The sequence below is a fragment of the Lontra canadensis genome, unplaced genomic scaffold (genome assembly GCF_010015895.1).
Source record: "Lontra canadensis isolate GAN:19392208 unplaced genomic scaffold, GSC_riverotter_1.0 scaffold32, whole genome shotgun sequence".
Taxonomy (NCBI): domain Eukaryota; kingdom Metazoa; phylum Chordata; class Mammalia; order Carnivora; family Mustelidae; genus Lontra; species Lontra canadensis.
Genome location: NW_022631026.1, coordinates 20,457,255 through 20,526,547, shown reverse-complemented (window position 1 = coordinate 20,526,547; position 69,293 = coordinate 20,457,255). Strand labels below are relative to the sequence as shown.

The window sequence follows — 69,293 nt, the reverse complement described above, 5'->3', positions numbered from 1 at the left end:
ATGCCTGGTCTCCTGGCCCCTCAGGAGTGGTGCAGGCCAGCAGCATAGGCATGTTATCACTCTGGGCTGAGGCTCCAGAAGATCCAGAGGCCTGTGAGGGGCACAGTGGGGGTAATAAGCAGGTCTTCTGAGATGCACGAGACTTGGTGATAGACATTTCCAGTTTAGTCCATCCTCCGAGGACCGGAAGGGTCCCGTCATTTTTGAGTAGGCTGCCAGGCTGGGTACTAGGTGAACGCTCCATAGACAGCGGGTCGCTCCCCCTCCCAGACCTGGCAGTCTGTGCGTGTTTATCATAGGACAAACCTTCTCCCTCCTCTGACCTCCCGCTCCTTATCTACCCCCTCTTATGCTACTTGCACCTTTCTGCACTCTAGCCGTCATCTTGCGAGCAGATGCCGGCCCACGTCCCCCTTGTGCCCTCACCTAGGGCTTGGCACACAGGAGAGCTTGCAACAGTCTGGTGACCGACTGTGCTGGGCTCCCAGGGAGGGCAGACCAGGAGCGGTAGCCCTTGGGTCCCCACCCCTTGTCGCACCTGTGATCACTTCACTGAGCTTGTGCTGATCATCGTGCTTGCTCAGGAGGTCGGCCAGGCCCACGACCACCAGTCCCGCGATGGTGGCAAGGATGCCCAGCCACTGGCTCAGCGCCAGCCTCCGTCCCAGGAAGGCCACCGAGAAGAGGCCCGTGAATATGATCACCGCACCCCGAAGCATCTGGAAGCTGGAGGCACTTGTCATGTTCAGGGCTGGGAGAGGGGACACATGATGTGAGCTCCCGAGGGCCAAGGCTATCCAGTCACTGCGGGGCCCTCAGGGCTGAAGACATGCCTTGCACACAGTGTGTGCTCAGCAAATCTCGCTCGTTTGCGCATGTGCATGTGTGTGCGCATGTGTGTAAGTCTGGGACGGGGCAGGGGTGAGGTGAGCTGGGGTAGGGGCAGCTGCTTCACCAGTGCCCCCTCCGGCCCTCCGCAGCCTGGCCCGGCTACTCACCCACATACATGATGCTGGTCCCCGTCATGTCGCACAGGGCAGGGGGCAGGAAAAGAAGGGGATTAAAGGGCTGCTGGGGATCCATGCTGGCATCTGGGTGCCTCGCTGCTCTGCACCGAAGCAGGAAGAAGGCCGCCAGGCAGGAGAACTCCCCCAGGAACATGCCCACTGCCTGCAGGGACGGAACCCTGTAAGTTCACAGCTGGAAGGAGAATCACCTTGGACAGCATTTTAACACAGCCCGTCTTCACACGGAAGCTTTCCTGTGACTTGGCACATATACCAGACAAAAGCAGAGCTGTTTTATGTGGAAGGCCAGACACTACCTCCTAGGTCTAAGCCCTAACCCCTAGAAACATCTCGATGGAAACCCTGAGGCTGTAGACAGCCTGGCCTGAAAACCACCAATCTAAGGCCAACCTCCGGTCAGTTCTAGATGGAGAAACGGAGGCCTAGAGAGGCTCTAGAACTTCCTTACGGCCATGGAGCAAGTTGCTGGGAGAGCAGGGGCTGAAGTATGAGCCTCTGCTTCCTAGTCTGGCCACAGGTGCCTCCTGTTTATGTTGTCTGCCCCATCCCAGTGGAGTATGGGCTTCCCAAGGATGGAGAGCAGGTTTTGCTACAGGGGTTGATATGTTCCAGATGGGTCCTGATGAGGACATGTGAGGGCTGGCCTTATAGCGTCCTGGACATGCCTGCTCCCCAGGACTTAGGCAGCCCTCCCAGAGAGGGCTGTGCCCTCTGCCCCCTTCTGTGGGCACTCACACCCTGGCCTCTATTCTGGGGAGGGAGGGAGAAAGGGAGGGAGAGGATGGTTCTTCTGGAAGCAGGGGAAGGCTCCACCCCAGGTGAGAAAGCCTCAGGGCCTCACGGGGTACACCTGACCAGAGGCCTGGCCAACAGGAGGTGGGGAGGGATGGGGTGGATACCTGGAGGAAGGGATGCTGGAAGCTGTGCTCCTTGCTCCCTCCACAGCCCGGGGCCATGAAGTTGTCTGCCCACCTGCAGCGGAGAGAAAGAGAAGGTCAAAGCCTTGGCACTGCACCAGCTCTGCAACTCTGGCCCTGGGGTCTGCGGACAAGCTTGCTCCTCTCAACACCAAGGGCCCAAACTTAGGGGACCAGGCTCAGCGTGAGACTCCACTCCAAGAGGCCAGTTCCTGCAGCACGAAGTCTTCATCTAGGATCAGCAAGGGGGTGGGGGGCGGGCTAGAATCCTTTAGCTGAAATGTAGCATTTCCTCACATTGTGAATGTAGCCCCCACAGTACCTGTGATTTTGTCACACACGTCATGGCTACTCTTCCCGGCATGTCAGTCCTTGTAGGTACCGGGAAGTGGCATTTACATGCATTGCTACTAGAAAATCACAGTGATTAGACCCACTACTTACAATTTTCTGTGTCAAGAAGCGTCTACACACACATATTACTACATCACAAATTGGCTTTTTCAATGTTTTGATAACTTTATTTCAACGTAAGTGGCTTTTTCTGTAATCCAAACCTTTAATTGCATTTTTTTTTTTTTTTTAAGGATTTTACCCATTCATTTGAGACAGAGAGACAGAGAAACAGAGACAGCACAAGCAGGGGGAAAGGCAGAGGGAGAGGGAAAAGCAGACTCCCCGCTGAGCTGGGAGCCCGACTTGATCGCAGGACCTGGGATCATGACCCGAGCTGAATGCAGACTTAACCATCTGAGCCACCAGGTGCCCCTAACTGCACATTTAAAAAACAATATTCTAGGCTTTACCGACTGTCAAATGGACCCATGGCACAAAAAATATCAGGAGCCTGTGGTCTGCAAGGGCATTCGGGCCCTTGGGGAACGACTTCCTGGCACAGACCAGGTGGTCACCTTCCTATAACCTGAAGGGTTTGGAGGGTCTTTCTAGCACTAACGGGGAAGCAGGTGGCAAGTACATGGCACTAGTGGAGTGGCCTCCCAGCCAGCACCCTGACAGATGGCATCACTGAGTCTGGCATGCTTTCCCAGCAACACCAGACACAAACCCAGAATCCTCTGCGGCACAGCGCCCTGGGCAGCTCCCACCAATTGTTCTGCACTATCTGCTGTCCATGCACTAAAACCCTGGCCCCCCAATTTCACTCTGGCTGGGCTTTGTTGGGTCCCTGGGGTCTTGTCTAATCTCTTTCATTTAAAAGTTTTTTAGGGGCACCTGGGCAGCTCAGTCAGTTAAGGGTCTGCCTTTGGCTCAGGTCATGATCCCAGGGTCCTGGGATCGGGAGCCTGCTTCTCCCTCTCCCCTGCTTGTGCTCTCTCTCTCTGTCAAATAAATAAATAAAATCTTAAAAAAAAAAAAAAGTCCTTTAGATATTTGGACACTTTCCTACCCTCTTTTGAAGCTTCTCATCTTGTGGCTAATCAGCCCCAGTCCTTTTTAACCTTTCACTCCCCTGACTGCTGAATTCTGGAAGCACTCAGGGGGTCCCAGGCCCAGAGCTAAGTGTGTGGCATCTGGCCCAGACCAAGCCTGGCAAGACAGCAGCCCCTCCTTCACATTGCACACCCTGTCACATCACGCAGCTGACTGGTGTCAATGCTGCCACAGGGCAGCGTCCTGTGGCCCTGGACCCATTCCTTCTGCAGCGCCCTGCACCTAGGCGGTGGCTGTCTCTAAACTACAAGACTTGGGACTTCTCTTTCTTAAACGTCCTTCCTTGCCATGCCTGTGAAGAGCAGCCACATGGTAGTCCCCAGCCCTACCCTGCTGGCTCATTTCTGCAACAAGCCTGAGGTTTCAAAAGCCAGGGGGAAGCCTTTTGTCTCCGGTGCCCCCCGCCCAACAGGGCAGCAAGCCTGGGACCTTGGGTAGGGGCTGGGTTTGACAAAGATCCTGGCCAGCCCTGGCTTCCCTGTGCCCTGAGTGTAGGGAGGGGAACAAGGAGCTCTTTGCCACAGCCTGGGAATGGGCATAAGCCATGGACGCTGGCAGCAGGAAGGACAGGCTGAATGCGGTAGGTTTCCCATCAGCCCTGAGGGCAAGACCACATCTGCTCATTGATCTGAACATACCCCAGGGCCTTTGAAAAAAACAGGGCCAGGGCAAACTTAGCTCACAGTGAGTGAGCTCACAGCGGAAGACCCCACCCACCCCAGAGATGCCAGGAGGGACAGTTAGGAGGGCTTGCGGTTCTTGGGAATGATGAGGGTCTTCAGGAGAGCTGAAGGGTGGGGAGGTCTCATAGGACTGGTTGGAAATGCGGAGAGAAATCTGGGTCAGGGGACCAGGCTGTAACCAGTCCCAGTACCAACGGCGCAAAGAAAGCCACAACTCAAGAAACTGCCTGCTCTGCGGGGTCTCATTTCTGCCCCATCTGCTGCAAGTTCTGGTCCCTGGATCCCCAGACAGGAGAGGATGTGGGATACTGGTGGGGGCCGCAGACCAATGGTGTGGCCCCTCACCCCCCAAGGGAGGTCAGGCTTGCTTTTGCAGAAAGAGCACTCTGGGAGGGCCTGCGGGAGGCAACTCAGCGTAACAGAGAAGCGAGGAAGAGTAAGGAGGCCCTGTTTTCCCAAAGTGCAGAGCCGACTGCCCCAGAGCAAGTCGGAGATGGACATTCCTAGAGCTGGAGCCAGGGCTCCTCCAGGAGGAAACAAGGGAGGTTCTGCCAAGCCCAAAAAGGTCACCTAGAAGCTCAGGGCATGGGCATGTGTGGAAGCCCCTTCCCCATCACGGTAGTACACCCAGATTCACGGCAGGCTCCAGAAGACCCCCAGACCCAGTGGTAGAGCAGCCTCCCCGAACTCCCCCTGGGCTGCAGCCCACACAGCTTACGGTGATGACCACTCACACACCCATCACTGTGTGCGTTCAAGCCACTAGCCCAAGCTTAGCATCCAGCAACATCTCTACTTCTGGCTCCCCAGCTCCCGGCATACAGGAGCTCAGACATTTTTCCTTTGTTCAACCAGTGGCATTTCTAGACTCGCCCTGGCAAATGGGCAGGGTCTGCATGACTCCTCATTTCCCACAGGGGGAGATGCCGCCTGCCAGTGGGCCCAGCTGGGCTTGTCCCACAGGGGTGAGTACTGAGAGCAGAGCTGGCTCTAAGGCTGATGCTGAGCTCCCTCTCCTGCCCCCAGGGCCTCCTTTGCTTTCCCCAAGGGGTGGGTCTGCCTCAACAAGCTGGGGCTGGCAGTGCTCCCAGCCTGGGAAATGGAGTCTTTTTGTATCTGGACGCCTAGGGTGGGCTTGAGGCCCAAGGGATTGGGTGTCGGGGGTGGGGTGGGGGTGGCGGTGGGGGGGACGGCTGCCCTTTCCAGCCTTCCTTCAGGCAAGGAGGAGTTCAGGCCCGCAGAGACTCGGGGCTGGAGTCTAGTGTCTCACCCTGGTCTTCAGACAGGCTTCAGCTCATTGCACAGGCACCAATGGACCCCAGAGAGCGCAGAACAAGAGCCAGAATCCAGCCTCTGCTGAACAGGGGAGGACAGCAAGGGCCCCTGAGTTGTGACAGCTGTTTGCAAAAACACTTTGCTGCATGTTTTGATAAATGTACCACTCACTGAGTACTGACTCCACGCCAGGCCTGTGCCGGACACTCATGTTCTTCATTTTACGGACTGGGACTTCGTGGCTTGGGGCGGAGGGGTGGCGATAGCCGAGTGCGGATCCATACAGTTAACAATGGGCAGGTCTAGGGCCAGATCCATCTGCTTGAATTTGCATTCAGAAAAGGCAGCAGAATCCCTGGAAAGCTCATGACTTTTGAGTCTCACAGGCTGGACAAGTTAATAGTCTTCTCATCTATAAAATGGGGATAGTAAGACCAACACCGAGGAATGGTCAAAAGTAATACATAATGTAAGATAGACAGCCCCAGGGATCAGAGAGCGCAAGAGGGACTCAATGTGGTGCCGAGAGGGGCTCGTCCCCAGGGGTCTTCACCTCCAGCTCCCTGCTCCTTCCTCGGCACCTGACTTTCTCCCATCACCTTCTCATTGCAGATTCTTCCCACTCCCCTGGCTGAGGCGGAGAGAGGAGGCTCTGCAGATGGGCCCTCTCTCCTCTCTAGACAGCCTATTCTAAAGGAAGGCCATGGTGGTGTGGGCAGGAGGCAGCCTGGGGGGACCCTCGATCTCGAGAGTCAGGCTGACGCTGCACGAGAAGATGCCTTCTGCTGGCAGAGACCGGCTTCTTTCACCAATTTTTTAAATTAAAAACATTTTAAAGTGATCTCTGCACCCAACATGGGGCTCGAACTCATGATCCTGAGATCAAGAGTTGCACACTCTACCGACTGAGTCAGGAGACTGGCTTCTTTTAGGAGGGGCCTCCGCAGGCAGGCCGGGGGCGGGCCTGCCTGGCCAGGGGTGAGTCACTCCAGCCTGGCCAAACTCAGAGCTCAGCATTCTCAGAGGCATGTGCAGCCACGTGAGGGTGGCGGGTGCAGAGAGACTGAGGAAGTGGCCGACGTGGCTGCTTCGGTCTGACAGTGATGTCCAGTACCCCAGCAGAATCTCTGCCACTTCCTCTGGCTCCCCCTGCTCCTCCAGCCGTGAGTCAGCTCCTTCCTCCTGCCTAGAACCTCCAGCAAGGCCGCTGGGCTGCTCTACTCTTCGGTGTCACAGCAATTGGTGATAAACAGTCACGAGACCTCTAAGTATTACCCAATCTTCCTCGGTAGATCCTGCCTGGTGCCTGGGTTGAAGGGAGGGAAGTCACGTCCATTTTACAGATGAACCTGAGGCTCGGAGAGGCCCCGTGACTCATCAAATCCCATAGCTCCCACTCCTTGTGCTCTCTTCACTTTACACACTACCCTCCAGGTTTGGGCTTTCCGTGGCTGCTGCAAGAACCCCTCGGAAGCACCCAGGCCAGCTTCTGGAATTTAAGAGTGGGGTCAGCCACCAAGGCAAAAGTTAGAGCTGGCACAGGAAGGATGGTGAGATTCCTTCCCTACTAGAGATCCTGGAGTTCCACTTTCCTGCCGGGGTCCCCGCACCAGGGGCTTGATTGCTGGAGGGGTAGCCACCCCCTGCCCCTCTCTGGCTGGGTGGGCTTCACAGCCTGCAGCCTTTCGGAGGACATCTGAGCCTCACTTAGTGAGCACCTGCTTGACCCTGGCTCTTGACATGTAGGACCCTAGCTGGGTTCAGGAGAATGGGGCTCTGAAATGGGCAGGACCCCACAGGGGTGTGGGGACTGTCTGCTGTGCAGGAGACCCATGGGCAGAAGGTCTGGGTGAAGGGGGAGAAAGCAGGCACAGAAAGGAGAAGCAGCCACTGGACTGGAGGGGCCCTTTGCCGAGGTCCAGGACCAGGGACAAGGCCAAAGGGCCAGGCTGGTGGGTAGCCTCTGTCCCCGCCCCAGCAAGAGCGGCCCCGTCTCCACCTCCTGCAGCCTACCCAGAACTGCTGAGCAGGCAGAGTGGCCTCCTCCAGGGGACAGCTGCCCTGTGGTCCCCGCACAGCAGGGGGCAGGTGCTCATCCACTTCCTCTGCCAAGTTTCATCTTCCTGGGACCCTTTACAGGTCAAGGAACCGAAAGAGGCTACTGGAGACACTAAACGAGAACCACGAGTACTGTACCCTCCTCCCCCCGCCCCCGTTCCCCCATCCCAGAGGCAGGGCACTCTGGTGATGGGGGGGGGTGGGAAGCCATTGCTTGTGGCACTGCAAATTCCACGGGGCTGGGGCTGGGTGCTCTCTGTGGGGAGATGCGAGAGGGGATCCCCAAGGAAGTGGGACTTTGGGGGTACTGTCTGTAAAAGGACTGAGACCTAGTGTCTGGTCCCCACTCTGACGCCAGCCAGTTAGTCACTAGAAGAAACTTTTCGTGGGACCTAGACTATAAATTGTAGGCATTAGGATGGGAGATTTCTATGTTTCTAACAGCTTTAAGTGCCCTGAAAAATGACTTGAGAAACCCCTAGCCTCACTCCATATTGACAGTTAAGAGCCTGAATTCTAAAGCCAGATCACTTTGGCTCGAATATCAACTCTGCCACAGAAAAGCAGAGTTGACCCCTGGTAAGCAGTCCCATCTCTCCATAGCTCGGTTTCCTGATCTGGGGACAGGGAGTTTATCTCCCTCATAGGCTGGTTACGAGAGTTCATTAGACTAACACATGAAAGGGCCAGGCACTGACTATAGCAGCTGCTAGGGACTCGCTGTGGTCCCATCCTAGTCCGTCTGTCCCTGCCAGGAAGTGCAGGTCAGAGGATAATTTCGCATCGGTAATCCCCACCAGGATGCACACAGCCCCTGTCTCACGTTTTCTCTCGGAGGGCGTCCTTCTCACAGTCTGGCCTTAGAACCCTGTATAGGGCCTAACTCTAGGGCCCATTTGAGTTAGGGAGGCTCCCGAAAGGCCCCATATCAGGTGACCTGGCACAGGACAGGGCCAAAGGCCTGTACCCCCACGTGCGAGTCTCTTTCCTGTCTCTTGGGCAGCCTGCAAGGGCAAGGTCTTCTGGGGCCAAGAATCCCAGGGCCTCCTACCTGACCAGGAAGGAGCTGAGTCAGTTTACTCCAGTAATAACTGGCCATCTCGACTCTCCTCGGGCACAGAAGCCCCGGGAAATATAGAGCCACTCTCTAAGCATGTGGCTGAGACCTTGAATGGTATGACAGACGGACAGATGGATGACTCGTTTTGCTGCATTCAGATCCTGAGATGGGGGCTCTCAGGCTGAGTCTCCTTTATAGGGAAGGAGGCCACAGGGCTCAGGAGACCGGCTCACAATCCAGATGCAGACAAACAAGAGACAGTGGTGTCCACCCAGAACTCCACTTCCTCTGGAGAAGGGAGGACACTGAGGTTGTCAGGTGTGTATGCTCTGCCCCCTTCACCTCCTACCCTAAGCATCTCAAACGATCTCTTGGCTACTTCAGCCTCCTTCCCGGAGTCCAGACGGTGCTTTGCACCCTGTAGGTCCCTTATACACGCCCGATGAACTGGACAGGGTACCTTCCTCCCAGACCTCTCCCCTGGGGCATGTGAACAAATACCTCAAAAATGAGTAAGAGATGACTAGCCCCCCACCCCCCCAGAGGGCCTCAAGCACAGCCCAGAGGGTCGCTGGTGTGACCCTGCCTTGCTGTGGAGCCTGGAACAGTCCAGCTGGAAGTGAGGTCTGGCTGGGACAGGGACACTGTCTACTCCTCTCCAAATGCCTCTTGGGATAGGTTCAGAGAAAGGCCAGGATCTGGCTACTGAGGGTTCTGAGATGGTAAACAGGGTGGGGCAGGAGGGCCCTGCCTTGAGATGGGGGCAGAGCAAGCGACAAAGCACTGCCAAGAGAAGGGCCTGCCTCCTGGGGCTCCTGTACATGGCGGAGGAGGCATGCTCAACACCCCTCCCCTCCCCCCGGCCTCATTCCCTAACCTCCTGGGGTCTGTCTTCACCGTCTCACAAGCACCCACCCTTCTTCATCAGAGCTGAACTGTGCACCCAGACTCCTGTCTGGGTTCATGACACTTTTGTTCTCCCAGCAGAAACCCTGGAGGGGTCACTGGCTGTTTGTCTCTCTCGATCCTGTGGGTCAGGCCTTATGGCTTCATTCTGCACCTGGTCTCTCCCACCTGTCCCCTCCTTGCCTGCCTCACTTCCCCCTCCTCCCTCCCTCATCGGCCCAGCAGCAGCCTTGGAGTGGTCTTCCTAAACTACCCTGCATCTTGACTACCCGGTTCATCATATCACTTATAACATGTCACTTCCTGCTCAAAAGCTCTTCTTTGATTGTGGGATAAAATCCGGCCTGGGCATTTGGTGCTAGTTACGTACACTTCCATGTAGCCTTGCGGTTCCCTGCAGCGACGTCTGGCCACACGTAGAAATCCCACCAAAATGTCAAGGCTCAGCTGTGACCTCTCCTCCATGAGGAGCCCACAGGGTATCCCCAAGTCTGTCGCGGCTGCCTGCCACGCTCACTGGTCACTCGGCCCTCACGGCTTCTACTGTAGTCCGCGTGCACAGTGCGGGAGCGCCCCTTCACCCCACCCCTGCCCAAAGCTCCTGGAGGGTCTGGCCTCCAGCCCGCCGCGTTGGAATGGGCCGGAGAGGGAACTGGTCTAAAGATGAGGAAACTGAGGCATGGAGACGGAAGGGGACTCCCCGGGGTAGGGGACTCGCCGGGATCAAGCACACAGCGATCAAAGCCGGGGCTCGGATCCTGTAGCGGGCCACACGGCCTAGGTCCATGTTTCTCCGGGAGGCTCGCCCCTCGGGGGCCCCCAATCCGCGTGAACCGACCGGAGAAACGAGGCGAGCCGGTGAAGCCGGGAAAGGAGAGCCGAGAAGGGGGAGGAAGAGGAAGGTGCGCGGGGTCCCCAGAGCCCTCGCGGGCCGCGGCCGGTCCCGCTGAGCTACCCCCCCAACACCCCGGCCGGGCCCGGACTCACTTGGCCGAGAGCGTGTTGATGGAGCCGGTGACAAGCATGAGCCCGGCCAGGAACAGCTGGTACTTGGTCCAGGCCATGGCGGCGGATGCGGGGAGCGGAAAACTGCAGGGACCCCCGCGACCCTCCCGGTCGCTCCAGAAGGCAGATCCCGACCCCGTCACCCGGGGGTCTCGGGAGCGAGCGCTTCCGGGCCGGGCGTCACGTGACCCACACCGCAGCGGCCCGGCCCCGCCCCGCCCCGCGCCGTAGCCCCGCCCCCGGGGCCGGCGCGCTGGGCTTTTCCCAGGGTCACTCGTGTCCACAGGGTGACAGTGGACAGTTACGGGCCCAGGTCTTCCCGTTTGTAGAAGAGGATGATGGGGACAGTACAACGAGAATGCACTGTGAATGTCAGAGCGTTCTGTAACCCGTTTAAGGAGATCGCGAGCCGAGTGGTGTCAGAGACATCACAGAGTGGATAGGACTCCTGGGAATCTCTTCTGTACAGGGAACCCCCAGGGAACCCTGGAAAGTGTCTCTGGATGAGTTGCTCACATCTTCCAGAAAAGTGGCGCAGGAATCTAGTTCCAGTTCCCCGGGGACCATTTTATAGCTGAGGAAAGGAAATTGAGAGAAGCAAAGCTTAGGGTCATGCCAGTGAGGGATGGAATGGGGGTATGCGTGTAGCTTCTTCAGTCTCCTCTAGATCCGTGCCTTCGGCACAGCCCCTTCACCAGTGCTCCTTCCTGGATACCCAGGATGCTGCTCTGAGGCATCTGTGTCAGAAAGACCTAGTGGTCTTGCTTGCTGAGGATTTAGTGCTTTTAAAATCCTAGTTCTCAGCTCCCTGGCGGTCCTTTGTCCTCATCTCCAGGCCTCCAGTCTGCATCCCATGCCGTGTCACCCCACATGCTAGAGTGCAAAGCCTTGGGGTAGCTCCTTCAGACCTAGTGGACACATTCTCCCCCTTACTGCAAATCTTGTTACTTCTTAAGGTACAGATGTAAGACCTGTCTGCCAACTCCTTGTTCTCACCCTAAGACTCCTTGAACTTGTGAAAATGACCAGTGTTGAATCACAAGAACTCTGAAGGGACTGGACCAGATCCCTTTATTGCAGGAAGACCTGGCAGGGAAGGTGCACATGTGGGGTTCTGGACAAAAGGTTGGAGGTAACTAGGGGAAGGGTTTTCCCAGAGGAGGGAATGCTGGTGGGATGGCACAGGGGCACGAATGAGCACTGAGTGTGTCTGGGATCCACAGACCTTCTGGGAACGTTTCTGCTTCCTTTTTGGGAGTCTGCTGTCTTCAGTCAGTGGTGGAGATGCAGATACAGAGGAAGTTCTGAGTTTCTTTTCCTCCAAAACACAACTAGTTTCATGTGATTTCAAAGGAGTCCATGGAGTCATAAAAAAATATTAACTGAGACCCTGGCCTTGTAGGGAGGCATGAAGTCAGACAGAGCAGACAGCTGGATAGCCCCATCCCTATTGGAGACAGTTCCTACAGTCACAGTGACACACTCAGTGGGGCTCTGGACCATTTTCCCCCACAAAGTAAAGGATTCTGTCCTGAAGTAAATATTCTTAATGGCCAGGGGTGTCACCACCCCGATATGATGTCACTAGCAGCACAGTCTTTGTCTGTGTCCACAGCCACATCATACAATGACTTTTAATTTATCACAGTGTTCTAACCTTTTGTCACGTTGCTGTCCCAGGAGGATTTATTGGCAAATATACATCGAGAACCCCAAAGTGTCAGGCCCAGAGCCAGGAATTGGGGCCCCAAAGACAAGCAAGATAAGATCCCTTCCCTCAAGGAGTTTGGGATTTTGTGGAGAAGAGGGGTGAGCACACCAGTCACCATGCAGCAGTGTAAGGGGCAGAAGGAATTGGGGAGGGGGCAGGAGCGAGAGCATGACAGTGACAGTCAGTGCTGTCTTGATTCAGTGCCCCTGTCTGTGTCCACCTCTACTTGACTTCAGTGTTCAGAGCAGTCCCACAAAGCTGGAATCCCAGGGAAATTTGAGCAGGGACTTGAAGGAGAAGCAGGATTGCTCCAGGTGGAGAAGGGGGCATTCCAGGCTGAGACAACTATTGGTTGGTCACCTCCATGGGTGTGACCAGCGAGCCTTCACACTGGGGGTGACCAGTGAACCTTCACATTGGGGGGTGACCTAGAGTGAGGCTCCAGGTCTCTGCCAAACTGGCTAGGCTTTACAGGTAAAAACTAGGGTTGACATTAGTGTCCACAGGTGGCAGTGAGCCTGGGATTAAGGCATCAGAGCCTCGGGAGATGGAAAGCCTGAGAAGCAGTTTGAAGTAGAGAAGAATCTAAGTGGGAATGTTTGCAAAATCCTCTAGATTCTTATTTGGTGAAATTCAAGGGAGGAGCTTAATGCGTATGTTGGATACAAATTGGCCTCATAATTTTGGTTTCCTGGGTTAAGTAACGTGGCCACATACCAAACCTCAAAACTTTCTGAGCCTGTTCAGAGTCAAAGGTGGGCCCGTCTTCTCTGTGTGGTGCTCTTGGCCATCAGAAGAGCAGTGTCTTATTATAATTGCTCACATTTGATTGTCTTGATTAAAGACAACAGCAGGGGTGCCTGGGTGGTTCAGTCAGTTAAGTGTCTGCCTTTGGCTCGGGTTGTGATCCCGAGGTCCCAAGATCGGGCCCCACGTTGGGCTCCGTGCTCAGCGGGGAGCCTGCTTCTCTCTCTCTCTCTCTCTGCCTGCTGTTCCCCTGCTTGTGGTCTCTCTCTCTCTCTCTCCCTCTCACCATCAAATGAATAAATAAATCTTAAAGAAAAAAAAGACAACGGCTTCCATGAGGATTGGCGTTACATGAAAAGGAGCAAATTTAGCAAATTTTTAACGAAGGAAGAAATTTACTAAGTGTTAAGGATGCCCCTTCCGCAGAATGCTGTGTGGATAGGCTAGTGGACAGAGATAGGACATTTTTCATGTTTCTTTAAAAGTGCAGAATCTTTAGTAGTGGGCTGACATCTGTGCAAGTTGCCCTACACTAGGGAAGAGAGGGAGGGCAGCTTCTGGCTGGCTCTGGCTCTTAGAGCAAAGTGACCATGGTTCAGTTGCTTCATCACTCAGTGCCCTACTTTTCTATCTGTAAAATGGGAACAATAACATTCAGCGCTTGTGTGCAAAGGGAAGGAGGACAGATGGGGAAGTGCTGTGGGAGGCCCCATGGGGAGAGCCAGTATCCCTGCTCTGAGGTCAGGGCTGGCCCAGCAGAGAGGTACACAGAAGGACCCGAGGCTGTGCATTAAAAAGCACATCTCATGATTTGCATAAGTGTATGATCCAGTTTTCTGGCTGGGGACATTTTGGACAAATTTGCATGCTACCTTCAAAGAGCCTCTAATTTCCAGAGTCAAATAGAAGATGCATCACTGCAAACTCCTGCATTTGTATTCAAAGCTGACTGTCTGCCTAGTGTCTAGTCTGAAAGACTGAACATTTCCCCAATCAATGTAATCACATTTTGGATTAGGAGAGTAACTTTACCCAGGAAGGGACAGAGATATGTGGACAGACAGTCCAGGTCAAACGTGTTTTGTTCTGAACAAGCTTTTCCTGGATGTCCTTGGGCCATTTCCCTCCTGTGTCCTGTTCGCCTGTTAGAATGTGACCTCCTCATAGACAGGTGACAAAGATTTTTTGCTTGATCAAACTTTAGGTGAGCTCTTGAATCCTCTCCCGCACTCGTATGGGCACTTCCATAAAAATCCAGTTTTGGCAAGAGCCGTGCTAAGTTGGTTCAACTGGAACCCCCTACTCTCCATATCTGATCTCTTTCCATATCTTGCTAGTTCTTCATCCTCCACCGTCTCCCAGGTGATGTCTGATCCTCTGGGCCTGTCTTCAGCAAGAATCCTGTTCGGTCAGTTTAGGCAGAATCCGAGTCATCCCTCTTAATCATTTTCCGTGCACTGACCTCCCCTCCCCACTTCTTGGTTATAAATTCCCACTTGCCCAGACTGTATTTGGAATGGAGTCCCATTCCACACCAAGGTCTCTTTTCCTGTATTGCAATAGTCCTAAATAAAATCTATCTGTATTGCTTTAACTGCTCTCTGGCTCTGATTTTTCTGCGACACAGGGCTCGGGGCTTGGTATCCAGTTGTGATCTCTCCCAACAGAGTGGCTGCGGCAGCATAGACATCTGAGGCTCTGGCTGGCAGCAAGAAGACGAGGCTTGGGAGGAAGTGGGCAGGATCAGGTCCCGGCTGTCTCCTGGGACAGAAACCGGGACCGTGGAACCAGGTCCGACCAGACCTGTCCTCGGAGAGGAATGTGAACGAGCTATCCAAGCAGAGAGGCGGTAGATGTTGGAGTTCACCAGCTTTTACCCGCGGACTTTGGTGGTTTCTATGGTGACTGGAGATGATTAGATTAGGAGTCACCTGCTCCTTCCAGCTTCAGACTCTCAGAAGGTCATTTTCAAACCTTCTCTCCGCCTTTCTTTCTTAACATCTTTTTGGGAGCCCCTCCCGCCTTCCTTTGGAGCTTGTCGCTAGATCCCAGAAGCAGGTGTTTGCCTTGGTCCTCTGGGAGCTCAATCAAGTCAGATCCAGATAAAGCATGGACTTCCGGTTAAATATGATGTCAGATGAGCAATGAGTCATTTTTTAGTATAAGCATATCTCCAATATTGTTTGGGGGTACACTTATACTAAAAGATCTCAGAGATGATTCATTATTTATTTGAAATTCAAATTTCACTGGGCTTCCTGTATGTCATTTGCTCAGACTGGCAGCTCCGCTGGTCTGGCCCGCAGCTTGGCTCCCTTGCTCAGGGAGAATGAACCATGATGATGGCTGAATTGAATGGGTGTGTCATGAGGCAGATAGCTTCCTTCGAACATGCTGTTGAGTAAGCCAAGGATATTTTCTTTTCCAGACTCTGTTAAGTCTCTAAATTTACACCAGCCTCTGGGAAGTGGGCCTCATGCAGGAGAAGCCCCAAGCTCCTGTGTTTAACACCCTTTGGAGGAGGAGTGAGGGCTTCTGTAGGGGATTTTAAGGCGCAGACTGGGTTGAGAACCCTCCCTCCTTTGCATCCTGTTTCAGGGATCCCAAAGGGAATACCTTGTCTAGTCCCACCCCATTGCTTTTCAGATTAGGAAGTCCAGGCCCAGAATGGAGGTGACTTGTCTAGGTCAGTAGTGAGTGACTTGTGAGCTATATTTATGGACTATGTATTTATTTATTTGGATTCAGTTTTTACGAATTTGATTTAAACCAGATCATAATAAAAAACAACCCCTGGTCCTATATATGCTTATTGACATTTAAAACAATACAATCTGTGAACAAACTAACTGAAAAAATACGTTTGTGAAATACTTGGGAGAAACTGAACATGGTCTGGACAATGATGCTAAAACTTTATAAGTTGTATTAGTTTCTAATTGCTGCTGTAACAAATTACCATAAACATAGTGGTTAAAAACAACACACATTTACTATCTGACTGTTCCGGAAGCCAGAAGTCTGAAATTTGGTCACTGGACCAAAAATCAAGAACTGTGTTCCTTCTGGAAAGAAAGGGGAGAATCTGTTCCCTTGCCTCTTCTGGCTCTTAGAGGCTGCCTGCTCTCCTTAGCTCCCCACCCCATATGACTCTGACCAGTTTCTGGAATCAGATCTCCTTCTCAGACTCTGATCCATGTGCCTGAATAATCCAGCCTACCCCCTCCCCGCCCCCATCTCAGAAGCCTTCATTTATCTTTTTAAAACTTTTATTTATTTATTTATTTATTTTTTCAAGTCAGCTCTTGGCCCAACATGCAGCTTAAATTCATGACCCAGAGACCAAGAGTCACATGCTCTACCAACTGAGCCAGCCAGGTGCCCCTCAAAAGCCTTAATTTAATCACGTCTACAAAGTCCCTTTTGTCACGTGACGTAACAGTCACAGGTTTGGGGAACGAGGACAGGAACATCTTTAGGGATTCATTATTCTTGGTACTGCCTTCGTGATAGAGGTGTCTCGATTACATTTCTTTTTTTTCCGTTTTAAGTTTTATTTATTTTTGTATTTATTTAGAGAGCGAGTGAGCTAGCACTTGTGAGCAGGGGTGGGGAGAAGCACAGGGAGAGGGAGAGAGGGAACGTCAAGTGGACTCCACATTGAGTTGAGTTGAGTCGGGGGAGGGTGTGTGGGTGGGGGGGTGTGGGTTGGGGGGGAAGGGAGGTGCTGGATCTCACAACCCTGGGATCACAACCTGAGCCAAAATCAGGAGTCTGATGCTTAACTGAGGCACCCTTATGCCCCATGATTACATTTCTTAAAGAAGTTCTTAGTTATTAGAGCCTGGAGTCATTACAGCTGAAATGATTTGTTTTAAAATGCTCTTTTTATGGGCTGAGTGTTTATCAGCCCCCACCCCCACCCCCATTCATTTGCTGCAGCTTTTCTGGCTGTGATACAAAACCTTGCATGGAAGAAAAAAGCATAAATAAAATAGAAGATATATGACTGTGAAAAAATATTTGCAACTCATGTCACAAAGGGCTAATTTCCTTGACATTTAAAGAGGTCTTAAAAATCAATGTGATAGATATTTCTCCAAAGAGGGTATATGGATGGCTAATAAACACAGGAAAAGGAGCTCAGCCATGCCTAGCCATTAAGGAAATGCAGGTCAAACCGACAATGAGGGACCATTGCACACTTACTAGAACGGTTATAAAAAAAGCAGGGAGGGGGGAAGGGAGATAACAGGTACAGGAGAGGTTTAAGAGTAACTGGAACCTTCTTATATTGCTGGTGGGAACGGAAAATGGCGCAGCTGTTTGGAAACAGTTTGCCTGGTCTTCAAAAGGTCAAAACAGAGAGTTACCATAAGACCAAGCAATCTCCTCTGAAGGATTTGTCAAAGAGAAATTAAAACATACATCCACCCAAAAATGGATACATGAATGTTTTATAGCAGCTTTATTTATGATAGTCAATAAATGGAAACAACCCAGGGGCTCCCGGGTGGCTCAGTCAGTTGAGTGTCCGACTCCTGATTTGACTCATGACTCAGGTCATGATCTCCCGGTTTCCGGACCAAGCTCTCTCCCTCTGTCAAATAAATAAATAAAATCTTAAAAAAAAAAAAAAAGTGGAAACAGCCCAAGTGTCCATCAAGTGAAGAATGAAAAATACAAAACAAGGGGCACCTGGGTGGCTCAGTGGGTTAAGTGTCTGCCTTTGGCTCAGGTCATGATCTCTGGGTCCTGGGATCGAGCCCCAAGTTGGGCTCCCTGCTCAGCGGGAAGTCTGCTTCTTTCTCTCCCTCGGTTCCTCCCTCTAGCTCGAGCTCTCTCTCTGTTTCTTAAATAAGTAAATAAAATATTTTTTTAAGTGTAATCCTGCAACGGAATATTATGTTACCATGAAAGGAATGAAGTATTGTTGCCTGCTACCACACAGATGAGACTTGAAAACAAAACGCTGAGGGAAAGAGGTTTGCCGTATGCTTCTATTTATGTGAAATGTCCAGAAGAGGCAAAACTATGGAGAAAAGAGGTTAGTGGTTGCTTTGGCCTGCTGGGGGATGGTGAGGACCCGGGTTGGGGGAAACAGAGACTAAAAATGGGTACACTGGGTTTCGTTTTGTGAGGGAGACAAAACGTTCTAGAATTCAGTGGTGGTGATGGTTGCACAGCCTGTGAAAATTTGACAGACATCACTTTATGTGGGTAAACTTTGCAGGATGTGAATTGCTTCCTAAAAACGGTGGCAACAAAAATTCAATACAAACAAGACCAGACACACAAAAGGAGAATCGACAACGAGCATAAGCAGACAGTCCATGGAAAAGGAAATACCTCTTAGACTCATGAAAGGATGTTTGACTTTACTCTTGATAAGAGAAATACAAATTAAAAGAACAATGAATACCATTTTTACCTATTAGATTGTGGAGTTTTATTTATTTATTTTAAAGATTTTATTTTTAAGCAATCTCTACACCTGACGTGAGGCTTGAACTCTCCCAACCCCGAAATCAAGAGTCACGTGCTCTAATGGCTGAGCCAGCCAGGTGCTTGGGAAATTTTATTTCACTTTATTATTATTAATTAATTAATTTTGAGAGCGAGTGTGAACAGGGGGAAGGGCAAAGGGAGAGAGAGACTTTTTATTTTTAAGATATTATCTGTTTAGGGGTGCCTGGGTGGCTCAGTGTGTTAAGCCTCTGCCTTAGGCTCAGATTGTGATCTCAGGGTCCTGGGATCGAGCCCTGCATCAGGCTCTCTGCTCAGTGGGGAGCCTGGTCCCCCCCACCCCCGCCTGCCTCTCTGCCTACTTGTGATCTCTCTCTTTCTCTGTCAAATAAATGAATAAAAATCTTTAAAAAAAAAGATTTTATCTGTTTATCTGACAGAGAGAGCACAAGCAGGGGGAGCTGCAGGCAGAGGGAGAGGGAGAAGCAGGCTCCCCACCGAGCAGGGAACCTGATGCAGGACTCCATCCCAGGACCCTGAATCATGACCTAAGCCGAAGGCAGACGCTTAACCAGCTGAGCCACCCAGGTGCCCTGGGAAAGAGAGAGAGAGAGACTCTTAAGCAGGCTCCAGGCTCAGTGCAGAGTCCGACTTCAGGCTCCATCTCACAACCCTGAGACCATGACCTGAGCAGAAATCAAGAGTAGGATGCTTAAGCTACTGTGCCACCCAGGTGCCCCTTGATTGGGAAATTTTAAACAAAGTATAACAATGTGATGTTGACCAGACTGTAGGGAAACATTCCACACTGATGGTGGAAATGAAGCCATAGAACCCTTGAGGATGGCCCTTTGGTGCTATCTATCAAATTTTCACAGGCATACCTTTTGCTCCTCCATGGGGCTGCCATGTGCCTCTGGACGTCTGCCTTTAGACTTGTTTTATGTGAGAGGTCTTCAGGATTTAAGCTCTCATTAGCTTGGGTTTTCTGGTGTAGGAGACCAAAATGGGTCCTAACCGATAATCCCAGCCATACCACTTCAAGGAATTTATTCCCGAGGTTGTCCGATACGTATGTTACAGCAGTGGAGTGTGGAACCACCTAAATGTCCATCAAAAGGGAAATAGTTAAATACGTGCTGATGCTTTCATACACCCCCCTGACAGGGGCTGCAGTGAGGTTTTCCATGGGAATGAGGGTGCTCTCTGTGTGCCAATGTTCAATGACCTCCGACATGCTTTGTTAAGTGCCCTGTGTAGGAAATGCTACTATTTGTGTAAAAAATTTAAAAAAAATACACCCTTGTAAAGATACAGACAATTTCTGGACAGATGAGTAGAAATGGATAACATTGGATGCCTCTGTGGCTGGGAGCTGTGTGTGTGTGTGGGGGTGAAACACTTGCTCTTCACAGCATAGACTTTTGGTACGTTCTGGACTTTATCGCATGTATCTTTGCCTATTCAAAAGTGATAAACAGAATAAAGGATGCCGTACCAGGAAGATGGTGCACCCTGAGAATGGGGACCCTGCCTTCACACTCACAACTACCAGGATTTCGAGCTGCTTTTAGACGCACAGTTCCCCAGAACAGCAGGGCAGTTGCGAAGCACAGTTCTGCTACCCAAGAGCTGGGTAATGGTCCTGGAAAGACTGGATTCTAACTTGCTGGTGCCTTTAGGCTTTAGGTTCCCCTCTCTGAACCTCAGCGGACCACCTGACAACCTAAGGACCTCCCAGGTCCCAGGTTCGGCTCTAGTCGGCGGGCCTATACGCGGTTCACCGCACAGCCACTAGGTGGCGTGCTGCCCCCGCTGCTGAGCGAGAACGTGGTTGAGGCCCACCCTGCTTTCAAGAACAATCGTCACCTGAGGGAATTTTCCCATCAAAAAGCATCCCGCATCTTGAGAATTGTAGGGTGAGTGATTCAGAGATATGCAGAATGACAAAACAGAGGGGATGAGGGCTCAGATGGAAGATACAGTCAAGTGGTCCTCAACCAGGATGGCGGGGGAGGGAGGGGACAGCGGGTATTCCCCCCCCGCCCCCCCCTCCGCTTAAGACGGTGGCTGGGACTCCAGTCCTGGCTCCAGGTTTTAGACGTCCTGTCAGTTCAGGGATATCTTGGTGGGGGCTGGGAGCCTCGAAGGGCATGAGCTGTGGAATCAGGGGTGGGCAGGTTTGTTGACCTGTCTGAGCCTCAGTTTCCCATCTGCAAGATGAGTGTAATAATCATGGTTACCCTATAGGGCTGATCTGGCAAGTAAAATACTATATGTAGTTCTTACTAATCTCTGCCCTTGACATATCGGAGTCAATGTAGCTGTCACGTGGATAAAGAGCAGAGAAACTGCTTCTACGGGGGACACCTTCTCCTGGAGATGGACATCCATGTCCCAGGGTCCAGACGAGAGGCATGAGGGCTTCTCAGAGGAAGGAGTTCCCAGGTTTGAGGCAGAAGTCTTCTAGAATGATTTTGCAGAAGGAACTAATCATTGCTGGGCTCAGCAGGCATTCCCCAGCCATCCAACGTAGACGTTTCCCAGATTTTACTTTTTATGGGGACATGAGAGGAAAGGATTGCAGATCTCTGCTTAAAAGCGGTTCTGTTTAAATGTTATAAAATGTAAACGCTATGGAATAAGAAGGGAGGATGGCCTTTTTAAAGAAGTTTTTGGCCAAAGCCAGCATTGGAAGCTGCTGGAAATCGGTTGGGCCGTTAATGTGTAATTTTTAGCGACTCTGGGGAAAATGACCTTTTCTCCACAGCAGAGCTAGGTTTTAGCAGGGAGGGGGCAGGCGGGAAGACATGTCAGGAGATGACAGTCTCTTCCTGACTGAAAAGTAACCATGAAGGAGGGGATTGGCACCCTATCCCCAGAGAGCATCTCCCCCATGTTGTGTGCCTGAGGGAGGGGCGTCCTTTTGGCCACACCAAGGGGCTCTTTGCTCACTCCATGAGGCTGTCCCTCCCAGAAGGGGCTCCTTTTCAATTCCACCCAAAGGGCTTCCCTGATTGCTTTAGCCCTCAGAGGGTAGAGCGGAAACTGCTTTTCCTTCCTCCAAAGCAAGACACCCAAGGAGCGGCAGATCCCAGCCTTTTTTCACCTTCTTTCTTCAAAAGAGTGCTAACAGAATGTTCCTGTTAGAATGTAGATTCCCAGATCAGTTGCCTGGGGATTGTCAAGGGATGGGTCTGGTGAGCTGGTCCAGGCGGGCCTTGGGCTGCCTCAGCACCGTCTGATGAGAGGAATCTTGTTGAGGGGCCCTGGGGCAGGGGCTGGGGGACAGCATGGAATGATCCTAGAAGCGTGGGCTGGGGAGACCTGGCCAAAGGATCACAGAGGCCCAATCTCAGGGACGCAGGCTGAGCAGATGAAGTAGGCCGTTCTAGCCCAAAGCAAGGAGTGGCCTCATCGCCCAGGCTGGAGGGAATGAGGCAGAGGGGTAAGAACATTGTATTTTCTCTCCGGGCTCTGCTCCTTCCACCTTTGTGACCTTGGGCAAGTCATTCAACCTCCCTGAGTCTTGGCCTCATCTGAAAAATGGGGAGAGTGACTCCTGCCTTGCGAAGTACTGGCATTTGGTAGGTTCTCAACAGGGGCATCTGTTCTCTTTGCTCTAATAGACCATTTTAACTTGGCCCACGGGTCCCTGGGGCAGGCTTGAGTGTCTGCCTGTGCTATGGGGACAGGCCAGGGTGGGCTAAGTCTGTGCCCCTCAGAACTCTGCCCATACACACCCTTCCCTTGCCAAGGCCCCCCTGGGCCAGCCTGGCCAGGCTTCTCCCTGATACCCAGTCTCTCATTTCAGAGCGGCTGACTCTCATGACCACCTCCTTGGTTAGTGCCTCAGTTTCCTGATGAACAAAATGAGGCAAACTGAGCTACCTCTGGGGCTCCTCCAACTCTGGTCAAATCTGTGAAATGCGGAGTCCTGCCTTATGTTGACAGTGGCCATGAAAGGTGAGCCCCAGGCAGACACTTCATGGCCTTGCTGGGGACAGTCCTCAGTGTCATCTCAGGGACCTAGGGCATTGTCTGGAGGCAAGGGTCAGATTTTTGAGCGTGAACTGACCGCAAGGAAGGGGACAAGTTCTCTCCACAGCTGTTAGAACCAGAGGTCTTTTGGCTAGAGCCTGGCTCTGCCTCTTCCCTTGTGTGACTTCGGACATGTTATTTCAGCTTTCTACATTGAGTGTCCTGATTCACAAAGGGAGGACAGAATCAGGCGGACCCCTTGGGGCCATTCAGGAATGGCAGATCCACGAGGCTGGGACGGCTTGTCCCGAACCCGAGCTGTCTGCAGGTTTCCCCATGAAGGTCAATCCGGACCTCACTGTTGATGGGCTTGGAAGTGAGAGCTCCCCACTTCCTAGGTGTTTTAGCTGTGGGATTTGGGGCAAATCCACTGGCCTAGCTGAAGGGTGGAGCCCTCACCTGTGGCGAGGGGCCGGTCATGATTTTAACTGCTTCACACGTTCAGGGAGCAGATGAAGGGGTTAACTGTAAAGTGAGGGGCCAGGTTTGGTGAGTGAAGTGTCCATTTTAACACCTCAGAGCAGGATGGAGTGAAGGTAGCCGCTGTTCATATTTTTTAAAAGATTTATTTTATTTATTTTATGGTGGGGAGTGGCAGAGGGAGAGAAGGAGGATCCTGAAGCTGACTCCCCACTGAGTGTGGAGCCCGACTCGGGACTTGAACCCAGGACCCCGAGATCATGACTCCAAGGCAAAATCAAGAGTTGGCTGCTCAATGGACTGGGCCACCGAGGTGCCCCCGATGTCTATTTTTGATGCTCCCAGTGGGAATACTGTGCCAGCAGTGTGGGTGGTCTGGGCAGAATGCTGGCCCCAATGCCTGGAGAAGCTATTCCATTGCTCACCCACACTCCCAGCCCAAGGCTGGCCCTGAGGGTGGTGGTGTCTGGGGGGAGGGACTTGGCTTTCCTCAATTTCCTCAGCTGTTGGTGATGGAGGAGCAGGTGGACGTGTGGCCCCGGCCCCTCCTGCCCTAGGCCGACTCCTGGAGGCTTCTGGGTCTCTTGCTGTCCTCCTTGAGGCAGGGCTCTGGGGCCACCACCGCCAAGGGTCTGATCTGTGGGCTGGAAGCTCCTGCGAAACGTCAGGCCAGGGAGAGCCGGGGGAGTCCATCACCGGGTTTTAAAAATCTTCTCCCTTCTGGGATGTGCTGTAGGCTCTCCTTAGCCTCCCTGGCAGATGGGGGTAGGGAGGTGTTGGGGGGGGTGTTGGGGTGAGTAGCTTGTTCTTGGCCCTGGAAGCAGCAGCTGGGCATCCCGGGGCCCCCCAGCTCTTGGAGAAGCAGATGGCTGTGTGCTCCCTGCCGCTCCTCTGTCCAGGCTGTATGGAGAGGGGACCCCCCCCACCCGCTTCCAGGGAGCAGGTGCACCCGTCAGCCTGTACTTTGCTGCAGGTTTACCTTCTGGAAACTCTAAATGACATGCATTGTTCCCCCATTCTGAATCTTCCCCTGGCTCCCTGTTGCCTATGGGCCCCCTCTTAGCTTGGGGGAAGCTTCCAGGTTTTTCCATTCTCCTCCTCCCTTTCTTCCTTCACTCCCTCCCACACTCACACACCACCCTCTGATGCCCGTGAGGCTCTAGAGAGGGAACCATGAAGGAGATGAATACAGAGCTACTCTCCTCAGCCCACTCCCCTCCCTTCCCAAGGCAACCCTGGGCTCCTCCCCTTGTTCTGGATCCTTCTGAGAGCATTCCCTGGGTGAGCCCAGATGAAGCTCCAGTCTCTGCCGTGCTGTTGCCACTGGTTATGCCTCAGCCTTCTCTCAGGGCTCAGTCAGGAGCAGCTCTCCCCTCACCCACCTCCTGCCCAGCCTTGGAGCTCCCCCTGTTTCAGCCGCCGCTCAGCCGCCACTCCTTCACCCTTCAGCTTCAGCTCTCAGACCTTCAGCTCTCTCCGCAAATCTTGGCTGGCCATGCGACCACACTTCTAGTGGTGGGGGGTGGGAATGGGCCTTGTCCATGTCTGTCCCTGGGGCCTAGGTCCTAGCCATGGCGCAAAGCATGGGAGTTCTCAGGGGGCCAAAGTTGGACGCCTCCAGAAGGGCGTCCCTCTTGCACTGTGGAGTCTGAAGGGGTCACTTGGCATCAGGATTCGAGGTGCCTCTTGGCCATCTTCATCTGAAGGGAAGCAGTTAGCCTCGCAGGGAGATGCTCAGGGAGTGTGGCATTGAAGTTCTCATGTGTTCAGCCCAGGCCTCTTGACCTTAAGAGAGGGGGCTGAGAGTACAAACCCAAAGGGATGGTCCCTAGGCCCACCATGAGATGTCAGAGCATCAGACAACATGCTCTGAAGTTGCTTCTGGAACACAGTGTGGCACCTGGTGGGGTTGTGTGTGTGTGTGTGGGGGGTGGCGCTCTCCTTGTTGGGGTGGACCCTGTGGTCTGAGCAGCAGGATGGCCTGCCTCTGAGGCTACTGTTGTAGACACACAACAGCCACCCCTCGTCTCCACCTTGAGTGGCTTCGGTCCCAAATGGCAGGTGGAAGGATGACTGGGCCTCATGATGTTTCCTCTGTCACCCCGGTGTCGGGCTGGCCCAGGAGCTGAAGACGTACATGGTGACCATTCCGCAGTGGCTTGCTAGCATGAGACCCTCATGAGACTCCTGGAAAGAGCCAAGAGGATGGTTAAAAAGCCGAGACTGTCCAAGAAATGGTGTTTCCTGGATTTGGGGGATTTTCCATTTACCCCCAGGCTGCTGGGTCCTGAGAGACCCCATTTCATTAGTCAGAGGGACAAAGTTTCAGGTTACTCTCCCCACCCCCTTCTACCTGCTCCCGGGGAAAGGACGGACAGGGTAGGGTGAAGCTGGGTCTGTCCCTGTTCTCTCTCCTCGGCTGCCTGGCCTCCCTCCCTGCTCCCAGCAGCCTCAGCAGTGCCCTACTTAGACCCCAGGGAAGGGTCTGCCCATCTGTTCGCCAGGACGGGCTGGAGCGGGGAGGTGGTGGCAGATTCGTGTTGCGTGTATGCTGCCAAATCTGGAAGATTAATCCCAGATCGCTCAGGTCTTGGGAACAATGGAGTGGATTCCCGGCATCCTGCTGTTCCCTCCCAGCGGTCCTGGAAGCGGTGATCGGCTTACCATGCCCCCCTAGAGGCTGCCGAAGTAGCAACTGGGGGCCCGGTCCTCTAGGAGGGGAACAGTGGGAGGGTGACCCGGCAAAGCGGCACAGCTAGCCAAGGGGGTGTGGTGGGTGGGTGGGGAAGGCGGAGACACACAGTCTTGGGGTCAAACGCTGGTCCTGCAACTTACTGTTTGGTTGAGTGACCTTAGGCAAGTGATGGGACGGCCCTCACCTCCTCTCCTCACCCGGGACACAGTTGTGCTTCCTTTCCCTGATGCGGCTCTGGTCACACACCTAGCCCAGCTCCAGACACATGCTTAATAAACCTTCTTTGCTCCACTCACCTCTGCCCCAACTGACCCAGGGCCCTGGAAAATCTGCCAGTTTCCTGTGGCAGATCTCAACTCTCTCAGGACAGCCTGATGGCTCTAGGGACGGCCGCCTGCCCCTTCAGGGTCATTCCGGCTGCCTGAGAGGGGCTGAGTCTGAGCTGGGAAGCGGGCAGGAAGGACTGAGCTCCATTCAGGAGCTGGGGCTGGGGTGGACTTTGCCGAGTGGAGCAGAAGGAAGAAGCCCAAAGGAGTCAGTGCAGAGAAGGCGGAGCCCAGTGAGGAGCACCTGCTGTTTTCAGCAAGTTCAAATCCCCAGCCCATGTCAGTGACATCCGGGGACTCAGAAGGACTGTGCTCATGTGAGGGGAGCCCAGCCACCTGCGAGCTTTGATTAAACAACCTGAGAGCACAGATAAAAGGAAGGAGTAAGTGGCTGGAGCCAGTAACCGTTCACCAAGAAGATGCCTTAATAAACGTCACCCTGAATTAAGGGTCCTCTCTTTTGTCTTGTCCTCTTTGATATAGTCATCAAAGGCTTGAATAATGGCACCGGAGGCTAGATTATCAAATCTGTGGGTCACATGGAGCTGGGAGAGAGTGGGTATAGATTTAATAGTGGAACTGGTCTTCAACACCTGGAACGCCATCAAAAAGCCTGAAACCAGATAAGATCTCGTAGTGCTAAGTCGGTGAGATCGTGCACTGACATTAAAAAGATCAACTGCTCCGCTTCGTGCGAGAGATGCCTGGTTCCCGACGTGCATCACAGGCAGACTCTTTCTCTTACCTGGAATTTGCTACCAGAATGCCCGGTCAAGGACAAAGAGATATCCTCAGGCCTCCCTGGTTTGGATCAATAAGCAGGAGAGCAGAGAGAGGAGGAAGGATCACTTTGGCTGTGAGTTGTCAGCTTGGGGGAAGAAGGATGTGTCCCCTCCCCCAACCTGGCCAGGGGGCGCAGTGGGCTTCCGGGAATCCCTCCTACAAATTAAACAATACGGGGGGGAATCCCTCCGACAAATTAAACAATACGGGGAGATGGCATTTGCTTCTCAGTTTGGGTGTCTACTTCAGAAACGAACTTGCTGCTCTACTCTCTGCCTGTTTGAACAAGGGCAAAGAATACTGGGGAGCGGGGGCAGGGCTCCCTGGGAGCTGTCTGTACTCTCGCCACCTGGCATGGTCAGGATGTGTGAGTGTCCTGTGCTTCAAGTAGACACTGGAAGGTGGAAGGGCCAGCTTTGAATTTTTACAGCCCTCCGAGAGCTCTAGGTGTGGGGAAAGAGGAAGCTGGGAGGGGACATCCCCCCTCCAAAGGCTGGAGCTCTGGGGGCACTGGGAGAGAACCTGGTAAGGACACCAGCTGCACAGTGTCCCCGCTAGCCAAAAGTGTCCTTGTTCTGCCCAGGAAGAGGCAGAAAGAGAGTTTTTACTACAAAAGCGAGGACAAAGCCCAAGTGTGGTCTCCCGAGTTGGACCTGTGCACTCTGGAAGGGTAGTGCCTCTTCAACCCCTCTGATGGCTCCAAAGCCAGACCCAGGATGTGAGCCTTCTTCCTGCCCCTCTGATCTGGTAGTCAGACCAGAACATTCTGTACCTGGGGATGATCTGGTCCCATGCTCCCTCTTTAGGGAACAAGAGCTGTGGAAGAGTCCTGTTTTGGGAATTTGGCAAGTGCTGAAAGCATCACATTTCCCCCCAGAACCTTGCCCTTCCGTCTGAAGGGCTGGAGTTGTTGGCTGGACACTCAGCTTCCCTTGGTCCCAAGTCTAGGGCTCTGGGCAGAGTTTGCCCAGGACTCAGAGTGAAGTGAGGAAAGTGTTCATGACCCTTTGTCTCCTTCTGCTAGTGGGTTCTCTGAGCCATGTCCACCTAGGGGCTCCCTGAACCATGGGAACAGCATGGCAAGCTGTGTGGGACAAGCCGCTGAGACCGAGCACCAGCCCCGGCCCCACAGGTCTGCGGCCAAGGAGATGCCCCAGAGGCTGGTATGGCTCTCAGATGCAGAGGTCACCATGAAATGGTCCCAGTTTTCAGGACCTCCTTCTGAGCTTCAGTTCTGACAGCTGTAAAATGGGAACGTTAACCCTCACCTAAATCACAGGGTTTTCCAATGGTCAGATGAGAGACCGTAGTGAGAGAGCTTTGTTGATGGAAAATGCCATCGAGTGGGTTCTTGGGGGTTCACGGCCAGAGATCACTGAGGTCAATTCCATCACAGCCCCTGGCCTAAGGGGGTGACACCACACACAAAGCCCCTCCCCTGCCGCTGGGAAACCGGGGGGCAGGGGTCTTCTGGTGCAAGTGGGAAATTTCCAGCATCCAAATGGCTCAACCTCTGAGATTAGCGACTTTCATCTGGGGCCCTACTCGTGTGTGTGTGTGTGTGTGTGTGTAGCGGAGTGGAAAGTGAGCCTCTCTGGATACTAATCCCGGCTGCATCATTATCTTGCTTCACGACCTTGAGCATCTCACTTCCACTCCGTGAGCCAAAATCACTTCCTCTGAAAAAGAGGAGCTGGGCCTAGGATCTTGGTGTCTCTCTGTGTGTGTGTTTATGTGTGTTTGTGTGTGTGTGTCTTTGCAATCTTCCAAAGGTGGTGATGGTGCCCAAGGCTGTGTTTCAGCATCACCATCACCTGGGCAAGAGGAGGGGACAACATCCTCTGTAGACAGCTCCTTCTGCCCCCCCACACCCCCCGGGACCTTCCAACCGGGACCTAGCTCTGGGAGTCAGAGGGGGCCCCTACTTGATGCTTCTCAGTGAAGATGGCCACAGGCGCCCTGGGTGGGGAGGCTGGCATGGCCAACATGGGCGATTTTCCTACAGGAGTTTTCCCCTGGTGTTGGCTTCCTGATTTAAGTAGTAGGGATGTTGGGGGGCTTGGCGGGGGCTCATGCTGAGCCTGTAGAAAGATCTAGATGGTCTTCAGTGGGAGTTGGGAGGGCCTCAGGTGGGACAGGATTTCTTAGCTTCATTGGCATCCGCCATCTTTGGAGGGTGACATTTTTAGCTTCATAGTATCCCCTCTCACCAAGGTTCTGAATTTGAAATGATGTGCCCTGAACAGCTCTGTGAAAGGACACAGTGAGGTGGGTGAGAGCTTGGGGGCCATTGGTTCTGGGCTCAGATCCCAGCTCCACCACCGATCCTCGGCTTGATCCTGGCAAGTGAGCAGCTCCGAGCCTTGGTTTGAGTGGACACATGATTGAGATTAACATATGTATTTTGCAAAGGTCATGGTCCTCATTTACAGAAGGACTTAGAAGCAAAACTCCTTTTAGAATTTACTAAGTGGGAAGGACAAGCCTCTCAATGAGACAGATTTCACTCCATCGGCATGGCCCAAAGCGTGCTCTGTGAACCCAGGCTGTGCGGAGACAGCATGCAGAGGGGTCTGGTACTAGGAACTAACTTGGGGAAGGCTAAGTTAAGTACAGGTAAATGGCCGTGTTTGCTGCGGGGTTTTCCTAACCTTTACTAAGCCAAGATCGCTCAGGAAGCTCCACGCGTGAGTGACATGTGCCGCATATCCCCAGATTTGTATGCCCATGGAACTCTTTTGGCACAAAGCGTACCACATTTGGGACCCATCTGGGGAGGAGCTGTCATTGCACGCCTTTCTCTCTGGGCTCACAGGAAGAGTCTGTGTCTATCTGAAGCTTACACAGATTAACCACATCAGCAGGGATCTTGGTATATTTATACCCCACATCCACTCTGCGGTGCTGGTTTTCTGTTTTTGTTTTGCTGTATATATATTTTTTAGTGCAGGATGCCTCTGATGCTGGGCGGAAGTGAGGAGGTTGGGGATGGCATCACGTGGGGATAAAGAGACCACGGTAGTTCTCCAGACAGTTCTGAGTCTGTAGGAGCCAAGGGCAGGGTGCTTGGGGGCGGGTCATCACCACCATCATTACGATCACCCCTTGGAAGACTGGGGTGAATGTAGCCCCTTGGGGATTCCTTCAAGTTCTGATTATTTTGCCCCCGGCGAGGAAGAAAGGAGGGCAGGTGTCAGCATATTTATGTCCTGTAAGAGCTGCTTAAGAAAGTTAAAGCAACCTTGTGCTGGTCTCTGCCGACCTCAGAAATGACATCATTTCTATTGTTGCATTTAGCTTTGCTAAGAAAGACAGAGACAGCTGGGCCACGGGCTGGAAGTCCTGGCTATGGATGGGGTAGTCTTAGGTGTGGGGGAGCCAACAGGGACTAACGTCCAGTTCTGCCCCAGCCACGCTCAGAGCCATGGGCCAGCCAGGAGCCCACCAGCAGGTGCAAGGAGCACTGTCCCATGAAGACCAGAGAGGAGTCCGGGTGCCATCACCTCTTTCTTTGAACTCTGAACCCCCAATAAATAGGTTTCTCCCTGTATATGTCAGGTAATCCAAGTGAGTAGATGGGGAACTTGGAGAAGTTGCCCCTACCTACCCCTCCCCCTTTATTTCCCTGGAGCATTTTGACCTGTAGGGAGCAAACCATTAGTGGACAGAGAAATCAGTTTAGTGGGTTGTGACCAGCATTTTATAACATGAACTAGAATAGAAAGTACTAGAATGCGTCATTGGCTATAGTAGGGATTAAATATTATTTCACAAAAGATAGATAGGTAGGCAGAAAGGCATGCAGATAGATAGAAACGGGGTTGTGGTGGACAAGGTGTTACTGTGGGCCGTACTCAGTGACATCTGGAAGCTTCTGGCACCAGCTGGGAGGGCGCATCTTCTCCCCGGATCTGTTCTGGGATCTGGGGCCCAATCCCAACCGAGTTATGCCTCCACACCCAGAAAGAAATATACCCCGAAGACAGGTGCTTGTGATGCATCTTCCTTTGAAAAGACATTTTTGTGTCAATCAGACCCCTAATCCCGGGAGTCCCCGCTGGTAGAGAAGACAATCCCCCTCTGGCAGACAGAAAGTGGTCCCTGTCAGCTGGGGTGCGTCCTGCCAGACTCTGCAGGCTGCGTGAGGAGTGGGAACACTGGATTTGGAATTCTCAGTCTGGTTCTAATACTGGGCCTGCCAGTCATTTCTGTGTGACTCATGGCAAGTGACTTGCCCTCTCTGGGCTTCTGTGTACTCACGTACAAGGGGACCACTGGACCAGGTGATCTCTCTTCAAAGGTCTTATCTTGCTCTCAGAGGCATTCCAGGAGGACACTGAGAAAATCTGGATCTTGGAGGAAATTACAAAAGGGACGGCAGGGTTCCCCCAGGTTTCTTCCTAAGGCCCCTGAAGCAAAGGCTTTGGTCAGCCTGAGGCGCGTCGGCTAGGTGTGTCTGTAGACCTCGGCGGGGTACATGGCCGCTCCCTGGCAATGCCAAGGGTACACGATACAGAGGCAGCTGAGCCTGAGCCAGGTCTCCATGGACAGCATTTATTAGACGCCATTCTCAGTGTGAAGACAGATAGGCAGGAGGGGCGGAAGGGAGGCTGTGGCAGCCGTAGCCTTTGGGGTCCAGGGGCTGCCCGGGGTGGGGTGTGGGCGTTGGGGCCTGTCACCCACACGTATTGCATATTCTGTGGCAGTGTGCCCAGGCATAAGGCATTGGGGAAGCAGAGAGGCTGCCTGCAGTGGGAGGGCGTGAGGGGGGAAGCAACGCTGGCCTTCCAGCTCCCTGGGAAACACCCAGCTGGAGACCGAGCAGTCTGCCGTGCTCTGCGGAGGACCCTGGGCCTCCGTCCTCACCATCTCCCTGCGACTTTGGTTGTGGCTCCCTCGGGACTGACGGGACAGGACCCCTCGAGGGCAGGGTCACACACAGGACAGAGGCAGCCAGCACTGCCCCGCACCCCCACACAGAGACACAGAGGGCACCCCGGGTCCCGGGCCTTCTTCTCCTTGGCACCTGGGCAGCCAGCCAGCAACTCCACACAGAGACAGGACTCACACACAGGCTAGATTGCTCCTCTCTAGGGGTTCCCAAAGGCTGGAGCCCGTGGCAGGGGTTTGGCTAAGGCCAAGTGCCCTGTGGGTCCCCCACTCCAGCTTCCCCGAATACCTGGGCTGATCTTGCTCAGCCGTGGTAGAGGGCTGACATGGGCACAACACGGAGGCAGTCTTGAATGGGAAGAGGCCCCCCTGCCCACCCGTTGAGGCTGCCCGGAGACATGGGGCCAGCTCCAGCTATGGGCCCAACAGCGGCGTCTAGGGCCTCACCTCCCTCTGCCGCTCTGTGCCCGGCCTTTCTGGTTGCAGGCGGAGTGGGCAGTAGGCCCGCCAGGTCCAAACTCCCTACCTGGAAGGGGCGGTCCTTGCTGCAGCCTTAATTTATGTCCACTACCTGGGACACAGGCACCAACACCAGCTGCGGAGCCAGGGATGATGTCCCAGTAGGATGTACCTGACATTTCTAGCTCATTCTGCCCCATTCCCCAGCCCCACAGGCCCGGCTCCTGGCCTTTCTTCCACGAGCCTCAGGCCTGCTTCTCGGTCTGTAAGCAAGCAGTGCGGGAACTGAGGGCTCCTATCCAGCCTCAGGGGCCCATTCAGAAGGCCTGCCTTCTGGCCGGGTCGCGTAGAGGCTGAGCCCCGACACCAGCTCTGTCCTGGGGTCTAGTTCTGGTTGAAGCCCCAGGGGCTCACACAACACCTCAGTGCGCTGGGCAGGAGCCTCGCTTTCAGCAGTGGGCAGAGGAGTCCGAAGGAAAGGGAGCCGAGGCTCAGAACAAGCAGCCTGGATTCTCGTTCCCCTGGGCCTCTTGTCATCTGTGTCACCCTGGGCAAGGCACGTTGCCCATCTGGGTGTCCGTATCATCTGTGAAATGGGGGTGAGAACTCTCGCCCTGATGATCTAACCAGAGCGCTGTGAGAATGAATGAGCAGTCAGGACAGGGTTTTCGGAGGCTGAAACTCATTCTGCAGATTGAAGAGCTGATCATTGTCAGTAGTGGCTGGGGACGGCAAGTATGAAGTGTCCTGTTTGGTTCCCAGGGCAGTGTCTGAGGCTGGACTTGTCTTAGCCGGATGTGGTTGGAAGCCAGTGAACTCTCATCCACCACCCTGCAGACTGGGGGTTGGGGCTCTGCCTCCCCTTCCCTTCCCTGTCCCTCCTGTTCTTGCCTGTTCTTGCTTCAGTCTGCCTGCCTTCTGGGGACTAGCTCTAGGGACTGCTGGGTTTCCACTTTCTCCATTAACTGCAAAGCCATGCAAAACAACACAAAAGGTAGTGGGAGGTTGGGAGACACAGCTGGGGATGAGGAAGGGGAGTAGGGCTGAGTGGGGGTCACCTGAACAAAGACACCCTGGCCTTTGAAGCCTCGGGAAGGTAGGAGACCTGGCAGGACAGAGGTATAAATAGAGATGCAAACTTACACGGAACACGAAGTTCCCTCCGGATGGAGGAGGACGGTGGGGGGTGGTCTGGGTACCAGCAGGGCCTCTGAGAACTGGGGAGCTCCTTAGATTTCCAGAGGGATGGGAGGCTCCCAGCTTCTGCCTTCCCTCCCCCACCCCCTACCCCCCACCTTTCACATTTCTTGGAATTTGCGGGGCGCCGATGTCCCGAGACATCCTCAGAGCCCGGGCTCCTGCCAGCTGGTGCGCGAGCAGGCACAGTTGGAGATGGGGGTGCCGGGGGGAAGGTGGTGAGGGGTGTGGGGGGAACCCCATGGGGCCTCCTCCCGGACCCCGGTTGCTCCTCGACCCCCGCCCCCCGCCACTCCCAGGTGCTCCAGGCCCCCGTGGGGGCGTTCACACGGAGCTCCTGCGCTTCATGAGGCCGCGGAAGGTGGACAGGCTGTGCAGGCCCGTGGACACGGAGCTGATGGCCGAGCGCTGCGCCCCGCTGCACAGGCAGCGGTGTGAGGGCGTGTCGCTGTAGCGGCCGCCCCCTCCGGGCGACGAGTGGCTCTGCTCCACGCACGTGTCGGACGTGGAGAGGTCCCGCGGGATGATCATGGGGATGGAGTACTGCAGCTTCTCGCGGCTCTTGTACCAGAGGCACGAGCACATGGACTGGAAGTGCAGCACCTCGGCGTACACGTTGCGGAAGCCGCCGCCGCCGCCGCCAGCCGCGGCCGTGGATGAGGCGGTGTCCGTGGTGTGCGCGCTGCCGCCCGCGCCCCCGCCCCCGCCGCCCCCGCCGCCCCCGCCCGCCTGCCCGTTGCGCGTGAGCAGCGCGCGGTGCTCGGCATCGCGCTTCTCGTCCTCGGCGTTCATGGTCATGAAGCGCAGCACCACGAGGTTGAGGAAGGCGCCGATGACCGTGAGGCCCGTGAGGATGTACACGAAGCTGAAGGCCACGTACTGCGGCTGCGTCTGCAGCGCCTGGTCCTTCTGCAGCGCTACGTAGTCGCCGAAGCCGATGGTGGTGAGCGTGATGAAGCAGTAGTAGTAGGCCTGGAAGAAGGTCCAGTGCTCGTAGTAGGAGAAGGCGGCGGCGCCGATGCACAGCGTGCTGATGCACGAGAAGAAGCCGATGAGCACCATGTTGGCCATGGACACGTCGGCGCGCCGCATGCCTAGCCCCCTCTTGGCGCGGTGCAGCAGGTACTTCACGAAGGTGTTGATGCGCTCGCCCAGGCTCTGGAACATGACGAGCGTGAGCGGGATGCCCAGCAGTGCGTAGAACATGCAGAACACCTTGCCGCCATCGGTGCTGGGCGCCGCGTGGCCATAGCCTGGGGGAGGGTAGGGGAAGAGGAGAGAAAGCACTGCACTGCGGGGCTGCTCTTCCAGAAAGCCTGCCCTCCCCCCCCCCCCCCCCCATCTCTGCCCTCCACATCCCCGGCGTTGCAGATTCGGACCTCTCCTTCCAGCAGGAGAGAAGACAGCACACACTTAGGTGGCATCCTTGACCCCGTATGCTCTTGGTTTACTCGTAGGGTAGGTAGGAAGGAAGGAGGAAACAGGCATGGTTAAGTGACTTTTACAAGGTCACAGCCTTTGGAAGTAGAGCAGCCCATTTTTGAACCAGAGTCTGTTTGGCTTCAAAGATCTAGCTTTTCTAAATCTAGAGAAGGAGATGACACATAGAGCTGAGGGAGGCAGCAGGGAGAGTGAAGGGTGCCGGCAGGTCATTTGGGAAACGTGGGTTCTAGTTCAGTGTCTGTGGGCTTTTGACCTGTTCCTTGTCATCTCAGGGCCTCAGTTTCCTTGACTGTAGAGGATGCAGGTAGGATATCCCGTGATTCAGTGTGGAGGGGGGGAACCTGAGGCATGGATGGCTCCTTAATCACTTCCCTGCTTCCAGCCAAAGCTTATGAGAGGTAGCTGGCAACTGGGGCCTTCCAGTCTCCATGAGGCATCTGGTCGACCCATGTTGGGGGTCAAAGGGGACATTGCCTCTCTACTAGCTGGATGAATGATGCTCCAGGGTCTGCATCAGCCCCCCATCTGGAGCCCTGGGGTCATCCTCTGGGCCTGGCCCTGAAGTAGGGTCTGTCCTCATGGAGAGGTGACATTGCCCTTGTTAAAGCAGGGGACTTGCCTGTCCTTCCAGGTGGTACTGTCATCAGCCAGACAAAACAACCCCCTGTCTCCTCCACACTGCCCAAAGCCCTCACTGAGCCCGGAGCCAGGCAGAAACAAAGCCTCTCTCTGAGCCAACCATCAGATGGCCTTAAGTCAGGAGTTGTGTCTGGAGACCTGCAGGGGAAAGACACTAGATGGGAACTCAGAAGCCCTAGGGACAAGTTCTGGCCCTGTCATTAGTAGCTGTGTGACCTGGGGCTAATTACTCAGCCTCTCTGAGCATGTTTCCTCATTTGTAAAATAAGGTCTGCTGGTCCTGGACTTGCTTTTTTTCACTAAGCTATTAAGATATTTATTACTTTTATTAATAGGATTATTATAAAAAAATAATCCTGGTTGGCGGGATTTCCAATTCTTCCTCCTCTCGAAGCCTTATAAAAAATGTAACCAAATGCTTTTTCCATGCAGCTGTCCAGGATTCCTCACTGGAAGGGATCTTCTCTGCTTTGAGTGGCACTGAGAATGTTCAGCTTTGAACCCCAGGGCCAATATTACCACCATCCCTGCTCTGTCCCTTAGGTCCCCCAACTACATATGTCCCCCAACTAAACACTGGCTTGGGGTGGCAGGGTGGGCACGGCTGTACCTTGTCATGCTTCTTGCAAGCTTCCCCTCCCATTGCCTGCCACGCCCATGGAGTATGCCCAAAACATGTGGACAGCAAGGTAGGATATCCTGTGCTTTGATGTCTGATCCGAATTCAACTCCTGACTCTGCCATGGACTGTTTTTGGTTTTGTTTTGTTTTTTAAAAACCTCTGTGAGCCTTAGTTTCCACATGTGTAAAATGGGGCTAATAAGTAGAACCTGCCTCCCAGGGCTTTTTGGGAGAAATAAATGAGATAATGTGTATAATGCACTAAGCCTGGAGTCTGGTACATATCAAATGCTCAGTAATGGCTCACGATGATTAGCAATGAATGAAGTGGCAGATTTCCCTTTCTTTTCCAGGCTGGGGGGCAGCTCAGTTCTGGTCAACTTGGCATCTCTAACAGTCCAAGGCCATTTGAATCCTCAACCTCAGGGAGACCTGGGGATAGCTGCCTGGAGGGTGTGAGGCTGTGGGATGTACTTAGAATGGGCTCCCCTGCTCCCTACCAGGCCACCGAGCTGGTTGACTGTGTCATTCTGTGCCAGGGGCCTGGAGAGCTGAGCCGTTGAGCCGCCATGCCTGGCCTGTCTGCGTCCCAGCAGGGTGAGAACAGATTGTGCCCGCCAGCCCGGACACGGCAGCCAGACCACAACTCACCTCGACAGCTGGGCAGGCCCTGAGCCAGAGCTGCTTCTCATCCTGTCCTTTCCTGTCCCCTGGGGCCGGCACTGCCCTGGGTGTGGGGGAGGGTGAAACACTGTGGATGGGACTGGGTAGCTCAGGCCCAGCCCTGGCTTGACCACATACTGCCTGTGTGAACTTGGGCAAATCCATTTCCCTCTCTGGACCTCTTTTGCCTTGTCTGCACTCCGGGGGACAGGGAGTGGTTTGAGCTACTGCTGTTATACCCAGCCTGGGTGCCTGAGAACAGCGCCGTTGGAGGGGGGCAAGGGGAGACCGGAGCGGCAGGTATTTCAGAAACTGCGGGGTTTGTGTTGAAGCAGTGGTGACGGGATTTCATAGGAAAAGGCGACCTGAGAGTGTGGTCTGGGGGTAGGGTTGCCTCTGTGGGGTCAGTGACACAGAGGAGAAGGACCCCCTCTCGCTGTCACCACCACCTCCCCCTCTGAGGAAGTCTCTGACTTCTCTTGGATCTGCTGTCCTTTAGGGAAACCCAGCGTCTGCAGGCCTGGTGCACCACGGCTGCCGGCTGCCCACAAGGTCCCCCAGCTGCAGAGGGGACCTGGACTGAGTGCCGCCCCTGTCCCAGCAGACATGAGGCCACCTTCTTCCCCTGGGCCTGTCTGCACATGGCGACCTCCCTGCCTCTGCTGGCTCCCATCCTGAGTGCCCCTGTGTTTTCCCCAGCTCCCAGCCGGAAGAGACACCTCCTCCTTCCCCTGCCTGCCCCCTGGTGGTGTTCAAAGCAGTAGCACAGCCAGGCTTACCCAAAGGGTCTTATCCAGCCAGAGCTCTACCCAACAGCTCTACCCTCTGTCCCGTCCAGGGTGGCCCCAGGCTGGATGTGCCTCACCCTTGAGGTCAGAGGCTCCCCCACCCCAGGCCCATCCTCCCTCCCTACCACAGATTAAGGCTTAAGGTCTTATCCTTCAGATACATTTTAAACTTTAATCCTGAAAAACTTCCACAAGGCCATTATTATGACTATCTCTGTTTTATAGCTGAAAAAGGCTGGAGAGGCCTTGTGAGTTGGCCAAGGCCTCTAAGACTTTCTGACTCATCACTCATTCTAGAGCCTCAGAGCCCATCCATCACGCAGGAAGGGTGACTAGGATGGGAAACTGAGGCCCCGAGAGGAGAGCCCTCCCCTTGGAGCCTCATCCTTGGGCACTGCCCCGAGCCGGAAGTGACACAAGCAGCAACAGGAGTGCGGTGCCCCGGAGACCAGATGCGTCTGCAAGTACCTGGCCCAACGTCAGCGTGCTCCCGTCCCTTCAGCTGTTCCCTTGTCACTGGGTGAAAGGGCAAGGGAGCTGTGAGGACCTGCTGACGTGGGCGCCCAGCTGGGAGGGGTGCCAGCTGGGGTAAAGCCAGTCCCGGGGGGCCAAGGAACTTCTGGGAAGTAACTGGGAGTTTGGCAAGGCCTGTCTGCCTGCCAGCAGGCCCGCCGCCTGCCTGGGCCTTGCCCACATTGGGCGTGGGTTTACGAGAGAGGGGCCAAAGGTGGTCTCCACTTTCTCCTTGCTGTCCAGCTCTGTGAGGCTTTGGGCGAGGGGCTCTGTCTGTCCTTGTGTGTCACCCTGTTCTGGGGCTGAGTCCCTGAGAACCCTCCCTCCCAGGACCTGATGGACTGACCAGCCAGAACTCATGGCCCAACCACAAGACTCTAGCCACTGCCTCTCAGAGCTCTGGCCTGGGCTGTCCCTTTCCCCTCATCTCCCAGCCACCCTCCCTGAATCCTCAGATATATGGGATCTTAGAGCCAGGAAAGTGCTTCGTGATCCTATGACCCACTCCTTCTGTTGTATAGATGAGGACATAGAGGCCCAGAGAGGGAAAGTGAGCTGCTCCAGGTCACACACCCAGTGAATGGCAGAGTGAGACTATACCCGAGGGTCCTCAGTTCCAAACCCAAAGCTCTGTCCTCTGCCCTGTGGCTCAGTGTGACCAAGGTTGACTTGTTCATTCAACAAGGGCCGAGCAGCACCCACTTGCAAGCAACTCAGCTAAGAGATGGTTCTGGAACCTGGCTGGAGGCATAGAATTCACCTGGGGAAGACAGGTGGCTAGTCGTATTAATTAATTATGTGGTCAGACATGAATATGAATTATGGATATTTGGGGCAACAGGAAAATGAGAGGTAGGCAGGAAGCTCTGGGCCACAGTTTCTCTGTTTTCCTCCTGATATCACCAAGGAGCTCAGAAACTGGCCAAAGCTGTCTTCTGGGGAGATGCAGAGGGTTAGGGGCCCAGCCCCTGCCCCTTAATGGATTTTTCTCTCTCGGTGGCCAATTTCCTTCTAGTCAAAGCACAAATAGCTAGCCTGAATCCTTGGTGATGGCCTTTGCTGGACTGGGTTCAGCTGGCCATTCCCCACTGACTTCCTATGTCCCCTAGTCTGAGTGCCTGACCTCTTACCCCTGGCCTAGTCGGCTACAAAGCTAGAACTCTGGCCACAGCCTTGGGCAGAGAAAAAAAGCACAGGGCTACGGAGGCAGGAGATCTGGGCGTCTGACCTGACCCTGGCCATAACCAGTTTGGTGTCTTGAGCAAGTCCTTTACCCTCCCTGGGCCTCAATCTCCCTCCTCTGTGACATGCAGGATAGGGGAAAGATAAAAGGTTCCCATCGTTTTCCCTGCTGTGGATGCCCTTCTGTGATTTCTTTCTATTAACCCACCCATTTGTAGAATCTACATTTTGAGAGATGTTATTCATGAAGAACGAGGTGTTGATCAGTGCCACGTGGCTGCTGCATAGAACAAAACAGGCACTGGATAGATAATTGTGAAAGCAAGAATTCATTCTTTCCCCATGAAAATGAATTAAGAGCAGCCCTGCCAATCAGAACTTCTGATTAGCATGGGCTAACTGAATCTGTAGACTGAATTAAGTTACCCTTATGCTTTTAAAGTACTGAAAATAGATTATTTCTATTTTCTTCAGGGGATCTCAGCAGTTTAGGGATGCACGTGACCGCACAGAGCGGGCAAGTAGCTCATCTTCTAGGGCCTTGGTCTCCTCTTTGTAAGTTGGGAACCATGACCCACAGACCTCACAGAGTTGCTGTGGGCATTTGAGGTGTTGGCAGACTTAGGATGCTTAGGGCATTAGCATCCATGAATATTAATTATGTGTATGAATATTTTGGGGGAACATCAAGATGAGATGGTCTTTAAAGTTCCTTTCGGCACCCGCAGTCTGATTCGTGTTTCCCAAAGTTGATTTCCTGGAACACCAGTTCCATGGACTGCTCCTAACTGTTGGACGAGAGGAGGGTTGCTGGGTTCAATTAAATGGGAGGAACGCTGAATTTAAGAGATTTGTCTTCATTGGATTTAAGTGTTGACTCTATCAGAGACACACTCGGGCTAAGGCACGAGGCGGGTCAGAGTTGGGGGAATGGGCTAAGGTTTCCCACTTATTTGACCTTTGAGCGCTTTCTTTACAGTGCAGGTAGCTGGACATGTGTTCCTAGAACACGGTTTGGGACCTGCTTGTCTGTAGCATCAAGATCTCTAAGGTCTTCTCTCTAGGTCTCTGACTTTGAGAGTCTCAGATGTTCCATCTCTGACGGGCCCACCCCTTCTGTAGATTAGAAACACACAGTCCTTGGCAATGCTTGGCTGCATCCCGTTTCCTGGTTCCCTGTAGACCTAGTTATCTAATGTAAATACGGGCAATAGCCAGGCTAATGTTTGCCTTGAGGGAAGATGGATCAGACCTGTGGCCCGAGGCACCCAAAGACTGTGAACTCAGGGCCAAGCCGGGTTTGTGCAAAGGTGGACACGGGGAGGGGGTCTGCCCTTGGACCTGCCTGGGCCTGGTGGGGCAGCCAGAGAGAAGTGGGGGCGGTGGTTTGAGGAAGACACAGGCAGCTCCAGGGGACCAGCTGCAAGACACAGGTGCCCCCAGAGGGTAGCTGGGCGCTCCTGCGGGGCCTGCAGAGGGCATTCAGGACTGAGCCCTTGGGTTCCCTCAGAAAGGCCCACTGAGCACCCCGCCTCCTCAGGGTCTGAGGCAGACAGGGAGCCGCCCCCTTGGTCTGGAGGTGGCTGCAGTGTGTAGGCAGGAAGTGGGACAGGAGGCTCCAGGGGAGTCTAATTGGTGTGTTAAAGGAGGTGAGGCGGAAGGAAGCTGGCAGGATCGCCCAGGCCCTTGGAAGAAGGGAGGAGGCTGCCAGGCTGGGGGAGAAGGGGAGGAGAAGCAGGCCTTCTCCTCCAACCTCATGGTCCAGCTCTGACAACACCTTTCCCAGAAACCTCCGGGGTCTTTCCTAGTGCTGGAGACTCTGCTCCCCCCACCTGGCCGCAGCACCCGCCTTTTTGCTCTCAGGTCTAAAGAGAAAGTCTGCAGGGCTCTGAGCTCCCAGGGGGACGGCAAGTCCCCTCAGCGTTCAGTGCAAAGCCTCATGGGATCCACTGCCGGAAAATGCCGTTCAGAAGGCTTCAAAGTCTGGGGTGCAGAGTTCGGGAGAGGAGCCTCCCCTTAGACACCCAGCGGGGCGGGATGGGGGGGAGGTGGCCTTGGCAGGAAGGTCTTTAGTGACTCACAACTCCTGTCCTTCTTGTGGCCTCAGGCTCCTGTAAAGTGAGGTCAGCTTCAGGACACCAGAAGGAATCCCCCCTGCCCTAGACCTGGCCAAGGCCTGAGTAAGGCCTGAGAAACCACCAGGGCCTCACAGACCTGGGTTGGGGGGAGGGACCAGTGTGCACAACTGGGTCTGGAGTTTGTCCCCTCCATGCTAGCGCTCCCAGGAAGGACAGCTTGGCAGCCCAGAACCCTCCCTCCCTCCATCCTGCCCCCTTTCCAAGGCCTCTTTCCCATCTTCCCAGCTCCTCTTTCGGCTCTTCTCCCCATTCCCCACTGGCAGGTGCTCTCCCTACCCCTGCTTTCCCAACCACGTTTGGCACGTAGAGGCCCACTGCTCTCTCCTCTCTCCCTTTTAGCTCTACCCCATCCACATGGACCTCACTGCTATGATTCAGGGTCCCCTGGAGTACAATAGCCCCTACCACTCCCATCCCCCACCCTCCCCAGGCCCACGTGGGATTAGGGGGAGCTAAGGGGGAGGGTGCTGGTGTCATGGAAAATCCCTGCGGCAGCCAAGGTCAGTGTTTGCAGACACAGCCTGGCCTGGAGCCAGGCCTGCCTCCGCGGCCAGCTCCCTCTGGCCTATCCCAGAGGCTGGCTTTGCATGGGGGCCCTCGGAGGCACCCCAGAGCTGCTCTGGGTGCTTGGGGCTGCAGGGCCGATCAGCCCTGGAGGGCGCAAGACTACGTAGTTCAACCCACCACTATTATGGATGAGTAGACTGAGGCCCCGAGAGGGACAGGGACCAGGACATCGCATCACTAACAGAGCCAGGACTGGCATCCAGGGCCTTCTGTCCCAGTCAGTCCTCACTGCAGAGGGAAACATCCTAAAATCTGTTCTGGTGGACCAAGGAATAGTAAAGGCTGTTGTCAAACACCATTAAATCAGGTGCTAGCTTGAGGTTGGCCTAGACCTGAGGTGGGCTATGGGGTCAGGGTAAGCAGACCCAGGTGATCAAACCCTGATCCTTGACCTCAAAATGCTTTGTATGTGAAGTGAATCAGATGAAACATCTCAGTGGAAGCACCTTGGAAACGTCAATGTCCTGTCCAGAGAAGAGGCTATTAGCATCACACACATTGTTCAAATGCATGGCCTCAGTGGCAATTCTCTTAGGAAGAATTTAAGACAGGGGCTGAAGGAGGTCTAGAGGTGGAGAACTTGGGCTGGGCTATCCGGAGGGGCTTTCTGGAGGAGGTGGCCTTTGCCCTGAGCTCTGAAAGAGGGATGGGAAATGCAGGGTTTTGACAGAGGGGAGCTGCTGAAGCAAAGACATAATGTGAGAAGACACGTGACCCGGGGGAAGGGTGGAGAAAATATACCCGTCTCAGGCTAGTGGCCATTTGCACAAAGCGGAGGGGTGGGGGAGGGTGGGGGGGTGCGGGTATAGATTCTCAGGGAAGGCAGCTTCCTGAGATGATACGCATCAAGAACCTTAGCAATGTGTCTGCCCCGTGACCCTGCAGTGCCACTTCGAGGAATCTCGGCTGGGAAAAGAACCAGAGATGAGAACAAAGATTTCTGAACAAGGATGTTTATAGCAGCATTGTCATTGTGACAAATTGTAAACAGTCCGAATGTTCACCAATAAGGTTTGGCTAAACATATTAAGGTATATTTATGTGGCGGAATATTGTACAGCCACTAAATATACTCTTCAGGAGTGTCATAATGACACAGAAAACCACCATAGAATGTTCAGGAAGAATGGCAGGATCCAACACTGTACATATAACGGAATGTCCTGCTAAACAGATAAATGTAGCAAATGCATCTACACACACGGAGGAAGAGAAGCTGGAGAGAAACATACTAAAAGGCTCAGAGAGTTTATCTTTGAATCATGGGATCGTGATTCATTTTAATTTGTGCTTATATATTGTATAATTTCTACAAATATCTATCACTTTTATAAGTAGAGAGTGATGAATTTTGCTAAACCCCTGAATTTCTTGGAGCAGAGAAGTTCACTTGAGCAGTGTAGGTCGGTAAGGAGAGCAAGGGCTAAGTTGTGAGGGGCTTTGAACAGTAGGTGCTAGAGTTCAAATCCTAACTTGATGCGGCATCGAGGAGCTGAGGAGCTGTTGAGAGCTCCTGAGTAGGGGAGGGACATGCCAAAGAAGCGTCTGTCCCATTGTCAAGTGCTCAGGCCTCAACTGAGTTAAGGAGGGGAGATGGGAGGGGAGGGAAGGAAGGAGGAAGGAGGGAGGAAAGAGTAGATATACAGTGTGTGGGATGTTCTTGCCTTTGTGGGCTTCAACTGGGAGCTCCTTGAGGGCAAGGATTTTTGTGTCTTTTGTTACTACCCTTTTCCCCACACCCCACAGAGTGCTTGGGACATGGCTGGCATTTCTGGCCTTTAATGACTCCCTGTTGAATGAGTCATTTCAGGAGGGGAGGCATCGCCAATGAGCCAATGAGCCGGAGAGGAGAAGGGTGTGGAGACAGGGAGGAGGAAGAGAGCCTGAGGCCATCAAGGGGCAGGGTCACACAGCAGGACAGCAACCCCGCTTGTCCTCAAGTGCGCTGACCTGGGGCTTCTGGGCTCTATCATAGGACAGTTGCTGTACCAGGTGGCCGTGGCCCAGGCCTGTGGCCTGTCTGCATCCTTCTGACCAATTGGCCGGGACATGTGTGAACTCAGAACTTCTAACAGATTGGATCTGGTGGGGTTTTAATTAAACGAATCCACCAGGGACAGTCTGGCACAGAGAAAGTAATTCTGTGGTGCAATTTACAGTGGACTTGGCCATCTCAACAGATGGCTGGACACACCAGTCCTCCTCTGTGTGCTTGAAAGGCTGTGTCTCTAACTCGGGCATCTGGCTGGCACGAGTCCCACACTTCACACTCTCTGGCTCTTTCTGTTTTGCCCATGGAGGAGAAGCAGGCCCATGCTGGCATCTCCTTGTCAGACTCCCCCCAGAGGGGCTGAACTGCTTCCAACAAGAAACCCTTCTGTGTCATGGGAGTAACTGTGGCCAGCCCAGGTGTTCCCTGTTGGCCATACCATGTGTCCTGGAGTTGAGCCTGTCCAGAGCCTGGGTGCCTGAAATCTCAGCCTGCAGGCAGCGAGACAGGGGGACAGCATGGGCCCCGAGGGGCAAGCATGCCCTGAATTAAAGAGCACCCAACCAGGAGTCAGAGGCCTGGCTCCCATCCCAGCTCTTGCCACTACCTTGCTATAGGACAGGAGTTGGCAAACTTTTTCTGTAAATATTTATAGATAGTAAATATTTTAGATTTCCTAGTCCATCCATATGGCCTCTTGCAACGACTCAGCTTTGCCATGATATCGAGGCAGCAGTCAAAGACAATATGTAAATGAATGGGTGTGGCTGTGTTCCAATAAAACTTTATCTATAAAAACAGGTGGTGGGCCAAATTTAGATTACTGGCCCTAGTCTTCCGGAGTCTGCGGTAGGGCCTTCGTGAAGGCGTGCCAGCGTTCTGAGCCTCAGTTTTTATACCTAGCAAATGGAATGTTCGATTAGGAGGTTATTTCTTCTCTGACCTAGTTGAATTTTAGGATTTATTAAATTGCTAGCTCCCCTTGTCCCGTGCATCATGCAGAGGCCTGGAGGAGAGAGGTGAGTTTTGAGCAGGGTCTGGGCCCAAACTTGCATGCAGAATTGGTGTCCACAGTCTTTTGGAGGTCACAGCGGCATTTCTGCATGCTCTTCTCCTTCCTGATGGGCTTCTACTCTTCCATCAAAGCCCATCTCAAAAGTTACCCCCTCAGTAAAGCCTTCCCTGATCCTACCCACCTGAACTCATCAGTACTCCTGGAGCCCTTCACGCATCATTCGCCATCCCTCAAACATTTATCCATTCAACCAGCAGACTTTTTGAGTCCTTCATATGTGTAATGCTCTAAATTCTAGAGTAAGAATATTTTCTGTTCAAAGGTGGTTTTCTTTCCACTGCCCCAGGCTGTCTGTCCCTAGACCATTCTATGAGAATGAGAGTCAGAAGACCTGGGCTCTGGTTCGGGCTGTGTCACTGCCTTTTTCTGGGCCTGGAGGCCCTTCTATGGGAAGCGAAGGAGGCTGGAGATACTCTTGAGGCCCTGTGATTTCTAGGATTCTGGACCTCTGCAGGAAGGCCATGTACCCTGCCCCATGAACAGTGGAGAAAGTGCTGCTGGGTCCCCAGAACGATGGCCCTGAGCCTTTGGGCACACAGCAGACGCACAGCTGCTGCGACCCCACATGTCTGTAGAGCTGTCTCAGCTGGCCCCGGGCAGATGCTGGGGATTGCGTGAGGACCCTTGCACTGGTCCTGGGAGGGGGTGGAACTCAGCAGTGCTCTGAATAATGCCCCCCAGTTGAGGCAGTGGGACAGCCGGGGTCATCTGTTTGGGTACCAAGTTGTGCCCCCCACCCACCCACACCCAGCCTCCTGGTGCAGGAGGCCACATGGAGTCAGGGAGGAGACAGCCAGGTGTTCTGTCTGGGTGTCCCCAGAACCAAGATGGGCCAGGGCATTCAGGGAAACTTTTTGGTCCCCAGGTTCCCCTTACTGATTGCCGAGCCCTGGGGGACCCCTAACTGCACCCTCATCTAGCCCTGGAGATGAGTCCCCAAGGCCTCGTGTCTTTGCTTCATTTGCTGTGTTGGCTGCCTGTTTTTTTCTTCCTTGTCTTTTCCTTTTTCTCTCCTCCCCTTCCTCCTTTCCTCATGTTATCCTCTCAGCCTCCCTCTGGACCCTGAAGACAGCGGTGGTGTCTTGTCCTTTTTGGGAGCTCAGTGGTCGGTGGACAGCAGCGGAGGGATACGGGCGGTGGTGCCGGTAGTGATGGCTAGTGGTGGCAGTCACAGTAGCAAATAACAAAGAACAAAGCCCACATTTATTGAGCATTCGTGTGCCAGGCACCATACCAAGGGCTTCCTGCTTATCATTTAATTTAATCTTAACAAAAACATACTGAGAGCGGTATCGCCTCCATTTTACAGGTGAGAAAACGGAGGCACAGAAAGTTCGCAAAACTTCATTTAAGACCATACAGCTGGTGAGTGGCCAAGTCTGGGTACCCGTTCAGGCCTATGGCCTTGCACAGCCTAGCCAATGTTAGTTGATTCGGTGCTGCATTCTGGAAGCCAGGTGCCTGGGTTTTCCAGCTGAGGACACCGAGCCAGATGGCTGGGTGACTGGGACAAGGCCACACTGCTATATGGCAGAGCCAGGCCTTCCTGCTCTCTTCCTTCCATGTCTTGGTGGCCTCCAGGCCTTCTGGACTGGGGTCCAAGCTGGTGCCCTCTCCAGTTCCCATTCCTCCTCCTTCCCATCCGGACCCTTCTCCCAAGAAACCTGAGCTCAGCGTGCCCCAGAAGGCACCCACCAGGCTGGAGCTAGAGGGCAGGAGGCAGTGGGGTGTTCCGAGCCCCTGGAAGAGGGGCCACAGCCTCTGAGGAAGCTGAGTGGGCAGCAGGGGACCCAGGAAGGCTGCAGCAGCGGGCTGGTCTCCAGAATATCAGCTGGAAAATCAGCGAGGTGAAGATGGCTTCATTCCCTCTTAGCTCGTCTGAATTAATCAATAGAGCAAATACTTCTTACGCACCTCCTCCTTGCACCAGGCAATCCACTACACGCCAGGAGAGGACGTGGGGATGATGATGGCTCGGTCTTACCCTTTGGGAAGAGAAGCAAGCCAGGGCTAGCTGGGAGAAGACCATCCCTTAAGTAAAGACTTTCCCCAGGATACGCCAGAGGCACCATTCTGTGACAGGGGGACCGTGGGCTCCCAGAAACCAGAAGGGAGTTGGAAGGCATAGCAGTCTTGCCAACGCTTCTGTGGCTGGGAGTGTGGCACGTTCTGTTCCCTAAGGCCTCCAGAGATGTTTCTGGATACCTGGGAGTATTGTTCGCGGGGAGGTGGGGTGGGATGGCGTGGACACCTGGCTGGTGCCTGGACCACTTGGCTCTCCTTGTCCCTAGAAACGGGGCCAAGTTTTCTGTCAGAGGCCATACTCTCTTTTCAGTCCCCTTCCCCCTCCTCCTCCTCCTCTACTTCTGTCTTCTTTCCCTTCTCCTCCTCCTCCTCCTCCTGCTTCTACCATTTACTATTTTATTTAAGTAAACTTTTAATTTTAGAACAATTCTAGATTTACAGAATTATTGTGAAGACCTTCCTTCTTCAGCATTCACCGCCTCCCCTATGCCGATGCGAAGCTGGCTTCTGTGTCCACCCCCCACCCCCCGCCTTCTCCCTCCCTGGAGCCTTCTGAGGAGAATTCCTCCGGCTCTGGCCCAAGAGCATCCCTTCTCTCAGTTCTCTGCGTGGCATCCGTCTCTGCCACTCACTTGCCTTTCCTGGCAGATGCCGCCTGGCGTGTTTACCCACCTCTTAACGCAGAGTGACGCCTCTGTGAGCAGAGCTTCGGTTAGTCAAGGCTGTTTGCAACAGAAAGCCGGGAGGGGTCTGGCCGGCCTGGGGGTTGCTGGACACTGGACCGGGTTTCTATGAGGCGGTCAGGGCCCCTGGGGGGAGACTTGCCTCCTGGCCCCCCGCTCTGTGCCGCTAGCTGTGGGGTGGCAGGTGGGAGCAGGGAGAGGATGAGTGGGGAGAGCAAGGGAGCCCTTGCTTTGTCTGCCCTTAGTGCCCCTACTGCTAAGGGCAACGGTGTCAAGTACCCCAGTGCCCTTGCATTAACTATCTCCAGTCTCGTCATGCATGACCTTCATAGTAGGCATTATTAGCTCCATTTGGGTGAAGAAACCGAGCCTCAGGGAGGCTAAAGAGGACATGCCCAGAGTCGGCAAAGCTAGGCTTCAGCATAGATCTTTTGGCCTTCAGAGTCCAGGCCCTGGCAGATGTCCCTGGGACCGTGCGCTCTGTTGAGAGAGCGTGGAAAAGGTGTCCAGTGGGCCATCATGTTAAGGTCACTGTAAGCTCTTCAGGGCAGGACAGTGGTTGTTCAAACCATGTGAGGAGGGAAGTGGTGTCCCTCCAAAGGTTGGTCCTTTCTGTCCCAGGGAGCAGCCTTCTGGAGTTCTCTTTGTAGACTGTTAGGATGCTTCAGGATGGCCCCGAGTTAGACAGGGCAGGATGTGAGGATGGGGCAGCTGGAGGGCAAGGGGACAGGGCCCCGAGGGAGGCTGTCTTTGGTGGACGTGGCCGGAGTGCCTGCCCCTTTCCCGTAACAACCTTAGTCAAGAACCTAGGCAGCCCCTTTCTACCACGTGACCTTGGCCTAGACCGCAGTGGGTTGGACTCGTGGTTGCCCCTGAACCATCACAACCGAAGCTCTCAGCTGGGCTGAGCCAATCAGTCACCTCACTTAGGGACTGGGGTGCCAGGCTGAGGGTTTGGGCAGTTTTGGGGGCGCTGAGCCACAGGGTTATAAAGAGTTGGGTCCTAGGTGGGACCACTGTGAGTCAAAGTCACACACGAGTCAGAGCTGCAGGGGAAGAGAAGCCAGAGTGACTGGGCACAGCAGAGACAGGGGTGGTGTCGCCCGAGAGAGTGGGAGGGAGAGATGTGGGCTTCTGATTCCTGGCCTTCACACTGGCTAAGCGCCCCTGTTCCCTTTTACTCGCACTGGCCCAAAGCGGCCCTGGGCCTTTGCTAAGCTCCAGCTGCTACTCACAGAAGGGCTCAGCTCCCAACCCCTGAACAGGGTGTGTGCCCTTCAAGGTGGGTTTCAGGAAACCCATTTGGCACAGCACTCTCTAGTGTTGAGGAACATTCCTGTGTGGCCCACTGGGCAGGGGTGGTCTGCAGTCAACAGCTGGGGACAGTGAAGCCTGGGAAAGTGGGGGTCTCTCCCAAGCTTAGAGCCCCCGAGCCGGCCCCGAGAGCCAGGTGTCCTGCTTCCAGGCCTGCTGCCTCTCCCACCACTCACACGGCTCCCCTCTCTTGGTCGGTAGCTGGGTGGCCTGGGGTTGAGAGATACAGTGTGGAAACTGCCTCGTACAAGGCCTGGTGCACGGAGAGTCTCAGGAAGTAGGAGCTGTTATTAATGTTTTTACTTTTTTAAGCACAGCTCTGAGCTGCCACCCACCACTCAGAAGCCTTCCTTAGTTCCCCAAATGTACACAACACAGTCTGGGGTGTCCTGGTCCAGCACACAGACTGGCCAACCTTACCCCCTGCCTGGCCTGCTCTCTTCTCCCTCCCCCAACACTTCCAGTCCCTTCTCGGGCCAGGGTTCCCCACATCCTTCCCGCACCCCACCTCTGAACCCTTCTTCATGCTATGGCTGCCTGGAATTCCCTCCCTCTCTCCTGCGCCCCCCCCCCCCCCCCGCCCCCCATAGACAGCTCCGCCTCCTTGGGCCCACCTTCCCCAGTCCCCCTGCTGGAAGAATGGTACTTTTTTCTGCCCTTGCCACTCTCTGCCAGGTGGTAGCTTTTGTGTGGACATGGGTCTCTCTCTGCCGGCCCACCTTGCCCAGTGTCTCCAGTGGAATCCCAGCAGAGGCAGGAAGCCAGGCTTGTTGGCCGGGTCGGGTTTGGTGGGGAGGCCTTGGAGTGAGCGTGGCCCCTGTAGGCCCTGTCTCCACCACCTGCTTGCATGCTCTCCTCTCTGGTCATGGCTAGTGGCCCAGACAGCTCTGGGCTGGCAGGGAATTTGGGAACAGATGCCAGGAGATGTGAAGGAGGCTTTTCTTAGGCTCAGCATTCTCCCCAGGGCTCGGGAGCTCAGATGGTGCAGGTTGGCACCGTGCCCAGGAGCAGAGGGACTCCAGGCAACACGGACTTCAGCCTGGAGCCAGCTGCTGGGACCTCCTCTTCCTCTGAGCCTGCCTGCAGATGTGGTGTCCCTACCACCCCTAGTCACATGAGCGTGTGCGTGTGTGCACCCGCAAACACATGGCACACACCCTCGCTGCAGCACCCCACAGGTCCCCACAGTAGCTTCTTGGCCCCATTCCCTCTGCCGTCCGGGGCAGAGAATGCAAGAACCAGATGTGCTCCAGGGCAGACAAGGAAGCAGGAGCGTCTGCTCCTCAGTAGGGGAAGAGGGAACCCCTCACAGGACCCGGCCCCTGAGCCCTGCTGTTCCGTGAAGTCATTAAGGATTTAACGAAGCCCCCCAGACCAGCGCCTCCCCCACACAGACAGACTCTTCTCAGAGGCCTGAGATTCCAGCACTCTCCATGGAAACACATTTCACCGAACCCTACGCCCTGTCGGAAATACTCCTTAGGCGGAATGAAATGACCAAGGCTCAGGCCCTTCCCTTTCAACCTGTTGTCCTCATCGGAGACAGCGATCAGCTGTCCCCATTCTTGGGGACACTGCCCTTCACACAGAGACACGGAGGCAGACGCTCAGCCCCCAGCCTGCCTCCCGCTGCCTGACTCACCCTGGGCTTGCCACCTCTCTTCTGACCTCTGATTTCCAGCCTTTTCAATTATCTCTGCCACTCTGCCACCTTCCGAACCCTCCATCCTCACCACTGTTCACAGCGCAGCGTCGGGTATAATAGAATGACTCCATGGCTGCTGTGGCCTATAGAGGTGGCCTGTTTATGCACTGGTGTCCTGAGTGTGCTCTCTATGGTGCCAGGAGCTCCAAGCTGAGCAGTCCCCAGGACCCGGGCGGTCTCCCCAGCTGCTGCTTACGGTTCTGCTCTGCCTCCCTCCCCACCCCATCCCACCCCAACGTGGAGTCTGGGTGGGCTAGTTTTCTCTGCACTTGACTTTATTCAAATGATTAAATGTCTGTCACTGTTCCCTCCTTCCCAATTCAAAACAATACTAGCTGATTTTTATATAGTGCTTACTACGTGCCACATGGCTCTAAACGAGCAACTACATGTTTCTCTTTTAATCCTTGAACAACCCTGTTTGGTAGGTACTATTATTATCCCCATTTAAAGATGCAGGAGCTGAGCCACAGCGAGGTTAAGTGACTTGCTTAAGGTCACACAGCTAGAACATGGCCAGGCGAGACCCTCCCCATACTGCTTCTTCTGTTCTTTTTGCTCCCTTCCCTCTTCTCCAATTCAAAGGAGCAGAGATGGCTCCTCTTCCCAAGGCTGACCCCCTAACTATACTCTGCCCCAGCCCTGGACTCTTCTTCCTGGCCTTGCTTCTGGAGGCTCACCTTCCCTCCTTTCTCCCCCCTGCCCCCATTTAGCAGTATTTTCAAACTGTCCTCTGCTCTGAAAACCTCAAGAATTTCCTGAGTACCAGACCCAATGGGGCAGGCCTGTGCTGGCCCCATGGCACCCTAGGACAGATTAGAAAAAAATGGGCCCCTTTGGGTGGATGCAGCCTCTGGGAAGGCATAGTAGCTTGGTGAACGGCTGAATTTCAGCTTCCCAACCCATCAGCAGGATTCTTTGGGACAGTGCACAACCTGGAAAACCACACAGGGTTGTCTTGGATGTTGGCATCCTTACTGCCCTTCATATTCTGGCCATACTCAGCCCTGATGGCCCGTCTTCCTCTGACTTCTTTCAGGACACTCCCCACACCTGCCTCTGCTGTCCATTGCATTTTCGCCTGATGCACCCCGGTTATAAGAGTGGGCCGAAATTTGCCTGTGCTGCTCTGATACTGGCCCTCAGGGAAGGCCACCAAGAACTTGCCTCCAGCTCCACCCCACATTCCACCTGGCTGAACCAAGACCCCAGGTCTGGTGTGGCAGCCTGAAGGCACCATTCTCCCCCGTATTCCCCGTGTTGGCGCACTCTGTACTACCCGACTCCTGGCAATGTCCTCAAGCCTCAGTCAGCCAGACTGAACACCTTGGCTTCCCTTTCTCTCCCCCCCCCACCGCCCCGCACCGGCCCCAGCTACTCCTCCTTCCTAGTCCTGTCCTTTCCCTCTGTTCTGCTGTGGTCCAGGCCCTCAGCCTTTCCAGTCTGGGCTTGGGCAGTGGTTCCTAATCTTCCCGGAGCTTCCCCTAACTTTCCCCACACCAACTTCCAGGTTACACTCCACTCTGCTCTCTGCTCAAAATGTCACTCCCCTGCTCAAAAACCTTCTGTGACTCGCCATTGCCTATAGGGAAAGAAGCCCAAACTTTCAGCCTGCCATTCAGGGTCCTCCACCATATGTCATACCTCTCTGGGCTTAACTATTGCTCTGTAGCTGAGGGAAGCCTTTTGGAGCTAACCCTTGGCAGTGCTTTTCCATAGCTGAGCTCTCTGGAAGGCTGCCAGGGAGGAGGTGGGCGGGTGAGGGGTAGGAGGGGAGGTATTAAGGGAGGGGTGGCTCTGCCCTCGCCACCGCCATGCCTAGCAGAAGCCTCTTAATGGCCACCAGCATTCTGACAGCTGTCCTGCACCCGGGGCAGCCTGGATTAGAGCTCGGCCAGGCTGAAAATGTGGAAGGCTGCTCTCAGGGCAGGTGGATAACAGATGAAGAGTGCTGAGGAGCCTCTCACAGACCGGAGTTCCTCGCCCAGGGAGAAAGGCAGGTCTTCCAGGGAATTTGGTGGAACAGTGGATGGCAGGGGGGACTGTTTGAGTGGGAAGTTAAGCCCAGGATTCCCTCCTGCTTGTGCGGCCGGCCTGCAGTGTCTCTCCCTCTCTTTTGAATGTTTGATGTTAGGGAGGAAGGTATGGCTATCCTTCTCCCTCCTGAGGACACTGAGGCTGGGCAGGCAGGTGAGGCCACTTGGTCAAGGTCACGCAGTGTGTACATTGGAGGCAAGATGGAGATGTGGGAGTTCCTGGCAGGGTCTCCCACTGCCAGCCCACCTGCCCATCCCAGGCTGGACCCAGGCTTTCAGAGCAGCAGGAACTTCCTGGCCCTCCGGTGAGGGGCTGGTTAACTCTGGCACCCGGTGGGCACCCGCCCCTCCCCCCCGAGGAGGGGTGTATCTTGCTTTGCTCCTTTTCTGGCCCAAATTGGCACGGGCACCTGGGAAGGGCAGCTGGCCAGCCACGTGCCAGGATTACTTTAAAAATAAACCAGGGAAGAATGAGGCTTAAAAATAACCCCGGGGCTGTGTGAGGAGCTAATTGCTACTGCAGCCCCCTGTCGGGCCTTCAGGGAGTGTGGGCCCCCGCTGCCCGCGTGTGGGGTCCGCTCTGCTCGTCTCTTCTTGTGGGGCATCAGGTCACAGCACAGTCAGGGGCAGGCAGCGTCCCCGAATCTGACCGTACGAGCTGGAGGCAGCTCTGCGCATCCCCAAGGGCCTCCTCCATCTCCATCGGGAGGCAGAGGCAGGGGGAGGAGGAGAGCCCCCAGGCTGGCCAGAGACAACCACAGGCCGTAGGTCCTGGTAGAGCTTCTCTTGACCCTGCTCAGCTCTGGGCCTTGCCTCAAGACTTTCCCCTGGAAATCATCCGGTTCCAAAAGGGACTTGGGGGTCCCGAGCCCTGCTCTTCTCCGAAGTGCCTGCGGGCAGAGGGGGCAGCCTGGTAGCTGGATTTGCTGGTTGCATCTCCTTATTTAGAACTCCTGACCACCACTTCTCACGAGGACCATTCTCTCAAGAACTTTGAGGCCCACCTTGACCCAGTGGGAGAAGGATGCCTGGCTCTTCGGGCTGCCCATTCCTGGTTGCCCCCAAGAGCATCTCCAGCCTATGAGCTCCTGTCTCTGGACCCTCAGGGCCAGAGTCAGGTGGGACGGCAGTCTGGCCAGGCCTGAGGCCTGCAGGCTTTTCTCCCGACCTTCGCCCCCAGCAGCAGCCGAGAAGGCAGGCAGGAACCACACTCCCGTTTCACAGATCGAGGCTCCCCCCAAGGCCCTCAGAAATTCTTGCTGATCCCCCACCTTTGGCAGAGGGTGTGATGGGGGTGGGGGGGCAGGGAATGGGACACAGGGCCCAGCTGAGGATGCAGCTGAGGACAGACTTGCAGAATCAAAGAGAAAAAACAGAGTTTACCCCAAGCGGGGAGGCAGAGGCCAAGAGTGCTGGAAGCTGACAGAAATGATCAAAGGACAGGGAGGGACGGGGAGGTGGGAAGCCGCAGCAAGGGGAGAGAGAGGCAGAGCTGGGAGTTGGTTGGGGGGCTACTGCATGACGAGGAGGGGCTTTGGGGTCCCACGGCCTGGCTGGGCGCCCTGAGCCAAAGCTGGAACTTGGACCTCATTTGCATAATAGACATAATGATAACCACTCAGGGGCCTCCGCAGGAGGGCTTGTGAAGCGTTTATGAAGAAGCCTGTGGACACGGGGAGCTGCGACGTTGTGCGTTCTCTCCCCCGCCTTTCTTGGAATCTGGTCCCTCCGTTCCACCTCTGGCTCCACAGAGAGAAAAGTCTCCCCTACCACCTTCTCTGGCTCCTGGAACAAGCCGAGGACCGTGGCCCTGGGTTTCCACACCTTGTGTCTCCCACCGCCAGGCTGCCAAATGCACTGGTTGTTTCCCTGTGGTCATCTGACTTGATTTCCCAGCAGCAGCTGGCAGCTAACGCTCCCTCTCTCCTGAAACGCTACTCTCCAGGTTGCTCTCCAGGCTCTGGCAGGCCCCCTCTCCTGCTGCCTCCCTCCCCGTGTTGTAGGTGGTCGGGGAGGGGAGCAAGCTTCGTGCTGGCCCCGGGCTTCTCTCCCCTGTTCTCCCCTCTTCCCAGCTGATCTCATCCAGCCACAAGACTTTAAATATTATTTCCATCTGATAACTCCCAAATGTGTTTCTCAGCTCTGGCCTCTCCCTGGAGCTCCAGACTCGTCTAACTGGCCCAAAGGGACTTGTACCAAGTGTCTCAAAATGCACTGTTCATCTAAACCAGAAGTCTTGGATCTCATCTCTCTACCATGCTCTTTGCATGTTTTCTTCTCTGTCTCAGACAACGCTAACCCTCCACCCAGTGGCTCAGATCGACGACCATCCTTGACAATCCTCTTGCCCTGATGCCCATAGCCCTCTCCCTCCCTCTTCTCCTCCAACACATCCATCCTGTCCAACATCAGGTCTGGCCCCTGGGCCCGGATGCACGTCCTCATCTTATGCCTGCTCGCCACATCCACTGTCTCCACCCGGGGCCAACCCACCCTATCTCTCAAGACACTGGAAGCTTCATAGGTCTTCCCAGCTTTCATCCTGAACTACGGCCATGTGACCTCCACTGAGCAACCCATCTGGTAAAAACTTAAGTCGTATCACATAACGACTCTGCTTACAACCTTCCAGTGACTTCTGTTACACTTTGAGCAAAACCCAAGCTTTCGACCATGGTCTCCATGGCCCTGTAAGCCCCAGCCCTTCCAAGCTTCCGCCTCTAGGCTTGGGGCACCCGCAGCCCACTGCCCTTCCTGCTCCAGTTCCTCAAACAGGCCAAATTCTGGCCCACCTGGGGGCTTTGCATTTGCTGTCCCTCCCCCTTCCCGGGCTCTTCCATGGTTTTTACCTCATAGGGCAAACCCCACCCCTCCCGGGAGGATTGCCCACCTGTCTCTCTACCACATTCTCTTGGGGGTTTGGTTTTAAAAAGATTTATTTATTTTTAGAGGGAGACAGAGAGTAGGCAGCCGGGGGGAGCGGGGGAGAGGGAGACAGAGAATGTCAAGCACACTCAAGGTACCACCCTGAGATCATGACCTGAGCTGAAATCAAAAGTCGGATGCTTACTCGACTGAGCCACCCAGGAGCTCCACCATATCCTCCTGTCTGATGGTCTCCTGGCACTCCCTATCAGTGTGAGATGATGTTTATATGTGATCATATGAGTCATTTTACTGACTACCTACTTCCTCTGAAATGTAGACACCGTAAGGACAGAGCTGAGGCTTTGGGACCTAGAATGGTGCCTGACTCATGGAGGATGGTCGGAAAAATGAAGGGAGTGGAGGGATGACTGTGTGGTTATCGAGGGAGTGGAAAGGGCCGGGAGGCTGGGTCTGAGGACGGGTTCTGTTAATGAATTGCTGGTGACTGGGGCAGGTTACACTCCATCTCCCCCTGTCCCTGACCCTGGGTCTCAGTCTTCTCATCTGGAGAAGGGAAGTATTGCCCTGAATCAGCGATTCTCAAAGAATCCAAAGGATCCCAGGGATGGCTGTGATGCCACCCGGTGATAAGCTGAGCCCCGGTTCTGCATGAGCCTGCCGGTGTCAACATGACCTCACCCCTTTCTGGCCAAGGCTGAGGAAGATGCGTGCCATGACCTTCAGCTGGTCTGCGTGTGCTCTGCAACAGGTGATGTCCCATACACATTTTGAGATATTAAACCATGGTGGGGACCCAGGGGCTAACCGCAGCCCCTCAGTGACTGAGCAGGGCACTGGTCTAGGCAGGATGTCGAAAGTCGGTCCATGAGCAGGACTTCAGCTCCAGGGCCCCACGGGCCTTTGAGCTAGCCTCGGGCCAGGATGGCAGGACTGGCTTCCCATGGACTCACCCTGGGCCAGCTCAGGTCCAGAGGCGTCCCGGGCAGAAGGGTGTCTGCAGCCTCTCTCCAGGGCACCCACCCCCCGTAAGACAGCGCTGGCTGGGGTCAACCTGCTCTCAGACCCCGGCTGCCTCCCACACTCCACCCATGACTACCATGGGAGCTGCCAGCCGGGGGTGCTGCCCTTTCCGGTGGGAGGCTCCGGCATTCCAGCTGTCCCAGGGGCTGGGGCAGTGGACTTGCTCTTGCTGATAAGCGGGACCTTGGCCATGGTCAGAAATGCTCTCTTTCCGAAAGGGGTGACTTGGAGGTCCTGTACAGAGCTCTATTCTTGGGACTGGACACAGAGGAAGTCCCTCCTGGGCTCAGCCAGAATGGGGTGAAGCAGGGACAAGACTATAATCCTGGGCAGTGTGCTTCTTAGGAGGGGCTGGAAGCAGAGGCCAGGAGGTCCAACAGAGACCATCAGAGCTGTAAGGGACTTAGACACACCAGCCCAATCTCTCACAGGGCAGGTGGGAGATGAGACCTACTATGGGTCTCCCACGAAGGTAAGAGCTGAGAAACGGTGGAGGGGATCATGTGTCCCACTTTCCTTAGCTCAGCTGCAGTAAGCTAAGTCATTAGTCATGGCTCTGAGAAAGGACACACAGCCCACCTCTGTGAATCTAGTGGCTGACCCTGAGGGACAGGCAGGGGACCTCGGGGCCTTTATGGTGTTAGGGAAGATGAATGCTTCTAACTCTGGGGCTCTGAGCTGGGCATGACACCCAAGGGGAGGGCTGCAACTGAATTTGGATCCAGGTTTCTCTCTCTCTGGCCCTGCCTGCAGGGGGATCAAAAACCAAGAGCTGCCCCAGAGGGTCTTACCCTGTCGCACCTTCCCCGTGGAAAACCCGTGATGCGGGGTCATATTGAAGACGGAGTCACCTGGCTCAGCCTGACCAAAAGGCCCCTAATTTGTTCCCAGAATGTTCAAATGGCTGAGGGGCCTCGCTCAGGCTGACCCCCTTCCCTGGGGTCAAGAGCAGTCTGAGACCTAAAGCTCTGAAGATGGAACCTGTCCCTAGGTCCCCACTGAGACTCTCAGTCCCTTTTACCTGGGGGGGATGGGGGGCACGGCCCCTTCTCCCAGGGGCATCCACTGACTCCTGCTGTGTCTGCCACCTGGCTCACCCCAGCAGCTTTGGCTTATGAACTCCAAAGATTTTTTTCCTTAGCTGCCCCTCGAATGTCTCCTAAGTACCAAGGAAACCCAGAAAGAAAACGCTAGCCCCTGGCTGGCAAGCCCAGAATGCGGATTCTAACAAGCGCTCTCCTCCTCCATGCTTCCCAAGCCTGCTGCAGGTTCCCTTCCCCTGGGGAATGTTTAAAACTTACAGGCCTCTGGGCCTCTAAGGCCCAGTGAATGGAGTCCTAGGGCCAGGCCCTGACACCCATAGTTCTGGCTCCAAGCAGTGGCTGGTACTGGGACAAGCGTCCTACTTGGGAGCTCAGGGGCCATCTTACCTGTCCCTCCACACAAGGGGGAGCAGATGACTTGCCCGAGTTGCCCCTGACAAAGCCCCCTCTCTTACTCACTGGCCACTCCTAAGAACCATCACTGTGTTCTCATTTTTAGGCTTGGGTTCCCATCCTGTTCAGAAAGATGGCATTGACGACTGCGGGAGACTAAGACCGCCCTGTGACAACTGTCCCCATACAGTGCTGCCCCTTCTGCCCTCCATAGGCTGACACGCACTTCCGCAATGCCCCTACACCCGTGCCATGGGAATAACCCACTTTGGTCACGGTCTAGGAGGCGAGGGCCCCCGAGTTCCGTGGGGAGGGTGTGACTTAGGTTTGGAGGGTCCTGAGTTGACTCCTCCTCCCACATCACCACCTTGGGATCGCTGGAAGTGACCTGATTTCTTTCGCTCTCTGGTTTCTTCATTGGCAAAGTAGGAGGAATGATACCTATGCCTCGGGGTCACCAGAAGCCTTGGAAGAGACACTGTATGACCAAATGCTTTATAAGCCAAGGACTGTGCGAGCTTTACACTCCCCGTTCTGCCTCTTGCCCGCAGTTGGCCTTTGGGTGTGTTCCCTAAGCCCTCTGAGCCTCAGGGTCCTTGTCTGTAAGATGGGCATTGCAGTAGTGCCACTGTGGCCGTGGCCGTGAGGACTGAATGAGGTGAGGCATGGAATAAGCTCTGCCCAGAGAAAGCTCCTTGGGCTCCTAACCAGGGAAACTGAGGCCGGCTCTGTGGGGAGAGGCTGCTCCATGTCAGGTCTAAGATCTGGACAAACAGCCAGCCCCGGACAGGGCCCTCTGGTGCAGCAATCTCAGGCTCGCTCCTGCCTGCAGCTGCCAGTCCCCAAGGTCCCGGGGAGCTCCTCTGCACTAGCAGGAGGCCTGGGGCTGTCCCGGAGGAGAGGGCCACTTCCTGCCTAAGCGCCTGTCGTAGTTCTCTCTGGGCTGCTCTACTGGGGCCTGACAGTCTGGGTCCCTGGAGAGAGCCCCCAGACAGTCCTGCGGCTGGCGGGCTGGAATGTGCCTCTCCGGATGTTTCTGAGATGGTTATTTCTGCATTGGGGCTGTGGTCAGGAGGCCCTACACATTCCTGAACAGGGACACTGAGTCCGTGCCAAGCTGCAAAGCCTCGAGCAGAGATGAAGGGGTCTGAGAGCTGGGGTCTGGGGTTGTCCATGCAGGAAATATCTACACTGTGTCTTGCGACAGTGTTGCCTGGTTCAGCTCAGTGCCGCCGCCCGGGCTCCTGCCTGCCATCCACAAACCTGGGTTCTCTCTGGTCTCCAGAGTGGCCTTGTGGCCGAGAACAGGAAGTGTGGGAGGAAAAGCTTCCCCTGGGGGCTGAGGTCTTCTGGGTGACCAAGGCAAGGGTGAAGGGAGACAGTCAGGCTTCAGGTTCATCCCCCTCTGATTCAACTGGAATCCCAGGGGGCACCCACTGGTTCAGCTGGGGTGATGAGGACACCCCCAAGCGTTCAACCAAGGTCATGGAGGCACCTGCTATTTGACTGAAGTGATCCACTGGTTCAACCATGTTCATGGGGGCACCCGTGGGTCGCGGGATCCGGGCAGGAGGGCGCAGGGTGGGGGCTCACTTCCCTCTTCCATCACCTGGGCAATCAGGTCCACCCACCAGAGTCCAGAAGTCTGCCCCTCTACAGGTCCACCTTGGCCCCTGCCACTTTCCTTGGACACACTCATGCCCCTCAGCCTGCCCCATGCTGTTCCCTCATCGAGAAAGTTCTCACTGCCCATCATCACCTACTAGAGTCCCCACTTCTCATTCGAGCTCTCTTGGGGGCTACCTGCCCCAGGAAGACTTCTCAGACCCCTACTTGGAGCGTCTACTGGGATTTACTATAAATAACATTCAACTGTGGTTTCTGGATTCCACTGGACCAGAGTCTCCATGGGGAAGGAGTTGGGTCTTCGTTTTCTATTCTTTCCATGCCAAGTATAGTGCCTCGTACTCAGGAGACCTCAATGATTTTTGAGGCGCTGGCAGGGGGTCCCTCTTTGGGTCCTTGGACTCACCAGGCTGCCCCCTTGAAGAGCAAGAAATCAAAACATCTCAGGGTTGGAAAGAATCTTAAAAGCCATTTATTGTAGCCCCTAGTCTGATATATGGGTAGTGTGATGATCTTTTTGACATGTCAGCTTGGCTAGGTTAAAGCCCTTAGTTATTAATCAAACACTAATTTAGAGGTTGGTGTGCAGCATTTTGTAGATGTAATGAAAGTCCATAATCAGCTGACTTTGAGTAAAGGAGATTATTTTATATTATCTTAGATAATCTGAGTGGGCCTGATTTAATCATTTGAAAGGTCTTAAGAGCCAAGCTGAAGGTTCCCTGAAGAGGAAATTCCGCTTGTGGACGGCAACTTCAGCCCATGCTAGAAAGACTTCCAGCTTCCTGATGGTCTACTCTTTGGATCTCAGAATTGCCTACCAGCCATTACTATCACATAAGCCAAGCCTTTGTAATACGTCCCTTAATACAGCTCTCCTATAGATTTTGCTTCTCTGATTGAACCCCAATGGATACAGGTATCCTCTGCAGCTTGCCCACCCAGTGTCTTCTTGTATGCTTCGTGTGATGGGGAGCTTTCCACCTCTCAAGGCAGCACAGTCCATCTTTGGTCAGCTTCACCCCTAAATAAAGTTCTCCTTATTTTCAACTTGATTAAGTCTTTCTGTGGACTTGACCCACTGCTGCTGGTTCAACCCCTTGGGCCCAAGCAGCCCAAGGTTGGTTCTTCAATCTTGCAATAACCCAACAGATATTTGAAGGCACAATGCATGCTCTCCACGCCTGTCCCTGCCAAGTGTTTTTCATTTGACACACTGTTCCCTTCCTCTGACTGTTCCCCCGTTTGTTGATGACCCTCTTAAAGTCTGGCGTTCCTCCTGCCACCTGCATTTCACACCACTGCTGGCAACTGAGTGGATGCATCTAGTGGTCAAAGGACCACCAGTTTGGAGACATCCTGGGCCTTTGGTGTCTGGATCCCAGCCCATGGGAAGCTGGGGGCTCCCCTTGAAGGAAGAAGTGAGCCTCTTCTAATGGTGACTAGAGGTTGCACTGCCCCCTTGGGATTGGGGGTGGAAGCCAGTTTTCCTCTTGGACCTTTCCTCTCTGGGGCACCCCTTCTCCATGGACCCGAGGAGCTTCCCTGGCAGATGGGAGAAGAATGGAGGACATTTGAGGACAGCAGAGACCCGTTTGTGGGCTTCTCCATGGGGCAAGCCCTTTTTCACTGCTCTTCTCCTCCCCCCACCCACGTGATCACACAGCCTGTGCCTCACCTAGCCTCCACTTCCCACTTCCTGTAGGGCCAACCATAGCCCCTCTCTAGCCTCAGAGTCAGGATCCACCAGCTCTGAGTCTTCTGGCTCTCATAGTCCCAACCAGATTCCTAGGGACTTTCCTAGCTCTACACATTCTCGATCTTAAAACCACAGTCCACTTCTCAAGTTGATTCCCCAAAGTCAGGTCTCCTCGATATTCCAAGTGTGGACTATGAATCAACAGCATCAGTGCCCCTGGGGGCTTCCTAGAAATGCAGAATCTCCGGCCTCACCCCAGACCTCCTGATTCAGAATCTGCATTTAAACCAGATTAACCCCATCCTTGCCTGCACAGCAGTGTTTGCAAAGCATTAATGTCCCCACATTGTTCCCTTCACTTGTTCCCTTCACCTGAGCAACATCTCTGTGCAGGGGGAAGACTGAAGCATGCCACGGAAGCGTCTGCTCCTCTCACAAGTTCAGGGGCAGCAGAAGAGAGAGAGAGAGAGCGAGCCGGAAGGATTTGTTTAACGGGAGAGAAAGAACCCTGTTTCTAGCTTCCAGGCCAGGCTCCTGCTTTGAATTCCCAGCAGCCACGTGCCCCCTCACAAAGGGGTCCTGTGTGTCACTGAAGGAAGGAGGGGAAACAGGAGCAGCGAGGAGTCTGCTTTTGTGGAGGGGGAGGGTGGGAGCTAGGTCCCAGCCGGGTAGGGATCCCAGGAGGCCACAGGACCAGGAGGACTGGAGTGGATTGCTCTAGGTGGCTGGCCCCTGAGGCCGGCTCTGGAAAATGGGCAGGTGAAGGTGTGACTTGTGGCTGTAGCTTGGGATGGGGTGAGGGGTGGGTCCCCAGGAGCTGCCTGGGAACTGCCTTAGCCAGGGGCAGTTTGTGGACAACGAGGAAGTGTGGACAAACTGGGAGGCGGTGGCATCATTGGGACCCTTGACTGCTCTCTCCATAGCGACAAGGGTCTCGAAAGGCGTTTGTCAGGTAGCTCTCTGCCGACCAGAGGCTAACGGGGGAGTCAGGAGGAGACCCAGGGCTAGCGGAGCAAGCCATCTCTTCCTTAAGAGCCTGCGGGGGTGGTGGGGTGGGGGGGCAAGAACACCAAGGGAGTTGTCATTAAACAGGGCTTCAAGGCCAGCTCCGAGAAGAACCGTTAAGTATAGCCTGACCATGCCCTTTCTCTCATTTGAATTTTCCTTTCCAACTCTCTAAAATCAGAGGGTCGGAGCTAAAATTCTGATTTCTCTTTGGGCAAAAGACTCTTGAAGGCGAGAGATCCTGACGCTGAGGCCACAGCTGAGCGTCCTGCGTGGACCCTGGTTACGCCATCCAGCATCATTTGTGACATTCATATGGAAGGGATGGCAGGGACTCCGTGAGGGTCGGGGGAAGGGGAGGAGGGGCGTGGCTCTGTGAAAAGATACTCCCTACAGCCCTGGGTGGAAACCCTGGCACAATCGTTCTATATTTGTAGGGTCCTGGGCCAATTTTCGAACTCCTCCGAGCTTCCCTTCCCTTGATGGTGACAGAATGAGAAGGCCAGCCCTCCCAGGGCAGCAGTGAGACTGCAGGCTGTGAGGAGCGCCCCTGACACCCAGCAATGTGTAATAGACAACACGTCAGTTCCCTGCGTCCAAGGCAGGGGTGGGGCATGAGAGGGTGTCTATCTTGGTCTCTGATAATGCTCTCTGTCAGAGCTGGGTCTCTTCCCTTGCTGCTGACTGACTGCAAGGAAATCACTTCTACATTTTTTTTTTTTTATTACAAAATCAACTCACAGATTCACCGTTTGTGTCGCCAGCTGAAAACTGTTTATAGTGGTGATTTGCACTACACTCGTCTGTGCTTGTTTATGTTTTCTTCGAAAATACTTATTGTGTTTGTTCTGTCCCTGCTCTGACCAGGCGTGTGTCTTCTATTTCTGGTCCTCTTCTCGCCCCCACTCCCTCCATGTCTCCACCCCCTAACCGTGATGCATGGGAACTGGACATGTAGGTAGGAGGCATGACAGTCATAAGGACCTCTCATCAAATACAGACTCTTTGTAGATGAGGAAACTGAGGGTCACAGAGGACCAGCAACTGAGATAAGCGGAGCTGGAACTCTTGCCTCCTTGCTCCAATCCAGTGTGGGTTCTCCTACCAATGTGAACCTCGCTGTCCTTGACCAGTTTTCTGCAGGGAGAGGGAGCATCGCCCCTCAGCCTGGATCTCAGGCAGACTCCAGGCATGGGTAGGATCTGGAAAGCCTGGGTTAGGGGAATGGCATTAGGAGAATACAGAGAAGGGTGTGACAGCCTCTGGTCCCCAACCCCACCATCCCCCACCTGTTAGGAGGGACCAGAGATATCCATGGTCTCGGTAATCCTTGGGAAATGGAGAAGTACCCTTCTGTGGGGGAGTAATAGTAATAATGCATGAACAATAATGTTAATTACACTGATCATTGCTAATATTGTTTATGAAATACGGACTCTGTACCAGGCACTTCCTTTCTATTGTCCATTTCATCCTGGGAAGCAGATATTATTCTCCCCATTTTGCAAATGACAAAACAAGCTCAGAGACACTAAGCAACTTGTCCAAGATCAAATAACTAGTGGTGGGGGTCTGGGGTAGGTGAGTGGAGAGGTGGGTTGAGAGATGAACCCAGACACTCCGGCTTCTAAGCCAGAGCCTCCCTCCCTAGACACCACAGAGAAGGCTTGTGTGGTCAAAGCAGAGGGGTGGCCTGTGGGCATGGAGGAAGGAAATGCTGACCAAGAGTGGGCAGTAGAACTGTTCGAGGCTGGTTGTCCCTCCACCCCACCCCAGCAAGTCAACAGAGGACAGGGAATAGTAGAGTAAAAAGCAACCAGAGGTCTTGGTGCTAAGAGAGATGGTGGGTGGTGAGGGGAACAGGCTAGGGAGATGGAGAGAACTCCAGTGGGGTCACCCAAAGGCCTCAGTTCTAATCAGGGTTGTGCTCGCCACTTGCTGTGTGACTTTGGCAAGTCACTCCCCTCTCTGGGTGTTTGAATGGTTGCTGATATCTCCCTTCACTCTTCTATTTGAGGACACTGGGATGTATTGGGCGACCGGTCACTCCTGTACTTTCCTCCTTCTTGGAAAGATGTAAAAAGTGCAGGTTCCTTCCTGAACTGCCTTCTTGATTTCACAATCTAAGGACTCCCAGGCCACGTGGTGGGTGATGGGAGACTGTGCTCCGCAGAGAACAGGCCGGGAGCTGAGGAGAGAGCAGAACAGAAGGTTTTCTGCCCCAGCTCCATCAGCTAATCAATCACCCAGCCTCTTGTTGCCTTAGAGCCCCAAGGATTACAGGGGCCCTCATGGGAGAACAGCACCTGTGAGTCTGTGGCTGTCTCAGGTAGGGCCTGGTGCTGGGCACAGCTCTGCCACGTGGTCTGGGTTGGTCAGGGGCCAGGGCGTGGCGGAGGGGAGCCGCAAGCTGGCGAAAGCATGTTGGAGGGAGAGGCTCTCTCCTGGGAATGGCTTTGCCTGGGTGACAAGACGAGCCTTGGCTCCTCGGTCAAAGGTCTGGGCTGAGTTCTTGAAGAGGAGAAAGAACTGGCAGGAAAGCTAGGGCATGGGAGTCAAAGAGGCTCCGTTGAATCTGGGCAGTGCTATGCGTTCAAGTCACAAGGTCAGGGGGGAGTCATCTGCACGTAGACCCTTAGGTTCCTCTGCAGAAAAATGGGGGTAATACGTCCCCTCTTGAGAGGTTGGCGAGAGAATCGAATGAGAGCGTATAGAGCCTGACAAAAAGTAGCCCACGAATGGTGGCTGCTAGTGTTACTGTTGCTGTCCCTGCTGCTCATAATAATAACAAGAGCCATCCTGAACAAGTGGAAGGAGCGGAGGCCTGGGAGTCAGGTTTGGCTAAGCCTTAGCTGTGTGACTCCTGTCACCTCTCTGGTTCCTTATCTGTAAGAGGAGGGGGCGGCCCTGGCTGATCTTGAGTCCCCTCCCAGCTCTGACAGCCTCTGGGCTATGAATAGATGGGGCTGGGGCCCCGGAGGAGTTTAATGACTCAACAGCCAGAGAGGTTAAGCTTTCCCAGAAAAGAGTTTCCATTTGCGTTTGATGAACTTAGGGCACAACAAAGGAAGGGTTTCCTGGCTGGGAGGCCAGGGATGAGGGAGCTGGAGGAATCTTTGCAGCCCATGGAGACTGTGACTAACCAGGTGAATGACTAACTCAGACCCTGCTGACCCTCAACCAATCAGGGCTGCCCTAGAGCACCCTTCGAGCTGGCATCACTGAGCACGTCCTGGCCATGCCAATTTTAGCTGGCTCTGGGCTTCACAGCATATGGAGGCAGAAGACGCAGCCAAGAGACCGGCAGGGAAAGAGCACTGGGCTTGGAGTCAGAAGACCCAGCTTGAGGCTCTAACTTTGCTGCTCACTAGCTGCATGACTTTGGGGGACTCCCCTTCCCTCCTTTCCCTCCATGCCTTCATCTGTGCAACAGAGCTAACAATACCCGCCCTAGCAACTTTCTGAGCAGTGAAGGCTGAGAATCAGGAGATGAGATGAGTGTGTACTGGGATCACTAAGTGGCAGGTGCTATCATTTTTCTATCCCGATGTGAGTCCCGGTGCCTCAGGAGACCCGTTGGGGTTCCCAGAAGGGCCAGGTGGACAGAGGCTGTTGCCTCTGGGTTTTGGGTCGCCATCAGTTTCATACAAGGCCCCTTCTGGCCATCTGATCACAACACAGGCAAGCTTGTCTTAGAGCAGAGCCCTTGTGGACATTTCCAGCCAGATGGTGTAGCCAGAGAGAGAGGTGACAAAAAGTCAGGACTGGTTGGGTGGGGCAGGAAGTGGGCAGTGCCTTTCTGGGGCCCCCACAGAACTCAGGTGGTGCTTCGATGTGGTTTTTCCTCTTGCCCAGCGCTATAGCAATAAATATCACCAGAACAGCATTCTGTCTGCTTCTATCCCCAGCTGTTAGCATCTGTCTGGGTAAGGACTATACACACTTTGGGCCAGGATGATGCCTTTTCATTTCTGCACCCCTTCAGCCCCCTCAGTAGCATTCTCTGAGTGCTCATGTGGGCCGCCGGGTCCTGTGCCAGCACTGGGAGGACAGAGATGGGAACCACAGGGCCCTGCCCACACAGAGGTTAATTGCAGTGTGGTTAAAGAGACAAAACACATCCCCTAAAATGTAAATAACCATGTAAGAAAGCCTACACAGTGTCACCCTGGCAGTACCGACAGTGCATCCTGCATTTGTCTAGAGCGGTGGCCTTGGATGGTCTGGGAGACTTCAAGGAGGAAGTGGGATTTGAGCTGGACCTTGGACAAGACAAGGAGAAGACAGAGAAAAACGTGTGCCCGATGGGCACACTTAAGGTGTTCTCAGGAGACAGTACGACAGTTCTCAGGAGTGGAGGGATCATGTCAGTAAGAAGTGAGAAATGAAATCGGAGATAAAGTTAGAGCCAGCGATGAGGGTCATTAAAATTTGAGATAAAGAGCACGGACCAGATTCCACGGGTAGCTGGAAGCCATTGAGGGCTTCTGAGAGGGTATTGGTATGGTCAGAGCTGCACACTGGGGAGTTTCTTTCTGGCAGGGTTGTCTGCAGGGAGCTTGTTCCATGGGGAATAAGGCTGGAGGCAAGGTCGTTTGGGAAGTTACTGTGGAGCTAGGGACCATGGGACTGAGAAAAGGGACACATAATCAGAGGCACCACTTGTGGGAAGAGGGAGGGGGAAGACCTAACTCACTGTTCAGTGCTCCTGAAACCCTGGCAGGTGGCAGGGAAGTGGGAGAGAGAGGCTGCTTTCTGGGCCGGTCTGAGTCTGACTATTCTGCCCTAAACACCAGAGTCAACAGGACCCAGAGGTGCCTCCATTTGGGCCACATCCACTCCTGGGGCCCTTTTCTCTTCTTCTAAGAGGGGAATCCAGAGACTACATAGCAGAGTTCCCCCTGAACCCCAGAGAGGAGTGGAGCCTTGGGCCGAAGTCCTGCAGTGTGTAGACTGCAGGAACAGTGCCCAGTCCTGCCTTTTACCCCCTCAACCTCTGTGGACTCCCAGGAAAACACTGCCATCTTGTCATGGGCTATGCCAAGTGGCGATGAGCCCCCGGGAGCTCAGCCAAGGCAAGGAGAGGGACCAGAGAGAGAAGAAATGGGAAAGATGGAGGCCTGGAGGCATCCCAATGGGCTTTGGGGGAAGGTGGGCTGGGAGCGTGCCAGCCCTGGGCAGAAGGCTTGAGATCATTTTAGCCAACCCTTCATGGTCTGGAGGTGAGCCTGAGACCCAGACAGGAGAAGGGACTCGCCCAAGGTCATGTAGCAGGAAAAATGATGGAGCTGGGCTGGAATCAGAGTCTTGGGACCCGGGAGGAGTTTACTCCTATCTGGACACTTCCGAATAGACTGGAGATTCCGGAACATCCATTTGTGTGCTGTGTGTGTGTGTGTGCCTGTGTCTGCCCTGTGTGTGCTTGTGTGTGTGTACTTGTGTGTACATGTTCCTGTGCCTATCTTATGAGAGAGTCTGGGTGTGTGTGTGGCCTGCCGCACCGCTGTTTGGAGAAGGGAACTGAGGCCATTCCTGTGGGGTGACTGTTTTTCCCGGGACAGCAGAGAAGGCAGACAGAGCTGGATCTGGCTTCCAGCACCAAATCTGCTGCCCTAAGAAAATTAAAGGCACTGGCTGGCTGTGCCCAAACTCTAGGAGCTGGACACACACACACACACACACACACACGCACGCACACGCACACACACACGCGCGCGCGCGCGTGTGTAAACACACACACACACACACACACACACACACACTCCAAGCAGCACTTACAGAGGCAGTTAGAGGGTGTTTTAAGCACCCAGAGTAAACAGGAGTACCATGGAGTACTGCATCCACACGTCTCGCTGGAGCCCCAGACGGTGTAGACACGCCAAGGTGCGGAAGCCCATCTGCCAGGGACACGGAGTCGCGAGCTCCCCGCCGCTCTACACTCAGCTCTCTGCTCCAGGGCCTGGCCCGGCCACACCCCTCCTCCCCGGCCTCCGCCGGTGCTTCCTGCCCCTCTCACACACTTCAGAGTCCCCTGAGGCCCTCGCGCAGCCTGGCAGGGACAAGTTAGGGCTGGCCCGGCCGGAGAGTCAGGTCCGGAGCCAGGAATCGACGCCTCCCCCGAATCCTGTCCCCGAGAGCAGACAAACCAGGCTGAACTCGGGTTTCTGGCAGCGCGGGGTTCGGCGCCTAGACCCTCTCAGGAGGGGATCCCTTCAGCCCCGGCCGGCTCGGGACTACCCCGGGACGCGGCGCCCAGCCCCCGGGTCCCCGCCCCCCGCCGGCGAGTAGTTACCGATGGTGGTGATGACGGTGATGGCGAAGTAGAAGGAGCCGGCGAAGCGCCACTGCACGCCGGCCTTGTGCGGCTTGAGGCGCAGCACGACGCGCTCCAGCTCCTCGTAGCCGCCCTGGCTGAGGTTGTAGCGCGCCCGCAGCTCTTGCTGCCGCAGCTCCAGCCGCTGCCGCTCGATCATCTCCGGCTCCGACTCGAGCGCGTCGAAGACCGCGGCGCCCACCAGCAGGTAGGTGAAGGTGCACACGATGAGCGCCAACGTGCGCACGTTCTGCCGCTTCATCGTCCCGCCCGAGCCGCCGCCGGCCCCCCGGCGCCCCCGGCCCGCGCCCCGGCCCCGGCCGCCGCTGCTGCTGCCCCGGAGGCGGCCTGGGGCATGGCTGCGCTCGCCGCTCCCCAAGCCGGGCACCCGCTCCGCGCCCCGGGGCCGCCGCCGCCAACGCCGCCGCTGCCGCCGCCGCGGAGCTGTCCCTTCAGCACCACCCACCGCCCTCCTCCGCCCGGCCCCGCTCCCGCCCCCCGCCCCCCGCCCGCAGGCCGCCTCCTCCCGCCAGCCCTCCCGCCCAGCCAAATAAGGACTGGGGAGACGCGCCGAGGGAGGGAGGAGGGGGGCTGGCGGAGGGGGAGGAGGGGGAGCGAGCGGGAGAGCGGCGGAGAGACCGGGCAGGACCGAAGGAGAGAGACCCAGGGAAAGAGATAACTAGACAGAGAATCGCCTGTAACTACAGAGAAAGAGAGAAAAAGAGGCGCAGGGGGGTGTGACAGATAAGGAGATAAAGCCAGAGGGAGATTCACAGGCACAGAAAAAGAAGCGGCAGGCAGAAA

At 54.6% G+C, this 69,293-nt stretch overlaps 2 protein-coding genes across 3 annotated transcripts in view; both read right to left on the bottom strand.

Moving 5' to 3' along the window:
- Window positions 1–10,587, bottom strand: part of SLC35F6 (solute carrier family 35 member F6) — a 12,998-nt gene extending 2,411 nt beyond the window's left edge. Inside the window, exons 1-4 of one of the 2 annotated variants that reach the window (XM_032867009.1) lie at window positions 10,367–10,587; window positions 1,928–2,000; window positions 999–1,170; window positions 539–751 (exon numbers count right to left, since the gene is read on the bottom strand). In XM_032867009.1, coding sequence (XP_032722900.1) covers window positions 539–751; window positions 999–1,170; window positions 1,928–2,000; window positions 10,367–10,443 — 535 coding nt within the window. In that variant the 5' untranslated portion in view covers window positions 10,444–10,587. The remainder of the gene's footprint in view (window positions 1–538; window positions 752–998; window positions 1,171–1,927; window positions 2,001–10,366) is intronic. The other variant, XM_032867010.1, reaches the window with a different exon arrangement.
- Window positions 10,588–33,381: 22,794 nt separating this feature from the next.
- Window positions 33,382–68,939, bottom strand: KCNK3 (potassium two pore domain channel subfamily K member 3). The gene is made up of 2 exons (XM_032867008.1): window positions 68,469–68,939; window positions 33,382–34,372 (listed from the first exon to the last, which is right to left on the bottom strand). The coding sequence occupies exons 1-2, from the start codon at window positions 68,749–68,751 to the stop codon at window positions 33,444–33,446; spliced, it is 1,212 nt and encodes a 403-aa protein (XP_032722899.1). The 5' UTR covers window positions 68,752–68,939; the 3' UTR covers window positions 33,382–33,443.
- Window positions 68,940–69,293: the final 354 nt, after the last annotated feature.

Bases quoted from the DNA above. Each gene is read 5' to 3' on its own strand.
- KCNK3 (XM_032867008.1), bottom strand. From the start codon at position 68,751: ATGAAGCGGCAGAACGTGCGCACGTTGGCGCTCATCGTGTGCACCTTC. The intron at 34,373-68,468 runs GTAACTACTCGC...ACCCTCCCCCAG, and splicing joins CACCGTCATCACCACCATCG to GCTATGGCCACGCGGCGCCC.